The sequence below is a fragment of the Rhyacophila brunnea genome, unplaced genomic scaffold (genome assembly GCF_057557595.1).
Source record: "Rhyacophila brunnea isolate RB1 unplaced genomic scaffold, BYU_Rbru_1.0 scaffold_13, whole genome shotgun sequence".
NCBI lineage: Eukaryota > Metazoa > Arthropoda > Insecta > Trichoptera > Rhyacophilidae > Rhyacophila > Rhyacophila brunnea.
The window spans coordinates 22,757,339-22,829,427 of record NW_028232785.1 but is presented as its reverse complement, the minus strand read 5'-3'; the positions used below and the strand labels follow the sequence as shown (position 1 = coordinate 22,829,427).

General features: G+C 35.1%; 3 protein-coding genes and 1 long non-coding RNA gene across 4 annotated transcripts; 1 reads left to right on the top strand and 3 right to left on the bottom strand.

Annotated features, from left to right (window-relative positions):
* Positions 1–3,963: 3,963 nt before the first annotated feature.
* On the bottom strand, positions 3,964–13,029 carry LOC147076950 (uncharacterized). The gene is made up of 4 exons (XM_085941400.1): positions 12,808–13,029; positions 12,587–12,709; positions 9,277–9,429; positions 3,964–7,380 (listed from the first exon to the last, which is right to left on the bottom strand). Exons 1-4 carry the CDS (start codon positions 12,958–12,960, stop codon positions 6,400–6,402), a joined length of 1,410 nt encoding a protein of 469 aa, XP_085797526.1. The 5' UTR covers positions 12,961–13,029; the 3' UTR covers positions 3,964–6,399.
* Positions 13,030–15,011: 1,982 nt separating this feature from the next.
* LOC147076949 (uncharacterized) lies at positions 15,012–22,207 on the top strand. Its single transcript, XR_015069741.1, has 3 exons — positions 15,012–15,367; positions 16,923–17,084; positions 19,777–22,207. It is a non-coding gene; the product is annotated as an uncharacterized LOC147076949 (long non-coding RNA).
* A 20,091-nt stretch (positions 22,208–42,298) lies between these two features.
* LOC147076948 (uncharacterized) lies at positions 42,299–52,535 on the bottom strand. Its single transcript, XM_085941399.1, has 4 exons — positions 52,274–52,535; positions 48,902–49,000; positions 46,309–46,461; positions 42,299–44,566 (listed from the first exon to the last, which is right to left on the bottom strand). Exons 1-4 carry the CDS (start codon positions 52,415–52,417, stop codon positions 42,425–42,427), a joined length of 2,538 nt encoding a protein of 845 aa, XP_085797525.1. The 5' UTR covers positions 52,418–52,535; the 3' UTR covers positions 42,299–42,424.
* Positions 52,536–57,770: 5,235 nt separating this feature from the next.
* LOC147076947 (uncharacterized) lies at positions 57,771–60,063 on the bottom strand. The gene is made up of 2 exons (XM_085941519.1): positions 59,895–60,063; positions 57,771–58,744 (listed from the first exon to the last, which is right to left on the bottom strand). The coding sequence occupies exons 1-2, from the start codon at positions 60,045–60,047 to the stop codon at positions 57,800–57,802; spliced, it is 1,098 nt and encodes a 365-aa protein (XP_085797645.1). The 5' UTR covers positions 60,048–60,063; the 3' UTR covers positions 57,771–57,799.
* Positions 60,064–72,089: the final 12,026 nt, after the last annotated feature.

Here is a 72,089-nt window from a genome sequence, read left to right as displayed (position 1 = left end):
AATTGATAATACTTACATGAATATAATATTATTATGTTTGGTTTTTGGGCTGTCACCATACTATGTTCTTCCCTTTCCCCATTATATATACCTATACGTTTCTGGCGCATTCTAGATGCCATTCAGCAGAAAGATAGGGTTGACTTGAAAATCACAAACTTAAGTCTACAATCAGCTTGGAACTTAGAGAGGATGAATAATACACGGTGAAGGTTAAGAAACCAAATTCGACATATACAATAATATGGTAATATAATAACGGGATAATCAGGCTCTATTATTCTGTTAATTCTAATAAAATATTGACATTAGGTAGATTCATTCATTAAAAATTATATTTTTGACCATGTCCGATCCAAATAAGATCATAATATGGGCTTGCACAGAGTGGAGGTTTGTATTAACAGGTTTTGTTTTTACGAGAAATGGATGTTAGCAACTTGCTCAACCTATTAGGTCCATACTCTAACTTAGGGGTAGTCAACCTGGTTCCTACCATCCACTAGTGGGCGTTCCAGCTTTTATGGTGGGCGATAGGGGTTTTAAAAACATTTTCATTGTTTTCATAAAATTACCCGTGACAATTTTAATTTAAAACCGGCTGAATATTTTCGAAAGAGGAGACCTTCGTTTGTTCCTCACAAAAATTGAGCCAGATATCCAGTATTTACTTTTCCAGCATCAACCTCAGGGATCTCATTAATAATTAAATAAATAAAACATAATTTCATCAATTTCATGCTTCTATTGTATGCAAAGTATAAATTTAAATTTAAAAACTACAGTAAGTTGTTTTATAAAGATTTATTCTGCCAAAGTCAACCAACAGCAAAATTCTGACATAGAGTATTTGGCAAGAAATTAATATTATATGCTTTAACTTGCCGTAATTATGCTTTATAAAGTTAAGTTACCGCCCTACTTTATAATCACAATTACTGTGGAACCGGTGGGCGGTTAGAAAATTTTACTACTAACAGAGATACAAAAGTGGGCGGTAGGTATAAAAAGGTTGACTACCGCTGCAGTCTAACTCATTCACAAATTGAAAAAAAGGAGACTTGCCAGACCCAGGTTTCGAACGTGGGACCCGCGACGTTATTGGCCGACACTTAAGCCGCGCGGCCATCGTGGGCGTATTATCGGTTTTAATAAAACAATGACAACTGAGGTTACTCAAAACTACACTAAAAAGTATGTGGCGAACAGCGATTCGTGGCCTAGTTCTGTGCAAGTGAGGCAATTGTGCGAAAATTATAGCCATCGTAGTATTGAGCCATAAACGCCGCGCGAAGAGAAATTTATTCACTTAACCATTATGGTATATTTTTGACCATACAACAATCGACCAGTGATCTTTATTGATCCAAAACTCTTTCTCTTCAGTCAGCTTCTTTGTATCCCATTTCCTCCGTGGGCCGAAAACTAACTAAAGTTCTTTCATAAACCTCACCAATCTCTAGATCCATCGTATCCAACACCGCCCATTTGAGATCTCGCGTACTCAAGATATTAAGGATATACCTCAGCTAAGGCATGGTCTAAAAATATCGTGACTAGGCGATGCGCGGATTGCAGGTCGCGGGTGCAAATGACGCAAGCCGAACGAAATATAATTTCTCATAAAAGTTCAACATGCGTCCTTTTTATGTTATATTTATTATTATATTCGTAATATTAATAGTATATTCATTGGCATGTTTTCTTTTTCAAGTACGTGCGGAACGTTTTTCAGTTATCTTTACACGATTTAAGAATATATTCATCCGACTGCATCACAAAAGAAATTGACGTGCGAACAGCTCGACTACACCTCTCCGAATGGCAACGAAGCCAAAATTACACATAGTGTTGAAAATTATTTGCCGTTTCACTTATGTACGCTTTTATGCATTAATCATTCGAAGAGCGTTATGTGATGAACGTACCCAAACCCTCATCGAAATACCAATTAGATATTGATTATACTTATAATGCAGTGGCGAAGGGTGGAGGTAGGCTGTTAAGATCCGCCATAAATAGTGCACACTAAACTTTGTCAGTCATACGTACTTGTGTTCATTGTAATAAGACTACAATTTACAGATAGTGTTGGCTCAATTCAATTAAACCCTGCGAAAACCAAGCCATAATAGGTAATAGTCAAAAAATACTTGTCTATCTATATAATATCTAAAATTATGCAATTAAACCATGCATAACTTTGTATATTTTGTAGATAGAATAATATTTTTTATCTATTACAGTTTGGTTTAGGCAGGGCTTAATGAATTTAAAAAATCAAGCAACAATATTACGTGTATTATGTATTCTTAATCCAACGAAAACAAACAAATATGATTAAATATGAAAATACAATTATGTTGTATCGCCCAAAATATACCAAAACTATTTTTGGTTTGGTTTAATTGATATTTAAAAACTAACCAATACCATCTGTAAATTGTAGTCTTAGTTCAATAAAAACAAATACCTATGACTAACAAAGTTTAATGTGCACTATTCATAGCGGATCTTAACAGCCTACCTCCACCCGTCGCTACTGTTATAATGTTCATTAATTCACCTTAATCTCGTCAAATGCCAGAAATATATTATAACCATCAAGTAAAGTGAGCCAAGTACAATAACCACCAAAACATTCAATAACCTACAAAAAGTGTCGATTACCTGTAATTTATTGCTCACTTCAAAAACACAAAAAAGGAAAATCACGTTTCCTAAAAATGTGTATTGTTCGTATTCGTTTTCGATCGATTTAAAATGTGCCACGGTAGGGGAGCATGTCTGATTACATTTTAAATAGTACCAAGTAAAACTACATTAGACACTTTTCTCGTGGTGCGATCGTAGAGCCGTTTCAGACGGGACACCTGTGTCAAGCCACCGGTGTGCTACGTACACACCATCCCGTCGGTGGCATCATTCCGGTCTAAACACGTTATTATTACCGCAGCCAGTTTTTGAGAGTGACTCGTGAAAATCGTGAACATGTAATTTTGGCTCTGACGCCAGAGACAGACGAGTATCGCGTTCATTTCGTCGCTATAGGATTGGTTTGTCGAAATCGACCTTTGAATGCAGAATGATTTTTTTGTATCCAAATGGACCAAAACCATCCTTTTCTTTAAAATGCTTTGTAATGAAATCAGCATTCATATGCTGTAAAAACAACAATTTAAATACCTTCATGTATTTAAATATAGGATATTCAATTTTTTTTCGTCTCCTGAACATTTTACATTTGGTCTATTCGACAAACCAATCCTACAGCGACGATTTATATAAAATATAAATGCGGCATATCGACAAACAGGTGGCTGGAACTAAGCGTACCGTGTGAAACGGCTCTTACTGTGAACGAACGTGCGCTCATATGCCGTGATGGTAATATTATTATGATTCTAGCACAATTTGTTAATCCCTACAACCTAGTTATTCTAATAATTATTAAGTCAAATAAAATAGTAGAATAAATACGTTCATAATACCCTGTTTACACGTGCATGGATGTACTGTGCACAGTAAGAATATGTATGGGAAAACATGTATTATCCTGCAGTTGGCAAGATTGCGTGCATAAATCAAACAAGATTGGAAGATTCCAAATTGTGATGATTTATTGCGCGCAGGTAAGATTATTCTCGATATGCGCCTGCGCAGTAGAGCGATTGAGGCGAACATGCTGGTAAAAATATGAACTACTCATTTTGAGCTCCGATTTGTCAGATAGTAGTATAAAATGACAACCTAGCGTCTCGCTTACTCTTGAAGAATAAGATTGGAGAGACAGTCAGCACTTTTACGTGTAAACAGTTATTGTAATGACAGTTTAAAATAAGAACAATTGCCGACAGTAATTCCATGCAGTGTACAGGCGTCATAAACCTTTATATCGCAGATAAGTTAGGAAAGCTATTTATCTGATTTTTATCTTAGGTTTTAATAAAATTGCTTGACATAAAAATAAAAGAACATTTATATCAGCTGCTTCATAACTCTTTCAGATGATAAATACACGATTTTACTTTGATTAATCAAGTAAATTTTGATTCTATATAAACAAAGACAAATGATTTTACTTATAATTAGACAATTGCCATAAAATTAATGTTAAAAGTCTAGTTAGTATAGGAAAATTCAGGCATCAGTGCGGGGGATGCCAAGTTATGAGCACATCACTACATTATAGGCCTAATCACACCAGCAGACCCAACCAATGTTACCTGTCTGCGTGCGCACACCTCCCAAAAAGTGTCCGCACATGTTTTCTTCCCCCCACACAGTCCTCACATAAAAATATTGTAAAATAAAGTTTCCTTTGCCAGATTTTAGTTTTGCTCGAATGCACGAAACCATCACATGCACAATTATTCGACTTATTTCTCGAAAGGTGAAGGTCAAGTGCGACTAACTCGATCACGCAAATTTTAATGAAAAATATTTTGGGGGGGGAGTAAATTTACTGCACCGGGTGACACCAACTCTAGTTGCGCCACTGCTCAGAAGCGTTGATGATCCACACATACAATAGAAAAATTAGAGGAAACGTTGGACCCAACCAGATTCAACGATCAATTTTAAATAGCAATTACATGGAAGAATTCATCTGCCAATTGGATTTATTGTAGACGCTTGATTTAATTGGTTCATAATATACGCTCAGTAATTGATAATGTGATTAATTATAAGTAAACCAAAAAATAACCATCGGTCAACTTGGTGGCAATACCAAACAGTCTTCCCTTAGTGCTCAGCCGTAGTGGTATGGCGGGCGCGGCGCGGCGGCGTCTTGCGAAACTCAAACGTATAACCGTGTGTATTATGCCCCAAAAAAGACACTGTCTACGAACATTTCACACACGGTTATACGTTTGAGTTGCGCAAGACGCCGCCGCACCGTCTTCGCGCGACTACTACGTCCTTGCACTTATAATGTTACCTACTTTAAATGGCAATAGAAACTATAGGATATGACTTTTAGCCAAGTAACGAGTTGCTGATTGTATTACTATTATTAATTGCTGGAAATTGCACGGATGCTCAAGGTAAATTCGGATATTTTCGTACATTCTAAGTAATCTTCGTGTGACTCGTGCCCAAAAATTTTGAATTGTTCAAATTCGGTCACGACTCTAGTGGGTCTATTCTATACTTATCGACCGCTAAAGTGATAAATATTATCAAACTTAGGGTACGTTTGTATCAATAATTGTTGCAATCGTTAAAATAAGTTCTAATACTTTGATAAAAACTACCCTAAGTTTGATAATATTTATCACTTTTCACTTAAGCGGTCGATAAGTATAGAATATACCCACAAAGACGGCTCAAAAGTGTCTTTAGACTTTTAGATAGACGGTCAGCTTAATAATCTGCAAACTGTAATTTGAGCTTTACATAGCGCTACAAAAATGTGCCCAACAGATTTTAAACTTACCTAACAGATCGGTGCCTTATAATATATAAACGAGAGAAAAATTCTATTCTCATAACGGACCATGTAACGTAACATTAAATAACTGGATGATATATTCGAGTGCTTAAATTCAGACAACGTTATCTACGAAAAAGTGTTTTTTTTTTTGAGATAACGTTATTTTACATTTATGGCTACATGATACTCAAACAACGTTATGTCAATCTTTTCTAATTTCTTAATAAATCGTCAGTAAAGTTTAACGCTAACTACATAAGTTACCCTTATTTTCATATTACAAATCATCACATTAAAAACTATTTCTATAAATTTTAACATCATCATAAGCAAGATAAATGTACAATACACAATAAATTATAAAGTATTAACATTAGGTTTTAAATAAACATATCCCTTGTTGAGTTACAAGAATCTAAAGTAATGATTTTTGGCTCTCCTGTAAAGCTGCACTTTTGTAGATAGTGTTGTTTGACACTAAGCCCTCGTATTATTACTGTATTTTGGAATCAGGAAAATGATAGGATCTTGAGGGGTTTTTATGCATCGCCAAAGCTCTGACTTAGGGGCCGTCCATATATGACGTCACATTATAGGGGGGACGGGGGTTTGATATGTGATGATTTTTGACGACTGGGTGAGTCAGCGAAAATGTGACGTTATAAAATAACCAAAAAATATAAAAATACCCACCCAGAAAACACAAGGGTTTGAGGATATTACAATAATCTTGATTTTTAACGTTTAGGGGGGTTATAACGGAACGTTTGTGACAAAATGTGATGATGGGGGGGTTAAAAAAAGCGAAAATCTTGTGACGCCCCCTGAGTTGCCTTTGTATTCATTTTACGCTACTTAACGCAAACTGTGATCGGTAATTATATTGGTTTGAATTTTAATAAGTTACGATCTAGTATGCATGACTGGATGCTACTTTAAATTTTGGTAAGTTAAATTTGTACTCAAACAATTGGGACCTCAAACGTTTTTTCATCAGCATGTTTCATTTCATGACGCTTCAAATTGCTAGATTGCTTACATCTGTAATCACAAAAACTACACTTGAAAGGTTTTACGTCGCTATGAATCATTTTGTGTATCTTCAAAGACCCGGATTGTTTGCATTTGTAATCGCATAAATTGCACTGGTAACGTGTTTCGCCGCTGTGGATCATCTTATGTATTTTAAAATCAGTAGATCGTTTGCATTTGAACTCACACAAGCTGCACATAAAAGGTTTTTCGCCAGTGTGAGTCATTTTATGTATTTTCAAGTCGCATGATTGTATACATTTGTAGTCGCACAAGTTGCACTGAAACCGTTTCTCACCACTATGGATCATTGTATGTGTTTTTAAATCACTATGTCGTTTGCTTTTGTATTCACACAATGGACACTGGAAAGATTTTTCGCCAGTATGAATCAAACTATGTTTTTTCAATTCACACAATTGTATGCATTTGTAATCACATTCATTGCAATTAAAAGGTTTTTCACCACTATGCACCATTTTATGTCTCTTCAATCCGCTGTATTCATTGTATTTGTTATCACACAAATCGCATTCAAATGGTTTCTCAGTACTATGGACGATTTTATGTCTTTTCAGTGTAGTGGCTCGGTTGGTTTTGTAGTCACACATGTCACATTCGAACGGTTTCTCACCACTATGCACTGTTTCATGCATCTTCATGTGTGAAGCACGGGCTGTTTTATAATTGCATTGGTTACAAGCGTATGGTTTAAATTCATTGAGATTAGGATCAATATTGTTGGATGATGACACATTGTCTAATGTGAGACTGGCTTTTTGCTCTGGAGCCAGGACTATTTCGTTTCTAATATCATGAACGTCTTTTCCAGTTTCGTAGCCAGCATTCACATTATTATCGAGGGGTAATGACTCAATTACACTTCCGATATCGTGGTTTAAGAGCGGAGTCTGCAAAAAAAATGTCATACAGATGTATCAAAATACAAGAGACAAAAATTATTTACCATACAAATTATTATCTTTAATTAATGCGAATCAGTAGTGTTAGGCCTAGCGAAGACCATAGTCGAGACAGTATTAATTCAGACTTGTCTTGGTCGTAAAAAATGATACAAAACAGTTTGCGCTATAAATATAACAGATAAGCGTGAATTACGATAGTTTTGACAGAAAATATGACGTAGTTAGAGCGACGCCGAACGAAAGAGAGCAGTTAGTCAGACTTATCTACGAGCAGTTCCATTGCCCACTGAAGAAGACAGCCGATACATTACACGACTGGTCCTACTTTTCGCCCCTCCCATTGTCTATGGATGACCTATCATTGCCTGTCATTGTCTATAGAGTGCTCATACTGACGCGTCTGTCGTGTTCACTTGTTGGAGTATTCTTTCACTATTCCTACACAATTCATAATATATGAATACACTGCTAATAAAAATATGAGTATTAAAAATGCTATTACAAATCGACATTTCCAACTGCCTTGACACAGGGAGTGGTTTGATTTGGATATATGAGTTAAATGATAAATAATACACTATCATTAATACACTTTCTACAAATGTAATGCATAGATCAAAGCTACATATTTTTTGGAAATCGATATTATTAACGGTTCTTGTGTGAAGGACTAGTCTGACTTTGAAAGCTGAAGAATAACAGGAATGTATATTATTTATAAATAATACTGATAATTAATATATTTGATTTGAGAATTTTTCATAATTCAATTTGAAACGAGAAAGGGCGAATCAATATGTCAAGCAATCTGGGATCTGATTTTTACAGCTGAAAAGTGGGCCACTCGTTGCTTGTGCAAAAAGTTATGCTCAGGATTTATTAATCTAAGGATGGCGGTGGCAGTTCTCATGACAGCTTGCTACATTTTTCTATGAGTTGTTTCGTTGTCAGTGTTCGCTTCTCCATTTGTTCTCATGGTCCAGACTGACACGACACTGTCTAACTATAGCCTGCGGTTGACCTTACTTGCAATAACGAGCGACAAATATAAAGCACCTAATTTGATAATATTTTTCGATAATTTATATTTTAAAGAATTGTCATTATTCGATACCACAGAACAGATTAATAAAATATAAATGTAAAAGCCATAGCCATGGACAAATATTTTGTAGCAGGGTATTTTATGGCGGTCAAGCCGTAAAAATCAAATATAACAAAGCATGTCGACGGCACCCAATATTGGATGCACGTTACATTATTAATGCATATTATTATCATACATACGTTACTTTTGAATATAACATATTCTAAAACGTGTTTAAGATTATCCCATTATTTTCCACACTTGAGATATGTTCCTTGTTATACCACACCCAGTAGGGTCCCTGCTCGATATGCATCTAAAATCATTACAAAGAAAAATAATCTGTATAAAAGGTGCGTATGTTAAAAGGCCGACTCTTGCTAGTTAGGGAACACAAAAATGATGGGAAATGTGTTGGTTTCTGAGTGCGGCTGAAATAAGGTTTAATTCTCGAGTGTGGAGAAATGTGGAAAAAAATAAAACTAGTGTTAAAGAATATGAAATTGTCAATAGTAACGTCTGTAAGATAATATAAATTAAAGTTTGGCACGTAGACGATACGCGCATGGAATATTAGTAATATTTGAGGACATTCCGGAGCCTTTAAATTTCTTTAATTTTCTGGCCTGACCGTCATTAAGTAAAAAGCAAATTTCAAATTCTTGGATTCATTTTGTCGTTTCGGAATTTTTGATCATGCATTATTTGAAGATGTTGAGTCACTCGTGTCATATTTGACATAATACATAAATGAATTTAAGTATTATCATTAAAAATAAATACAACGAAAGCACCTGAATAACTGGTGAGTGTTCCGAATATGAGCATCCAGGCTGTGGGTCTTCGTAATTGAATGGCTGTACCGTGTCCTCAAAAAACTCACGCTTGACGCCAACTTTTTGATTATCATTCTCATACTTCAGGTGGCGCAGGTGCGTTGCAGGATTCTGTAGGAACAATATAATAATATTTTGTATGTTACAATTAATGTTCTACGATACCACGGTCGTTTCTGTAAATAAAACCATCCACCGGTATTTATTTTCCTCGCTACTTCATTCATGTGTTCGATATCACGTGTAGTTTAATCAACATTAAAATACCTAACACTTTTTGCAATGGTATTATTTGCCAACAGAAAAGAAAACTTTAAAGCCTCTCAATAGTGCCAGAGATAGGATAGAGTAGCTGTTATTACAAGTCAATATGCAAAGAGCTTGTGACGTAACATACAATTGGTCTAATATACCGTATAATATAGAAATTAATTTATTACCTAAATAGACCACTTAAAAATACGTAATAAAATCATCAGAAAACCAGAGAAAATAGGTAGTATTACCAAAGGAAACCCTTCTCCATAAAAAGGTCTCTAATGCCATATCAGGAATTTAACCTCAATATTAAAATATCCCTGACAAAAGTTAACAAGCCCTGCCTTACAACAAAAAAAATAAATACTTTGCGAAGCAAACAGGTTTCCTCAGCGCCCATTCAAACCAAACGCATATTATGCCTGCTAGCTCCCAAGGTCTTCCCAGACCCCAAGCGCGTACCGTTAGATAGCCGAGCCCGACGAAAACCTTGCAATTTTTCAAACCTACCCCTTGCTCTTCTCCTCAGCAGACTAGATCCCACAAATGTAAGAATGCCCTTTGAAAATCCGTTAGTTAAAATCTACCATGGAGACCGGATAATAAGAAAAAGACGTGCACCGTCGCGCGCGGGTGACGTTACGAGCAAAATTACGTGAATTAAATTTAAATTATCATACGCGTCCCAATTTAATGAATTTGAATTTTTTTTTCAAATTTGAATTTGTAATAATTTAAAGTGAAGTGCAAACCATTTAACTGTTACGTGCCCTTAAATAATCAACCTCCAAAACCCAAGCCAATTTAATGCTTTTTCGCATCGATCATGTGCCCTATAATAACTACAATTTACCTTAGTGATGCTGAATCAATGTTTACCCCCATGTGTAACTCCAATGTTTTCAATGAATAAACACGTCCAGTGACGTCCCTAGACAAAATACCGCCCCTAGGCAGCGCCAAAATGTCACCCTGTTTTTTTATACAGTATTTTTTATCATCCTTTCATGACACCGATATCTAGGAAATGTGTTACTTACATTACTAACAAAATATTATATACCATCTCTACTCCAATAGACAATATTATGAGTCCACGGTTTCAACTACATTAAAAAATACACCTGACAACATTTAAAACTCGCGAGTGACAGCCAAAAATATTCGGATAAATTAATTAGGTAAGTATGTATCTACTTATAATTCAAATATAATTCGCAAATCTGCATTTGTAACTGCTGGTCATCAAGGACGTTACGTCCAAGGACAACGGAAGTAAACTAGACATCGCAAACATGACAAAAAAATTACAGTCCTGTTAAACCTTTTATGTTAATTAATACATTTTGTTTCCAACCAGTGACGTGATTTTTTTAATCGAAAAATATTTCCGTTATTACTAAGTTTAGGTAGGTTCCTATTTTTATATATACACCTAATGATTCTTCTCGATTTGCCGCCCTTCGAGTAACTGCCGCCCCTAAGCGATGCTCAATCTGCCTACCCCCACGGGATATCACTGAACACGTCCGCGCGGACCACTATACAAATTAAATAACTGTGTTCATATTATACCTTCTGCCTAATATAGTGTGATCAATTCCCGATGCCTCGTCACCAAAGTACTAGGACTTCACTCATCACACACACGTGAGTTTTAAAAGGTATTGGTAGTAAGTAAATAATTATAAATACAATCATATCGTACCTATATATTAAAATAAAATTCTGGTAGTTTCTCGTATGATAGCGTTATCAAACACTCGATAGCAATCATGAATCAAAATAGCAATCAATATAATAAAATCTCATTGAATCTAAGAAAATTGAACAGTAAACAGTCTACAATGCTTCACATACACGTATTTTTAAAAATATCAGTGCTAGAACGGGAATCTTCTTCCGGTAAGACTAACTTAAGGTAAACTGTGCTACGGCGAAAGTGTAATACGTACAATTTACACGTGACCTTGGCAAACGCTACTGTGGAGTATTGCACTGCTTTTAACCATAGCGATAGGTAGGGGGGCTGCCAAAGATCTTGCCTGGGGGCCCGCTTCATGATCTATCAATATTTTTTTGGCAACAGTACAAACCTATCGTATCGAATGAAAATATCGATACTGCACATCTATTCCGTCACAAGTCTGCTATCGGCGGCTATGGAGGGTAGTTTATCATATTTATGTATTGAGATATTATAATTGATACAATAAGTCAGCTGTTTTAGCTGTCTATCTCGCTCTAAAAGTTCACACAGTCAAGAAAGGTGCTGTTAAAATATAGCACTTTTTGACAGTTCAGACAGTTAATAAATATATCAATATGATAAACTACCCTCGATAGCCGTGGATAGCATCCTTGTGTATAGAATAGATGCTCTGGTATCGTATATGAAGGAAACCTATTAATTGATACCGAAATACAGATATTCACAACACTATCTACACATTTAATACTTACTAGTTAATACTGATATTTAGTACCGACATACTCCCACAATTGAGCACGCAATATAACATAGGTACCTGCTGTTACACCGCCGAATGGTCCCCATTTGGAGATGTCTCTGTGTATCTGGAGAGGCCCGAGTCGTAATCAAATCCAACAAATAGTAAGGGTTGATTACGAAAATAAATAATAATATAGCTGGCAATGCGTTAAATCACGATCGTTGAAAAATATTTGCAACGTCGCCGTTTTTCTACAACGCTTCTCGTTGAAAGCGAAACACAAGATGGCGGGGAATACGCTGCAAAGAGCCAAACAGTAAACACGCACATTTCGAACTCCGTAAAATAAATTATTAAAAATGTAACTGTAATATAATATTAAATTAAATAAACCTCGCCGCTTCCATTACAATTCCGGTGTGTTAATTGTCCACCTCCACATCCCGAATCCAGACGAAAAACCATAGGTACAAAAATAAAAGTGACAGCGTGCTTCTGGAAATGACACTGCGTATACATGAGTGTCTCAATATAATGACAATTAATGGAACAAATACCTGTAAATCATTATGAAACTTTGATGCATCCAAGTATACGTCAAAATCTTCAATGTGTCGTGATTCATTGACGACTTGTCTGGATACAGGATCGATTTTGTTTTCCACGTCAGATATGTCAACCTTCGCAGATTAAAAAAAAATCAATAAAGAGTAGCCACTACACAGCATATTCAATGACAGCATTTTAGAAAAGATAATTAAGCATGTAGAAATCTAACCTCAAAGTTATTGTCGTCAATGGGTTCTTGCTTGATGTTAGAATGTGGTGTTTGGTCTTCCGGGTTGTGTGAATGGTAAATCGGTACGTATGTTACATTGGGGGGTGTTCCAGAATCTGATTGATGGTCTGTCGGTTCACTTTTGATGTCCATTTTTGACAATATAAACGTTAGATAATAATAATGACATACGGACAATTGGATGAGAAATGTCACGTCGATTGCAGTGTTGCTACAATTAAAAAGTTGCCACATTTTGTTAAATAGTGCATTTTAAGAAGATTGCTAAAATAAAAATAGTTTTACTGCAAAAATTACAGTACTTAGCGATGCCTGATAATTATTTTACTAAATCTAGATATTTATTATTGTGATATTTAAAAAAATCTGGATGTAGGAGCAAAAGACAGGATAACCTACGCATAGGTACCTACCTAGTTCATTACTTCTAATGTTTATTATTCGAATTTGACTTTGAAGTCCTTGAGATAACACAAAATTCGTTGTAAACTCAAAATATCGAGGTACCTACTTACCTAACTACCTAAATTCTAAACCTTCTGCACGAGGTGTGGGAAAGGGAGCAGTGCCCCAAAGCCTGGAGGGATGGTATTGTTGTTACTCTGCACAAAAAGATTAACCCACAAGACTATAATAATTACAGAGGAATCACTCTCCTCAGCGTTCCCGGGAAGGTGTTGGCGCAGATTCTCCTGTACAGGATTAGAAGTCCCATGCTGGACGTTTTACGTGCGCAGCAGAGTGGATTTGTCCCGGGGAAGTCCTGCTCAGAGCATATTTCAACTCTCCGATGCCTTCTGCAACAGTACCAAGAGATGAATATAGGTACGTCCTGTCGCCTGCTGCTTCGTGGACTTTGAAGAGGCATTTGACAGTCTTCATCGTGAATCTCTGTGGCAAATTCTGCTAGGCTATGGTGTCCCAAAGAAACTGGTCGCCGTGATAAGTGCTCTCTACACCAATACAGAGTGTCGCGTGAGAGCAGCCGGAACATCCTCTGACCTCTTTGAAATCACGTCAGGAGTCAAGCAAGGATGTGTACTTGCGCTCTTTCTTTTTATCATCATGATGGATTTCATAATGCGTAAGACGGTTTGCCCCGACAGTGGGATACGCCTACATCATGATGACACAACCGATCTATGCGAAAAAAGACTGTGCGACAAGGAGTATGCAGACGACGCAGTCGTGTTTGACTCGACGATCGAAAGGTTGGAGGTAACCGTGAACAGGCTAGCTGCGAATTCGATGCGTGTGGGTCTTCATCTGAACGCCAAAGAGTGCGGCACTTCGTACCCTTGTGGCACAGCCTCAAGGGTTCCGTCGCCGTGGCCACCCCTCCCTCACCCTGCAATGATGCTACAAAAGCGACCTACGTGCTGCAGGTCTGACATGGCGAGAGGCGCAGGAGTTGGCGATGGACCGAGGGAAGTGGCGCCAACTTGTGCTTGCCTTATGCCCCAATGTTGGGACGTGACAGGGTGAAAGAAGAAGAAGAAGAATGTTAATAAACAAAATAATAATAAATGATATTGTATGATATTTTAACATAGAACATGTTTTACTCATGATCTCCGATGCAAAAGCGTTACGAAAAATAGACTTAGAATAAGTTTACCATAAACTCATGGCCCGCCCGCGGCCCGTGCCAGGCCCGATTACTTACGCGCGCCGATTATTTTCATTTAACGTTCAGTAACCTACATTCTGTGCGACGTATTGTTCGTCTGTTAAAATAACTTCTTTAGTTTTATTATTGTAATTACTTAGGTACTTACATCATTTTCAGAAAAGTGAAATTGTTTGAATCCCTTGGATTCGGTTACATTGACAAATCAATTTTTTTTCGAATTCGGACAACCAGCATGCAGAGAATCAGTAGGCAGAGCATGTGCCATCTTTAATAATTTTAGCCGTCAGGGTTTGTATTAATCATCTGAGTGGCCCAGGTGGGAGACGTAAAGCGCGGAGTTTTTTTTTGTATTTACATAATATTATGTGTTTGTGATGATTTAAAAAAATAAAAATACCTGGTATGATTTTAGTTATTTCCCAATTTTGTTTAAGAAAATCTAATTTGAATAGGTATTGTATTTTTTTTTCATTATCTATGAATTATTCATAGGGATATTATATCCCATGCAATATGCAACCAAATTCTTAACAGCGTTGCATAATGCAACACTGTCAAATCAATAATTTGGGCTGGTGCCTGGTACCTATATATTTCACTATTTAGTGTTTATTGTTTTACCACATAAGTTTGCTGGTTTACAGGTGTAAAATGGAAATAAAGGAAGAATCATGTGGCGAGAAATATAGCAACGAAATTCAGCTGATGACAAGACCCATTTCTTTTGACGTTCCAACGAACCATGAAATGGACATAAAATTCGAAACAAATGAAGAACACTGCGCAAACAAAATGTCGGGCCCTGTTTTCATTGATGTGCCAATTAAACGTTCAAAAAGTCCAGATGGATTTCCTTATATCAAGGAAGAATATCCCAACAACTTTAATAATTATTCTGCTTTTGAGGTTAGTTTTTTTTTTACAAGTAAGGCCATCTGCTCACGTAGAAACTAAAATCTGACGAACTGGTTGGTGATGGAACTCATAAACTGGCCAATGATGCTTCGCACACGTTGCTACTGAAACCTAATAATCTCATAACCTCAAACTGTCAAACCCATTGTCTTTCCTACTTCATTCTAAGCTTTTTCTAAATATCCTGGCAGCATTTAATTATACAGGCTGGAGTCTTTCTCAACATCTGCCACACGTTTTAAATTAAAAATTGGTTTGCCCATCTTTTGACGTTGTTGCTTGTTTGGTTCAGTGCTACCAATTTTGGTAAGAAATTATGACTTTTCATCGAATCTATTGATATTGGGAGATACCACTGTTTAGTGGGTTACTGGAAACTGAGAGACTGGGAGACTAGCATGTCGCGTCTCTTCGATTTCGGTCGCGGACGTTTTGAAAGAGAGATTCCAGTCTTCGTCAGCGAGTCGCCATTGAAATACATTAGCTAGATACAGGTCTTTCAGTCTCATCTTTTTTGAGTATTCACGTGAGCGAATGGCCTTAACTTTACGTATGTATGTACAAATATACGTATGTGAGTACTCATCGGAGGGCTTCAGGTTAAATTCCCAACTAGGTCACAATACTTCTCAACACTGGTGTAGTCGACCGGAATACGCCGCGTTGGTTCTCCGGAACAGTTTTTAAGAAATTAAGCTATTCGTGAGAATGCTGACTAGTAGTCTAATGATGCTGGATGCGGCGCTGGGGACATTGCCGAAAAAAGTAGGATGCCTCCACCAAAAGCAGGCACATATATTTTTTTCCAGCGGTTGAAATATAAAACGTTTATAAACCGGAGCGCTCAATGGTTTTCTTAAAAAAAGTGTGCCGTAATATACATAACTACCTATAACTACTGTACAACAACATCTTCTTGGCTACGTGAAGGAAGGCGCTGTTGTCGACTAAATGGGAGGAGCTTGTTAGTTTATAATGGAAGTGCGATTAAAAATGGAAGGAGCATGTTAGTTCACAGTTTTACCACGTAGCCAAGAAGATGTTGTCATAGAGTACCAGGGAACTCAAAAATAATGGGAATTGAAATACATAACGGTTGTGGAATAACAGGCAACCGATGTCGAGTGTGGAAGAATATGGGATAAACTTAAAGACGTGTCAAGAATAAAATCGTTCTTCGTTATCACACTTGCTCTTGGTTTATGCATTGACGCTCATTCAATATTGGTGTATTTGAAGGTTGCAACAAACTTTTAGATTTCTATTTGGATATGCTATGTAGTGGTAGATTATTTGTGTCGCCTTATTTAATTTGTTTTGGTAAATACCTGTTTTATAAATATTTTTCAGTTGAAAATGTCCCTCTGAGGCAGACGAAACCGGTCCAGATTTATTAAATAATACAAACGGAATAAGTACTTACTAAAAAAATTGCGTTTTATTAAATTAATCAATGATAATCTGATCTTTTTATTACCTATTCTACTAAAGTGCTCATTTTAAGGTCATTTTGCATTATGATAATGTCATGATTTTATTTGTTTAGAACCCAGCAGTGCATTTGCCCCATATTAAGTACGAGAATGTGATTCAACAAGATGTCAACAAACGCGAGGTTGTTGAGGACAAGATGCACCAACTCCATACTGATCATTCACAATCGGGTTGCTCTTACTCTGAGCACTTACTTGTACCACCAATAATTCAGGTATCGTATATTAAATAATACTCTAATTACCCTTCTCACAGAATTAGAAGCGCCTAGTTTCAAAAGCCCCTAATACGGTATTTGAATTTTTTTGAGGTAGATATGTATTTGTCACTTATGTCAGTGGTCACTTATGGCTGTGAGACTTGGTGCTTAAATCATAACGAGGAAAACAAATGCTGTCTTCGAGCGCAAAATACTCCGAAAAATCTTTGGACCCACGTTGGAAAATGGGAACTACAGAATAAAAATGAACCACGATTTGGAAGAGCTGATGGAATAGCAAACAATCAAAAGATACTGTAAGTCCCAAAGACTGCGATGGGCGGGACATGTGGCGAGAATGCCTGAAGTTAGAGCGCCAAGGATCATGACGAAGTGGTTACCCCAACGGAAGACACCCAGAGGCCGTCCAAGAAGGAAATGGGCTGACGCCGTGGAAGTGGACTGGCTTCATATAGGAAGACCCGGTAACTGGAGAAGTGTGGCGAGAGATCGGAGTGAGAGGAGAGCGGTTGTGGAGGAGGCCAAATCCCACCCCGGGATGTAGCGCCGTGCAAGAAGAAGAAGAAGATGTATTTAGATGGACATTTTTATTACCTATATTATGCCCAAAGGTTAAAAAACTTAAAAACGCCAAAAGCCATCAATACGAATCATCAAACATTAGGGTAAATATCAAAACCCGCTAAAATGGTTGGATGTGATTTTCAAGTACCCCTAAAATGAAAAGCCTAAATACTCTTTAAAAGAATATTATCATTACCTGGTTAAGGGTTAAAATGTAACGAATTAAAAAATAAATAAGCACATAAAGTTCACAGATGTGATAGATATGATTTTCCTCAGAACTAGTAGGTACCTAAAATCATTTTAGGGGCTTTTGAAACTAGGCGCTTCTACATAACTATTTACCAGATACCACACACCAAAAAAATAATGCTCCATATCAGCGCATCTATTCTATACACCGGGCTGCTATGCGCGGCTATCTATGGTAGTTTATCATATGTATGTATTAAGGTATTATAATTCTTACAATATGTTAGCCGTCTAAGGCCATCCGCTCACGCAGAAACTAAAATCTGACGAACTGGTTGGTGATGGAACTCATTAACTGGCCAGTTACTGATGCTTCGCACACGTCGCTACTGAAACCTAATAATTTCATAACCTCAAACTGTCAAACCCATTGTCTTTCCTACTTCATACTAAGCTTTTTCCGTAGTATCTTTAAGGGAATATTCTGGCAGCCTGCAATTATACAGGCAGGAGTATTTCTCAACTTTTGCCACATATTTTAAATTAAAAATCGGTTCGCCCATCTTTAACTTTTGACTTGTTATTACTTGTTTAGTTCAGTTCAGTGCTACCAATTTTGGTAAGAAAATATATTTTTTTATCGAATCTAGCGATATTGGTACCACTGTTTTATGGGAGACTAGAAAATGAGAGACTGGGAGATAAGCATCTCGCGTCTTTTCGGTTTCGGTCGCGGACGTTTTGAAACGGAGAGGTTCCAGTATTGCCATCAGCGAGCTGGCATTGAAATACATTAGCTAGATACCGGAGTTTCAGTCTCGTCATTTTTTAGTATTAACGTAAGCGTGTGGCATAAACTGTCAAAACTGTCTTTCTCGCTCTAAAAGTTACCGCAGCCATGAGAAGTGCTGTTAAAACAAAGCACTTTTTGACATTTCAGACAGTCAGAACTACCCTCGATAGCCACCGATAGCAGCCTTGTGTATTAATAGATGCGAAAAAATTAACGCTTTAAACACTATGTTGACAAATTGTTTTCTTTTCCTCAATTCTTGAGGTTCTTTTAGACCGCTGTTCTGTTGTATTGGTCCATTTGCTATATTTGAAATGGTGATGTATTTAGACGATCAGTTTAGAAAGGAAGTTTATTTAGCTCTACATATTTTTCCGACTTATATGCGGCGTAAATGTAAATTTATGGCGGTGTTGGCTTGTATGTCTCTGATATTTATCTTATGAATCGAAGGCATCCGTTGTTTGTTCTCCCAAGGTGCAGAACTAACCTGCCATTAGTAATGCCAATTGGGAGGGTAATAACTATATTCAACCAAATCGCTTAGGATGTTGATATATTCCACCTACGTGAGGATAAGCATAGGTGGGCGTTGTTTTATAAATTCTTCAAAGAGGGTCCACCTAGCTCATGCAGGTGCTTCCACCCTTTATAATTTTTGTACCTACTAATTTTTATGATACTGCATTATGTTGATTTCTCCTTTACACTATTTTAATAGGTATTATTTCTTTGTTTCAAATGTCATGTTGTGAACGTCTTGAATTTATAATTTGTAATGTTTACTGTCGCACCGTGAGTGTAAAACCAAGGCATCTGCAAATTTTTCAATTTCGAGATTAAATGCAAAACAACTGCAAAAGTCGTGAACTTGATAATGTAAAAGTGAAGTAACTGAAAGAACATGCAATATAATGTAGATATAAACCAAATATTTTGTTTTTTTTTTAGAAACTCTAGTTCTCCTAACAAAACAAAGACTTAAAACCCCAATATATCCAAAATATGTTTTTGCAGTTGCCTTGGTTTTACACTCACGGTGCGGTATGTAAAAAAAATTGAATTTAATACCGATGACTGTTTATAGTTTATACGAACTCTACTTGTGTTGATTTTGTTGGTTTTATTTCTTTGCAGACCTCCTTAAAAAATCGCGATGAAGATAGGGATGTTGTTCAACAAGAAATTGCAACCATTCACAAATGTGACATTAAAAATGAAATCAGTGTTCAATTACAAATATCTGACAATTTACAAACAAACAGTGGAATTGCGAAATCTGAGAGTCAAGTGGTGTTACCATGTCTTAAAGATGAATTATGCGAAAGTGGTTTAAAAGAAGAAGTTGTGCTTGCATCTGAAAAAGAAGTATCCCTAAAGTTGAATCGAGCTTTATTTTATGATAGAAATTTTGTATGCAAAATATGCTATGATTTTTTTTCGAGTAAAACCATCTTGAAAGAACACAAATTAATTTTGCACAACGCTTCTATCTCTGCTCATGAAAATAACAAATGTAACATCAAACTCTTTGGTTGCGATGAATGCGATTATAGATCGGCTTATTCTTATGAAATTAAAAAACACAAAACCGTTCACAGTACCACTAAACCCTTCTTTTGCGACTTGTGCGATTATAAATCTAAATCCGCAAAAGGCTTAAGAAATCATAAGATGGTTCATAGTAGTGAAAAACCTTTTATTTGCAATATATGTGATTACAAATGCAACCGTAACACTACTTTGAAAAGGCATCAAAAGATACATAGTGGTAAAAAACTATATGCGTGTGATAAATGTGACTTTAAATGTAGCGTTAAACGTAGATTAGTAAGTCATATGGTTCATATTGGAGAAAAAATATTAGACTTTAAATGCAGCATTAAAAATAGATTAGAAAGACAAAATAATATGGTTCATAGTGGAGAAAATATATTAAAATGTAAATTATGTAACTACGAATGCTTACACTTTAGTCGTATGATAAAGCATGAAAAGGTTCATAGTGACGTCAAACTCTTAGTGTGTAGCATTTGTAACTACAAATGTAAACAATTAGATACTCTGGAAAGACATAAACAGAGTCATAGCAATGAAAAATCATTTGTGTGTAGTCTGTGCGAATACAAATGCACTCGGAAAAGTCAATTAAAGCAGCACGAAACGATACATTGTGATGAAAAACCCTTTAAGTGTAATGAATGCGATTATCGTTGTAGACAATCAAGTAATTTAAATATACATAAAATGAGACATAGCAACGAAAGACGGTTTGAGTGTGCCATTTGCGATTTTAGAACTAATGTATATAGTAACTTTAAACGACATCAAATTGTCCACAGTGGCGAGAAACCGTTCATTTGTAATATTTGTGATTTTAGATGCAACCTGAACCTTACCTTAAAGAGACATATGATGGTTCATACTCGCAAAACCTTGAAATGAAGTACATGTTACAAATGCACACGATCTAGTCTCTGAGAGTAACATCAGACGATTCACTGTGGTTAAAAACTCTTTTATTGAATTAATTGCATTTAACAACGCACTATAACTTTTACAAAAATAAAACTATGTACATAATACATATATGATATCTTAGATGTATTCTAATGTAAGATAAATCAAAAAATTACGAGTAGAGCAACGTAGCATGATAAATGCATGTTGCGAATAACCTGGTAAGATCATAGTGAGTGATAAAGGTCGCTAAGCAGATGAAATGGCTAGATATGTTGCTCTGCGCCGGATATATGCCGTCATACGTCGTTCCCAAGGGTCTCTGAACACCGCTGTGTCGACGAGCTCGTAAAGTTCATTAGATGTACGTGGCAACTAATGACTTGTGACCGAAAAGAGTGGAATGGAGAGTGGGTCTAGAATTATTGTATATATCTTAAAGAATAAAGCGTCAACCTACCTGTTTTGCCAGTACATAATATATACCTAGTACTTTTATGTAAAAGTAGTGTATAAATTGATTGATGTTTGAATAAAATCTCTTCGCGCAGCGTTCCTAAATCGTCAATTACATTGAGCATCTTTACGAGCTGTTTATTGGCGAGTTTAAAATCTGCCTGTAAAGTCGCCCAGTGTAATCATCGAACAAGCTAATAAGCAGGTTGTAAACACTCTACCAAGAAAAGTTGAATGCCAGTCAACTTTACACGCTACACGCCGCACAGTAGGAGAAAAGCCCAAAAACGTGGCCAAAACCCCATAAATGAATTTTTGAAATGGGGATATTTGAGTAGTCAGTCAGGTAGAGGACTAATGACTGCATTTCATTGTGAAAGGGGAAGCGTTTTGACCATATACCTTCGTCGCTGCGTCAGTTGGAAGTTAGCCTTCGTGGAAAGTGTACGCGTCGCGTGCTAAACAGACGAAAATAACGGTGACTTTGAAAACCCATAAATGTCAAGTGAAGTGTTCAATTTCAATTCTGCGACATGAATACAATTTCTGGAAGCATGTAGAAAATATTTTTACATTGGTTGAGTCTAAACTTAATGTATAAATTATTGAAATGTAGTATTAATTTCTGCATAAATAAAATTGAATAATTTTGAAAACTTGCATTTTCAACTATTCGAAAAGTTATATATTTTGTCACATTTTGCAAAGCTCATAGTCTAGGCCTTTAGTTTATTGTATAGCCTTGCGAAATTTACAAAAGTTACCTGCGGAATAAGTGCGTTTTGTGCTTGATAGGCCATTTTGTTTACTATAATTTAACTTTTGAATGCGTAATCAGTGACCTTTAAAACCCGCATATACCAATTTTTGTCATGATCTGACACTTTTTTAACATCCATGTCCGCCATTTTGTTTACAATAATTTAGATTTCGGATTCGTAATCAGCGATCTTAAAAACCCATATATACCAATTTTTGTCAAGACCTGGTACCATTTTAACATCCATGTCCGCCATATTGGATCGGCCATTTTGTTTACGATCATTTAGATTTCAGATTCGTAATCAGCGACCTTGAAAACCCGTATGTACCAATTTTTGTCAAGATCTGGCACCTTTTTAACATCCATGTCCGCCATATTGGATCGGCCATTTTGTTTACGATAATTTGGCTTGCGGATTCGTAATCAGCGACCTTCAAAGCCTCTGTATGCCAATTTTTATTCAAATCAGAGGTCATTTCAGGTTTTGGCCACAATTTTGGGCTTTTCTCCTACTGTGCGCCGGCGTGTGGGCTTACTGCGTCTGCGCAGTAGAGCGCAGTAGCATCCTCCCTTTAAAAAAAAAAGAACTACGTTATGTCAAAATAATCGCTGGCTTGTGGCTTCTCAGCGAATGGAAAGTTTTCAGTAATCATCAAATCGCAGTAGCTGAATCGCCCGCTTTTAAATTCGCCAACAAACAGCTCGTAAAGAAGTTCAATGTAATTGACGCATATGTCAGTATGTACATCTATTTATATCTATAGTGTTTTCCATTAAAAGAGAATGATGCGTTATAAATGCACATATTAAATTCACCATTATTAAAACCACGCTCCACACTAACAATATATTATACCTATATGTTTATATCATGTCTAATTCGAGGGCTTAGTGTCTTTACAGGAGAGCCAAAAATCGTTATTTTAGATTCTTGTAACTCAACAAGGGAAAGGTTTATTTAAAACCTAATGTTAATATTTTATAATTTATTGTGTATTGTACATTTATCTTGCTTATGATGATGTTAAAATTTATAGGGATAGTTTTTAAAAAATATGAAACAAGGGTAACTTATGTAGTTAGCGTTAAACTTTACTGACGATTTAATAAGAAATTAGAAAAGATTGACATAACGTTGTTTGACCATCATGTAGCCGTAAATGTAAAATAACGTTATCTCAAAAAAAAAAAACACTTTTTTGTAGATAACGTTGTCTGACTTTAAGCACTCAAATTTAGTTCAATTATTTGCTACGATGATAGTAACTAGTAAATATCTAATTGCTTAATTTAACATTAATAAAGAGCTCACTGAGTGGATGAAATTGCAATGGGCGAACATGTTGTTTGGTGAGTGGACAACTACTGGACAAATGCCGTCATACAGAGGTACCTAAGGCTCACAAAACTATCACAGGGACGCCCTAAACCCGCTGCATAGATGAACTCATAAAGTGCGGTGGGTGTACGTGGCAGTGGAGAACTAGAAACCGAGAAGAATGGTGTAAGTTATGGTTGGCCTTCATCCAGTAGTGAATCGTCCATGGTTGATAAAATAGTTACTCTTTCGAACAGTATGTAAACTTCCCTTTATAATATTATGATGTATAAAATCTTTCTGCACACCGATTATAAATTATTCTACCAGGAAATGTTAGAGATAAATAGAGCACACTTGCAGAGCCTGCCTATTCTAAATGATCAACCTACCTTTCGTAATAGCCCATTGCTATATCCTATATCAAGGGGGGCAAACTTTTTGGAAGGAGGGCCAAATTCAAGAATTCAAAATGAGCGGCGGGCCGCAAGTAAAATACTATTTTTAGATATACACTATTTATTATCACGAAAAATAAACATTACAAAAAAATTTATGAGAAGAATGAAACTGTTGTACATTTTTTAACATTTTGTTAAATTTAGGTGTTAATTTTGTAATTGATATTCTCTAGACTGCTTGTAAATGGGCATCGGAGATATTTGATCGTAAAGAATTTTTATTGAGGTTCATGATCGAAAATGTTTGTTCACATATATAGGTTGATCCAAAAATAATATACATTTTTCTTGCATAATCTTTAAGTCGGTCGAATTTGTCTGAATTAAGGGCATTGTAATATTTGGAGATTTCTTCACGACGTTGCATCTCTCTTATACCAGTGTCACACTGCAGTTCAATAATCTCAAGTTGTAGCTCTGTCAGAACACTATCAATATCTATTGAAAATGGATCTATTGCTAAACTAATTTTAATCTATTGTTAATAAACAATTTTTAAAAAAAATAAAAATAAAGTTATTCGTAATCAGAAGTACAATAATTAATGATGGCGGGCCGCAGTTTGCCCCCCCCCCCCTCCCTACCGTCCTATATGATTGGTTACATGCGAGAATATATTATGGTGTATATGATATTATAAAACATTTATATGTATGTATGTAGATGTATTATGTATAAGTGTATATTTATTTGTGTATTTGTATTTGGGTATGTGTGCATGTGTGTGTGTTTTGCTATTGGTCTGTTGTATAAGTATAAAAAACCTAGATTTAAGTATATTTGCTATTACAAATTATGGATTAATAAAACATACTATTATTTATCATTAGTCCATAACTCCATTAAATTCCCTATACCCAGTAATAACGATGTTAAGCCTGTCATTTTGTTATTAGTGAGTAGTTATTTAATCTTTTAAAAAAAGAAGAAGAATGAGATACCCGGGGTTCCAGCGGCTAGCTCAAGTGTCCATCGAACCCCGGATTCACAAAAAAAAAAAATTAAACGGTTGGAGTATAAATAAAACTCGGTCTTTCGTGTTCGTGACGTGGTCTTATATTTTCTTATGATTTTTAGTTTCACAAATTTATATGTGGGTTTTTACGATTATAGTCGCAGGTCCTATCCTATTGGAAAAAGGACGCTTACTAACAACCGTCCAGCAAAAAGGACTCTCGTGATTGGCCAAATCTGATCGCATGATCTTTGATTCGGCGAATCACGAGCCTGACCCTGGCGCCGGCGCGCGAGGATTTCACGCACAATGCGCGGCAAAATTTATTATATTTGAACACTTATATTTAGTCTTAAAATTATCGCTTTCATCCATCATCATTTATACTTTTTAAATTAAATTAAATTTATCTTAATTACACCTCCGCCCAATATGCGATTTTCACACACCGGACGAAGGCCTTTACTTATGATTAAAAAATACGTACGTGGTTGAGCAAGGAATCAGATTAGATGTTTTATGAAGCCGTTTCTAGAGGTCAGGGTTACGTTTCGACTTATAGCTACTAAATGATTATTTTACACCGGGAGAAGCCCGCCTGTAACAGGGGTGTATCAAGAAGTTATCTAATAATCTATTTTTGACAATTTATCAGTGACGTCCCGTGGGGGTAGGCGGATTGAGCGTCGCTTGGGATAGGCAGTTACTCAAAAAGCGGCAAATCGAGGAGAATCTTTAGGAATATTATATAGAAATATGTACCTAAGCTTAGAACCTAATAACAAAATATCTTTCCATTAAAAAATTCAGCTCACTGGTTGGGAACAAAATGTATTATTTAACATAAAAGGTTTTACAGGACTGTATTATTTGTCGGGTTCGCAATGTCTAGTGATACCAGATGGAAGTCTCCCACAGGAGACCACCTCAAAGGACGGACCGAACCATCAATTTTCCCTTACACCACAGCCTACGTCCACTCTTCGCGGTTCTCGCAACCCTCGGCCGATTAGAGCCCGCCTCAAAAATCTGAAATTCAAATTCTTCAGCGGTCTGTCGAAAACGGCCGCTCGCGCCGCCACTAGTCAATCCGTCGGTAAAACAGGAAGGTTCCCGACCGACGGACAAACATGACGCCGCCTGACAGTTGGACGCGCGCGAAAAATCTCTCTTACATCAGACGCCGAACCAACAGCATCGACCGCAAAAGCTCTCTCCGCCAGAAAGGAGGGGGGAGTATTTCCTGGCGGCCGTGGGCTCCGCTATCCACCCGAAGAGGCCATTAGGGTGTCCATTTTTGAGATTTGATAACCGCAGCGGGAAAGTTCGATATTTGAAAGATGCCGACGTTTTTTTGTTGTTGCCGGCGTACTTGAACTTTAATTATTTACAATTTTAAGTCGAATGGAGTGGATATTCGAGCTGTCATGACTGGTTCTTGATATCTGGGAACGTCATGTTTCTCGCTGGAACGTGTGTCTTTTTTTTTATCGGATGCTTTATTTTCTATTTGCTTTGCGTAACACAGCAGGTAGTATGAGTCGGGATCGCATTGCTGACCTTGGAAGGTTCCCGATTCGCCGCTTACTTAAGAGGACGCTCTACAGAATCGGCCTTGAGAATTGAAAATATGATTTTTTTACATGTGGTCCATAATAACTGGTCTACTAGTTAATATAAAAAGGTTGCCGCCAATGTTTGTCTCAATAAACTCCCTACAAGTGAAGTGAAGCTATGGGGTGACCAAAAAATAGTACTTTCTAATAAAATTTATTTTCTAATAAATTTACTAATAACATTTAATGTTACTAAATTCAATATGTTTATCAGTTCTTTGGTGGGAAGTATTGCAACTGATATGATGGATATGATAACTTTTTTGATTATGTGTTGGCCACGATATAAACTTAATAATATATTAATAACTTTTTAACCTGAAATTGTCCGACAACTAAACATACGAAGGATGTTGACATACATATCAACCTACATTTTTATTTCATGTGCTATCCAAAAAACATTACTAATGAATAGTGCTTATTTGTAATGTTTAGGACCTACATATTAAAAATAATAGGTATTGTTTAATTCTAATGCATATTTTTTAAAACGTAGAATTTACTGTCTGCCTATAAAAAGAAAGTGACTTTTTATTGCCTGCGCAACTTCACTTTTATACTAGTGAAACAAGTGGTAGGTAAAGCCAATGGGCGAAATTATATATTATATTAAGAGTGCCTAAAAATAATTATTAACATACAGTCACTAGACACATTATTTTTTTATTAATCCATCGGACTGGCGGGCATATAAAAAGTTTTGTGCATCTAATGCCGGGTCCACACTGGCGCAAAACAATGTCGCGCGACAACCTCGATAAATTTTACGATAATTATCATAATGGCTTAAAAATTTTTACGATAATTATCATACTTATCGTAAAATTTAACGAGGTTGCCGGCAACATGTTGCCAATTTGGACCCGGCATAATATCCACTGTGGTTCACGTAGTGGCATGTACCTGTTTTTCTGGGGTCAACTAATTCAAAAAGTAAACACCCATAATAGAATTTTTCCAGTTTTGGTTGCATTATATTCCAACTCATTTCCGATATTATTAATGGAAATTTCTCGGTGTACATAGTAAACAAACCTACGAATAAAAAAAGACAGTAAGGAACACAGTGATTCATCGCAGTAAAAACTGGCAACCAAAATGGATTATATTATATTCCATCGTATTATTTTCTCGAAATCATAAAGATAATATAATAGTATTCGAGTATCAACCTATGTTCAATTTGAATTGGGTTATAATAATAATATACCCGTAGATATATCAATAGTATGTTTGCCACGATATCCACCCAAGTTATCAGTATGTACTTGCACAGGTTTGATTAAAAACTATGATGAAATTAACATTTTACAAATATTATATTATTTTGACAGCCCTGTTTTCTGATCAGCGGACACGTGCAGGTGGTGTTTATCAAATAATAATGTAAGATTGTCCACAATATTAATAATGTAGAAGGTCGACAATAGTAATAATACTAATAATAATGTTTTTTTTTTAAATAAAATCTCCGATGATTAGTGATTTTTGCCAAAAGATCGATTTAAATTAACGTGCGTACGACGCCGAGGTCGATTTCATACTAAATTATATTTGAATACGGAGCTCTTCAGCCGCCCCTTAAAACGACCGTTATACCTGTGCCCTGTTCAGTGCAGGGGTAAACAACCTTACCGCGACGGCGATCGCACGTATTGATTTGGTGACAGTACATACCTAATCGTTAATTGATCCAAATATTTTTGCCAATCACTCACGAATTTTGAAAGTTGTCAAGTGTATTTTTAAATGTACTTATCTCAAACCGCAATCGCAATATTGTTTATTGAAGTAGAGATGGCATTTGAATTGGATTTAGTGGTATATATTTTGTTAGTAATGTATCCATAAAACACATTTCTTAAATATTGGGGTCATGAAAGGATGATAAAAATCCTGTATAAAAAATGGGGCGGCATTTTGGCGCTGCCTATGGCGTCATTTTGTCTAGGGACGTTACTGCAATTTATACGCATATTGCATGCATTGTTAGTACCTAATTAGGTAGGGTTTTTTACAAACACTCTTCATGATTTGTTTGTTATATCGTTTATTGTGAGCCTTGACTTGATTAGGTATCAAGGTGTTAAGTTTTTATATATGCTATTGTGTTAATTTATTATATAAGTTAGAATTAAATGTATTTCGCACCGTGAGTGTAAAACCAACGTATGTGCAAATTACATAGTTTGGAGATATAAGGGTTTGAAGTTTTCATTTGGTCAGGATAAATAGAGTTTATAAAATAAAACGATAATATTTGGTGTATGTATACATTATGACATGTTCTTTTATTAATTTTATTTTTTTTCATATAAATCCATCAAGATTACAAGTTTTAGCAGTTGCTATGGTTTTACACTTTCATGATGCATAGAAAATGTTGATATTTCGCAGTTACCTGAATTGCAGTAAGATTTTTATTGGGAACTTTGGTAATACCATTATAATATAATATGTTATATTATTATTAAATAAATCAAGAATGATATTTACCTATAATATTTTGATATTTTAAGCTTACTAACTATAATTTATTAAAATAGATGCATACAATTTTAAACCAAAATAAAAATAGCAAATTACAATAATTGTAATGTTTTTATAATTAATTTTATCGATGTCAATTATTATCTGAATCTGTATTTAAATGTGTAGATGAAAGTTTTTTTTATAAAAATTATGGTGTATTTCTGGTATCACTTTTGATGAACATAGGGAAATCAAGTCATTTAATTTTGCTTCGGAGATCCGAGGTGGTTTTATAAATGCTTTGTGTAGTTGAAGTTGTACTGATTGACGTCCGCCCTGACGTTTTCTAATATTTATTACATCAAACACTTCTGTTTCATACTTATTTTTATAGAACAGGCAATAAGTATTGTTTTTCCTCACTTCAATAACGCAAATGTCTACGCAACTAACCTTTTTACTATTTTCGTTGAGTTGAAAATTATTGCCGATTTCATTTGCTAACTTGTGAAAATCAAAAATCTCGTCAGTGCCAATTTCCAGTGAATCACTGGAATCCACTGTATTGGTATATAAATTGGACCTGGCTTCAAGACTATTTTTTTGTTTCTCTATGCAAGAGTGTTATAGAGTCACCCTCGTTCTAGGTGTGTCCTACGACCAAAAAGTTGTGTGTGATTTTTGGGATATTAAAATTCTGGACGGCATATAAATACATTGCTGTAATAAATTTATTTTTATTCTGTCCGGCACGATTATCCGAATAAAAAATGACTTCCTTCCCAATTGATTTATCTTCCAAAAATTTTACAACACAAGAACCAATTGCATTGGCCCCTTTGTTTGTAGTCCCTTCATGCTAAACAAAACAGTAACCATTTTTATTACTAATGTGTGTAAGATGGTAAAATTATAGGTTGAAAGCTTTCTTTTATAATATAGCACTGATATCTGGGCATTTGGTGTTGATAATACGGCCTGCAGATTAAAGCAACATACTTTTTATTCGTCTTTCGCCTTCTGTGTTCTCGATAATTGTTTATTTTTTTTGATGAATGTCATATATTATTTAACTTGAATTATATTTTTCTCTTCGCTACTGCAATTTTTATATTTTTCACAAAAGTCACATAGGTCCTTGTTTGGTTGAAAAAAGCCTATATTATAATGGGTATTGTTCCTCTTGCAAACCAGCAGCATCCTTATCTATATCCAACATGGGTTCTTCAGCATCAGGAAATGTACTACACATTTTTGAAAATCTGTAACATTGCAAAAACAAAAATATCATAGATCTGATTGATATACTGTTTAAATTGAAAGAGTTTATTATTGTAGGTGCATAAAATAAATACATAGGTACATAAGATAAGTCGATAATAATAAGTTTCATAACAATAATAATATTAAGGTTAGTTTTGTATATCATTTTAGTTTAATATTTATCACAAAGTCTTACCTTTTTAGAAGTTTTTCAGCTTTTAAAGCTAACTCCACCATCATTCGAATCCTTAAACTTATATTTGATAAAAACAAAATACACTGCACTACATTACTTGAATAAAGAAACAATAATGTGTTGTAGAATACGTCTGGATGCGTTATCAAAGTCTTAACACTGAATCATTTCAATAATTGCCTGCTATCACAATAATAAAAACAATGCCACATTGCATTCACCAAAAGAATGCGTCTGATGCTTGGGGTTTCACAATTAGTCATGGATAATCATTTGCAGATACTATGGTTTTACATTAACAATGGAAGTAAATCTTTGTATTGTAAAACCCAAATATCTGTCTTTTTTAATGAAAATTTTTAAGTTTGCAGTAACTTCAATTTTACATTATCAAGTTTATGACTTTTGCGGTTGTTTTGCATTTAAATCTCGAAATTGAAAAATTTGCACTTGCTATGGTTTTACACTCACGGTGCGATTTGTTGTTAGTGTGTATTTGCCACCGGGGAGTGCGCACGCGCCTGAAGATGCTGAAAGGCGAAAAACAGGCCGCAAAATACGACACAAATAAAATACTAGAAAACTTAAATCCATTAAAATTTAAATTATTACATCACGTATCCTCTGTCGATAGTATTAATGTTATAAATAATTAATCATTCTAATAGTATGATACACCCCTGTTACAGTCGGGCTTCTCCCGGTGTAAAATAATCATTTAGTAGCTATAAGTCGAAACGTAACCCTGACCTCTAGAAACGGCTTCATAAAACATCTAATCTGATTCCTTGCTCAACCACGTAAGTATTTTTTAATCATAAGTAAAGGCCTTCGTCCGGTGTGTGAAAATCACATATTGGGCGGAGGTGTAATTAAGATAAATTTAATTTAATTTAAAAAGTATAAATGATGATGGATGAAAGCGATAATTTTAAGACTAAATATAAGTATTTAAATATAATAAATTTTGCCGCGCATTGTGCGTGAAATCCTCGCGCGCCGGCGCCAGGGTCAGGCTCGTGATTCGCCGAATCAAAGATCATGCGATAAAATTTGGCTGGACGGCGTCGGTACGCGAAATTAAAAAAAAAAAAAAAGATTAGTAAGCGTCCCCTTTCCGATAGGATAGGACCTGCGAAACTTATTGTTAAAACAAAATATGTAAACGTTTAAAGAAAATGTAAAATATAAGAAGACCACGTTACGAGCACGAAAGACCGTGTTTTATTTATACTCCAACCGTTTGAATTTCTTTTTTTTGTGAATCCGGGGTTCGATGGACTCCTGAGCTAGCCGCTGGAACCCCGGGGATCTCAATGGCGCCTTGGCAACGTGAAGCTCGAAGAATCGCATGGATTCTTCCGAACCCGCGAAATAAAATTTACGCCCGCGAACGCTAAATAAAAGTTTATGATCCAGGAGCCGGAACAACCAAGAAATGGTTAACTAAAAAGTGGACTCTGACGTGACCCTTATCAAAGAAGAAGTGCTGTCTCCAACATCAAACCGGGAGAGCCCTCCTCTGGTGTTCGAAGACAGTCCACATACGGAGCTGACCGCGCCTAGCGTCGTGCTGGAGACCGTAGCACCAGCGCGTCTCCAGTACGGCGAATGGCTGCACAAATCCCACCTATGGAGACCAGACACATCATCGACGGTATCCAGCGAGGAGGGCTCGTAGAGGCCACGGCCCACTCGCGACGAAAAACGGCGAGCAAAATGCCGATTTTCCTAGGGTATCACTAACATGTTGTGTACCCTATTCGACCACGGGATATTCGGTGAGGAGAGAAAAAGGAAACGGGAGGCCAGGGAGCCTCAAAAGAGGGCTGAGAAGGCGCCCATCTGAGAGGAATCAAAGAAGCTGTGCGGGCGCAGGCTCGACCACGAGGAGATGAAGCAGGACCAGTCGCCAACCCTCGAGTCAAGGGTGAACGCCGAGTTCCTGTTGGAAGTGAAATGTGTAGATTATACGAATAAAACATCCGGAAATTCTTCTAATTACGGATATAAAGTTAATTAAGGACAAACTTTCTGAGCCTTGTAATCTTAAGTTCATTAGTACGAAAAATGTACATTCTAGTTTTAAAAATAACGCTTCGCAAAGTGACGCCAATTCTTTCCGTTCAAATAAAGTAAATTTCGAGAACATTAACTGAACATTAGAATTCGAAAACATTAACATTGAAAATCGCAAATAATATTATAAACGGGAAAGAGGATATTCTACAGTAGCGCGAAACCTGTTTCAAAGTTACGCCGTGTTAATAATTTGAATTCAAAGAGAAACGAGGAAAATAGTATACGACCGTCACTATTATTTCTTTACAAATTACCAATCGTAAATTTAACACAGCGAAAACGGAACGGGAATAATACGGCATCACTCGACGAAGTGTATATAGTTGTTATGTTAAATTTTAATAATAAGTTAAAATTAGGTATAAGAGGATGAAAGTAGAGATTGTATGCTTGTGATAAAAAAAAATGAGTCAATAAGCCGTAAATTTCTCAAATTTCTTCGGGTTTCAATAATGAAAAAAAATAATAATAATAAAACGTGAGAGGCACCGCAAATTGGCGCGGCGCGCCTTTGGAATAGGATATCGGGCGCGTAAAACGAAACAATAATTTTTTTTAAATAAAATGGGTTTCACTAAAAATAAAGTTAATTACACAGTTTTAAGTGTACTGATTCAGAAATAAATATAATGAGAGGGTGGAATATTTCAATTTTTAATATCAATGTGATTTATACAGTCAATACAATGTTGCAAAATAATTATGGGTATTAGGGTAAAATATTAAATGTGATAGTAAGTACCATAAGTACAATGGGAAGATTTTATATAAAATTAGTAGCTATTTAATGTATGGGGTAGGAGTAATTAATAAAGTAAATTCGAATAAATTTAAAGTACAGGAAGTCTAATGAACGAATAAATTACTAAAGAAAGAAAAAGAATAAATACAGATGAAGACAATTTGGAAGCACAAAGGGAGCCACCTCTCAAAGTAAGCGCATCCAAAGGCAGCGTAGCCGAAAATTCATGATACCAAAGCTTGATGGTGTGGAGAGTGCGCACTCTCCTTTCTCGCGCAGGTTCATGGAGAGACTAGGGACGTGACGCCTGAAAGATATCGTGAAACAACAAGAGGTACCTCCGAAGTGTAACCATCTAAAAAAAAAGGAAAGGGAAAAGGATACTTATTGTGAAAATCCATCCTAGTACCTGTGAGAAAGCCGTGCCGCCGTCAACGAGCCTGGCCGTTGTACCGCTATACGATGCCTTGCCCGCAGTAATAGGAACAGATGGAGACACAGTACCTGTCCATCTATGAGGTGATACTCCAGCGACCAGCAGATGAGTGTAAAACTTTCTACAGAAGGATATCCGCTGCTCGAAACGAGCCTGGCTCAATAGTAACGCCACTACCACGCCCTGGTTGCAAAGGCAGACGACGCCAAACGAGGTACGCTCCTATTGCACCAGAAGAACAAAAACGTAACACGAAATAATAATTCCGAACGAGGGCCAAACGTCTACAAATGTAGCCTCTCGGAATACAAAAAAAATGGACAGCCCAAGAGTCAAAGACTGCAGCTCCACGACCCCTTCGCTGACTAGTATAAAAGAACGAGAAGAATAACAAAACCATTACGAAAACAAAATAAACGCACGACATTACAGGAGAAAAATAAAATAATAATAAATTATGACAAATGATAATAAGAAAGGAAAATAAATCAAACTCTGACTTATTCAGGAGCATTGCTTTGAGCAGGAAAATAGTAATTAAAATAAATATAGAAACAATACGTAAAGTTAGTTGTTTTTTTTTTTTTTGTTAGAATAGTTAGATTGTAGTTGAATTTTTTTTATAAACTGTTATCATGCTATGTACTTAACGGATGAACAAGGAATTGGATGGGTGGCCGATGAGATCAGGGCGTACCTTTCGACTTTAATCCAGATGGGGCGAATTGATACACCCCTGTTACAGGCGGGCTTCTCCCGGTGTAAAATAATCATTTAGTAGCTATAAGTCGAAACGTAACCCTGACCTCTAGAAACGGCTTCATAAAACATCTAATCTGATTCCTTGCTCAACCACGTAAGTATTTTTTAATCATAAGTAAAGGCCTTCGTCCGGTGTGTGAAAATCACATATTGGGCGGAAGTGTAATTAAGATTAATTTAATTTAATTTAAAAAGTATAAATGATGATGGATGAAAGCGATAATTTTAAGACTAAATATAAGTATTTAAATATAATAAATTTTGCCGCGCATTATGCGTGAAATCCTCGCGCGCCGGCGCCAGGGTCAGGCTCGTGATTCGCCGAATCAAAGATCATGCGATAAAATTTGGTCAATCACGAGTCGTTTTTGCTGGACGGCGTCGGTACGCGAAATTAAAAAAAAAAAAAAAGATTAGTAAGCGTCCCCTTTCCGATAGGATAGGACCTGCGAAACTTATTGTTAAAACAAAATATGTAAACGTTTAAAGAAAATGTAAAATATAAGAAGACCACGTTACGAGCACGAAAGACCGTGTTTTATTTATACTCCAACCGTTTGAATTTCTTTTTTTTGTGAATCCGGGGTTCGATGGACTCCTGAGCTACCCGCCGGAACCCCGGGGATCTCAAGTACCTATGTAAATTTCCCTTTTAATGCGTATACAAATTTTCCACACGCTGTTTGTAGGTAGGTATTGTAGCACCAATATTATTGTACATCGCCTCACATACACGGTCGTAAGACGAGTCCAAAGTTCGCCATCCATTTCAGTTGATTGTTTCATAAGCCAAGTGAATCAAGTCCATTCTGGTTAGTTTTGAGTAAACTAGGTTCAAATATAATATTTGAATATGTAGGCGTATTTAATTCTGTAAGGGTTTGATTGCCCTTACAGAATACCTTAAATGTACTCAACATATTAACACTTAAGAACTATATGTTGTAATGGTATTGATATTAAACATGTATGTGTACGTGTATTATGTTGTGTATATGTGTTTATATTCTTTATATATATTAGGTGGGCTTATTTGTGGATTTATTATATTTAAATAAAAATAAAAATGTAGCATGTAAGAATATTATTAGTTAACTCCATTAAATTCCCAATAAGTGTCCATTGTTCCCAGTATTTCACACATAACTAGGTATTTAATGTATTATCTATATCGATTATAATTATTAATGATCTATGATTAGGTTTTGACTATTTATACCCTTATCGAGTATACCTATTAAGAGTGACAGGCTAGTGGTATTTTTACAAACACTTCAAATATTCATAATTTGTTTGTTATACTTAGGTACTTTTTATTGTGACCCATGACTATATAGGTACCTAGGTGATACAGTTTGTACCTACTTTAAGTTGTTATATAAGTTAGAGTTAACTTTACTGTATTCGTTGTTAGTGTATATTTGCCTTTTGGTAAGTGTACATAGTGCCTGAAGATGCCGAAAGGCGAAATCTGGGTTGCAACAAACTACTCAAATGGAATAGTATACAAATTAAATCCATTAGATAATAAAAAAATATATTATATACCTATATTATATAAGTGACACGCTTATGGAAAAGAAGTTGAACGATTATTTATGAACATAAATGAAAGTTAATTACAAAATATTATGTATGGTCGGTAATGGACATTATCCTAAAAGATTTAACGTACTTACCTATTATTTAAAATGGTTTAAACTTAGCTTGGTTTAGTCTCGTAGTTCATAAATTCCGTCGAACTGTTGATTTAAGCACAAATCTTTAATATTTTATATAAACTGGGTTCCCGTCTGAGGAATCCATTTTTCACTTTCAAATAAAGTAGTTTGTTCCAATAGTGTAGTTTGGAGAAAGGTTGCGACAAGGCTGACTTAGAGTAGATGAGCAGAAGACTGCGACTTTATTGTCTGGTTGATAAGTACAATGACAAGTACGAAGCTAACCATGGCCTCCACATCCCAAAGGCCCCCAGGCTAGGAACTTTGCTGGGCTCCCCTACCTATTGCGAAGGTTAAAGGTAGTGTGACGATCTACAGTTGCATATTCCAAATGGTGTTCGAGGTAAAAATATGGGTATTTTTAGCGTTTTTTTTTTGTATTTTTAATACATACACTTTTGTATTGCTATGCACAATTCATTGACACGTCGAATATCGACAATAATCAAAAATGCATCGCATAACCACATTTTATCATAAATGTTAGTATGCTTGAAGTGAAACAGCGCCATATGCGACATTTATTTACTGTTAGTAAAATTTTGTGTTGTGTGTTTATCTCGCTTCGTTGGTCGATCTACCACGCCGGGCCCCCAGGCTAGAGCCCTGTCACCCTCCCCTTGTGGAAGCCATGAAGCTAATAGTACAGGGTACACGCGGTGAGATATGCTTAGTCGAAGATATACTAATCGAGTGTCGCTCTGTAAAATCGCTCAGTCCGAGGCACGATGATAGTGTTCTGCTACTGATATTGAATTTGATATTCCATCAATTTCACTCTTATTAATCATTGAATTGCATATTCAATATATGCGATAAGTAATTGTTGATGTAGGTCACCTGCTGCTACTTCGAAGCCTTTCGCTGACAAAGTCTGAGGTGATGGACCTCAATCGAAGTATGTCACACCTATAGAATATGCTGACCGTAGCTGAGGTGATGTACTATACTTATGTAACTCGCTGATCACATGGCCTGGGATTGCTGACTGCCACATTTACTTACATTGTCTTGCAGCTTGATGGATTAGGATTGTATTTTAATCAATATAATAGGCACTAAGTTTTTTTTTTGATTAAATATTATTTATTTGATTATAAAAAGACATTTATTTAATACAATCTACTTTTTTATTTAATACTGGAAATTCATAAGGTTTAATAACATAAGATTTTTTAATACAGAAATAAAACTTGCATCTAGTTGGGACTTGATCTCACGCTTTTTCATGGCAATTTTACTATTCGCGTGAGTGCTTTCATTTCTAAGCTATCGGTTCGTCTATGAATTATGCGAATTATTTCTTATATCTACATTTTAACTGAGGTACCTCATATTCTACCAATTACGATATAGTATAAGAAATATTTTTCATTAATAATACACGAATCGATAGATAAGATGGGAAATCTGAATACGGAAAGCGAGAGATGTGAGTAGCACTTGACCCAATTTTTTTGTGGAATTTTGTTTCTGAATTTTAACATTTTTTTTTAAGAATACAATCTACTTATACAGGGCACAAACAACATAGATAGGCACGAGCATATTATGAGATAAACACAGCATGTCTGGTTTTATTCGACAATACAATAAATTAATGTAAAATATTATAACACATGTAATTAATATTTTATATTAAATGTATGTTTACATAAGTATATTAAAGAAATCACAATACATTATTATTTGCATATGTACAGACGAGAGAAACGTTACATATATTCTAAATAGACAATAATAGGTTAATTACCTTTTTACCATTTTGTGTTATGTATATGTTACGCCGAATGTGCGAAATTGACTATTACATGAAATGGGCTAAATTTTGCCTAAATCATGAAAAATGCAACAAAATATCTGGTGAGTGCATGAATTCCGCAGTAATTTTTCTGCCTTGTTCATGCATTGGACAAATTAGATAGTAGCGCTATGGTGGTATTTTTGCAACTAAACTAAATGTGTGAAATGCTCGTGGATTGGTCAAAATATACGTATATTATATGGTCAAAATAGGTGGTCGCGCTCCGGTGGTATTTTTTGCAACTAATCAAACTAACCAAATGAAATGTGTCAGATGTCATTGATTATAATATAAAAATATACCAATCAATAACTAAAATGACGTTCATATCCATTTACTATGCGCAAAAAAACTAGAACTATAATATGATAACGGATGAATTTTATTAAAAGGTATTTTCGCGATTTGATTCGTGCTTGGGTATCGTACATGCAATGGTCGATTGTACGTTTTTGATAGTTTGTTGACACTTGTTAGCTAACCTCAAAACGGACATTCAGTTGAATAATTCAGAATTTCAAAACCTAACCTAACCTAACCCAACCCAACCTAACCTAATAATATTATATTATGTCCAATTATAACTAATAAAATCATCCGTATTAAATTTATTTTTTCTGCTGCCATGTTGACAGTTTAAGAATTCCATGCCCTGGCGACTTCATGTAGGTACTCGGCAGAAAATTTACCGTATTCATGAATAAGGCAACAGGCTTGACTATTACATGAATTAGCCAAAATTTAGCCCATTTCATGTAATAGTCAATTTCGCACATTTGGCGTAACATAATATATACTACATAATATACATGTCAAAATATTTCGGGATGTTCAATAAGTTTGTCATATTTACTACAGTATTAGGTACTCTGGCAAACAAGTCCTACCACGGTTTATAAAAGCATTTCAGATTAATATATCTCTCCAAGAAGATTAACTTAATGTTATACAAGTCCCATAATGACGTAAGGCCGGAATGTTGGGCCTTACTAAAATATGTGAGAAGATACCAAGGATCTTAGATGCTGTATGCAAGAATGATCGCAGGTCGCAAAGTTCTCCATTGTCACATGTGAAAGTAAAGCGACTCCACTTAGCAAACCATGTCTCTAAGATGAAGGTAACAAACTATCATACCTATAGGTTCAAGTTTAACAGATCAGAAGGCAAAGAAGATGGTCGAAAAACTGAGGTAGTTGGGATGTATCGAAAGATACAGTATCTATAAGATGACGGTAATAGATCCATTAAGGTTTGTAATTATGATAAGAATTGCAATACAATTAGATAAAAACACCTCGCACATGTATACTATATCTAAAGCCTATGTCAAATATAATTTACTTTTTGTTTTTTGTGCCATAACCATCTAAATGAACATAGGCACTTCTTACACTAGGTATTAAATCTAATTCGTATATGTCAAAATATACCGATAAATTGTATTGATACTGTTATATCATTCATAGACGTAGCATCTTATTGAGTTTAAAAAGTCTCGGCTTTTGAGCTTTGAGAATCGATGTATCCACCGTGTCTTATGGGTACACATTGGTACGACAGAGTTACAAACACTGGAGTTCATGAGCAAGCACGGACCTCGGCGACTGAAGTAATCGCAAAGAGACACTTCACGTGGCTGGGACATGCGAGCCATCTCTCACTCTGCGACAGAAACCTCACACAGCGACCTACGAGCGGCAGGTCTTCCATGGCGGGAGGCGATGGACCGAGGAGATGGCGCGAATTTGTGGTTGCCTTATTGCATAGTATTAATAGTTTAATCATTCATATCACAACGGCTCACATAAACGTTTATAACATAAAAAGTAGAAATATTGTCAACTACTTTTTAAAACTTAATAATAGAAATTGCCAAAGCTTAATATAGGCACCTTTAGCAGTAAGCCTCAAATATGATTGACAAAATAGATGGCGGATCAAATATCTACTTATTGTTTAATTTACTAATTTTTTATTCACAAGTTTTAAGAATGTAACATTCTAATTATTGAACATACATTTATACATACATACATATCAAGAAAATATATTATAACAAATAGATTGAAAAAAGTAAGACACCCAGCAGGAATCTAAACTGCTTCTCTCGGGTTTCGCGCCCATGCACATATACCACTATGCTATAGGCGTCATACTTGATTGCGACAAATTTTAACTAATAACTCTTAATACTCTATGAAGCCATCTTTTAATTGAGGTACTATTAGCGATTGGCTTTTGTATTTTAGATCAAAGTAGGTAGATATTACTTTAATAACTTTTAATCTACTTATTATAACCTTTTTCGCTAAATATAATTATTAGTTCAATTATATACAAACATTCAATATCTATAATAAATTGTTTAACCTAAAAGAGTAAATGAATATGATAAATGAAAATAATATAGTAGTTAATTAATATCAAATTACAGTTTTACATTATATTACTAATTTTAAGTTTGCTAGTCTAAAGAAATCGGCGTAAATTCGATTGGACTGTATCAACAGTGCCCTGTTATATGCTTTATGCCCATCGGGTATAATCATCAGTGCATAAAATAGATTAAGTGTATTACATTGCCTCGCCTTGAGAAGATAGCCGAAATATCTACATGCTTAGATACGAGTAGTAGCTAACCAATATTACAGTCTTTTGGGATTAAGTCCCGCTTGGTTGGATATCGAAGAAGATGCTCTAGCTTTTTCAACCGAAATGGGTACAGTGGCACCCATGAGAATTATGTGAAACTTATTTTTATTGAAGTTTAAAGACTTCATAATAATACATTCGGTCACATAATATGATCTCTAAATTCACTGTGATTTCAGTTTCAAGATAAAGCATTTGCTAGCAATTTACTAATCACTTTATTTCATAGAAATTGGTGGTCAACCAATCGAATAACACAGAGATTCTCAATCTTTACCAAGTCACGGTTCCTTATATTATAAACCAAGTGACCTACGACCCCGCGTGACATTTATATTATAATAAGGCATTTTTGACAGCGAAGAAAATACATTACAAAAAAATTACACGTAGATTATAAACTACAACATTTTTTTCTCATTTTAATCAATATAATATTAAGCCTATATTTAGGATCGCTTTTTTGATGTTAGGTCGATATGGTCAAATCGCGAATCGATTTCACGAACATCACATAAATGTACAAAACACACATACCGACCTAAATTTTATATTGTTAACATAGAATTCCTTTCCGAAAAAGGTCAAATTTCCAAAATATCAAATATAAATGTTAAAGCGATTAGAAATTATTTTTTAACTATATTGAATTTCGTATCCCAGTCAATGTTTATAATAGTGGCAGGCACTCACGGGATGCATAGATTGATGCCCGTGGCAGCGGCACGATATTTACTAAGCCTGTGCAGCTGCTGGCGTATGTCGAAGATATCGACATCATTGCCATATCAGAATTGGCGCTAAAAAAGGCATTCACAGCACTAGAAGCCTCTGCCAAAAGAAGGATCTTACAAATAAACGAGGCAAAAACTAAATACATGCCTGTATATGTCACACCACGAGAAGGCGCACCAAAGTTAGATATTGGTGCATACAAGTTTGATACGGTCGACAGTTTCATATACCTTGGATCTCTTGTAACTCGACATAATGATATTACAGAAAAAATCAACAAGAGAATCATGTCTGCGAATAAATGCTACTTTGGCCTGTTAAGACATTTTAAGTCCCGCTTACTATCTCGCCGAACTAAAAGCACTCTTTACATGACACTTGTAAAGCTAGTGCTTGTCTACGCATCGGAAGCGAAATGAACGAGCCCTGAACATTTTTGAAAGCAAAATTCTCCGCTGTATATATGGACCGATCAGGGAAGGCACCAATTGGAGGAGAAGATATAATACTGATCTCTACGGGCTGTACGAAGATTGCAGCGCAGTTCAATCAATTAAGATTAGGAGACTGCGATGGCTAGGTCATGTGTATCGTATGAATGACAATGAACCGTCAAAGAGAGTGATGTCCAGCAATCCAATAAGACGTAGAAGAGGCAGGCCAAAGATTCGCTGGTCGGATGGAGCCGCCAGTGACTGCCGTATTCTGGGGGTACTGAATTGGAAAGCGACCACACTGGATAGGGATAGGGGATAGTCGCGCCCCTGATTATGATGGCAGGTATTCACTCTTTGCACACATGGTGATTATTAAGGGTATAACACCCACGGTATGCACAATATTATATTATATAAATAGCCTTAATAGTTATTTTTATAAAAAAATCTAAGATTGTTCATTAGTGTGTTTCATTTTATGTAAATTTAGGTTACAAAGTCGCGTACATTTGTATGAGCAGACGTCGCATTCAAATGGCTTTTCTCCGCTATGTGTCATTTTGTGCCTCTTCATACTACCCAGTCGCGCGGATTTATATGAGCACATATCGCAATTATAAATCTTATCACCGCTATGTGTTATTTTGTGTGAATCTAGAATATCAGACGTTTCACATGCATAAGAACAAACGTCGCATTTAAATATTTTCCCATCGCTATGGGTCACCTTATGTGCATTAAGCTGAGCAAGACGCGTACATTTGTAAGGGCAAATATCGCATTCAAATGGCTTTTCACCGGTGTGAATCATTTCATGTCTTTTGAAATCACAAAGCTTCGTGCAACTGTACGAGCAATTTTCGCAGTTATATGAGGTTTTAGCGGTGTGTGATTTTAAATTATGTGATTGTAAAAGTTCTAACGTTGCGCACGTATATGTGCAAATTTCACATTTGAATGCATGTTTACTGTGTGTCATTTTATGTAGTCGGAGGTGAGCAAGTCTTGTACATTTATAAGAGCATTCATCGCATCCAAAAGGTTTTTCACCAGTGTGCGTCATTGTATGTCTTTTGAGATCTCCGAGTCGGTTACATTTATACGGACACGTCAAACATAAGTATACATTCTCACCTGTGTGCCTTCTTCTATGTATTTTTAAAATTTCAGACGTCGTGCACGAGTACGAGCAATTATCACATTTAAACGGCTTTTCACCGGTATGTGTCATTTTATGTAACCTAAGATGACTTTGACGCTTACATCTATATGAGCATTCATCACAAGCAAACGGCTTTTCATCACTATGTCTCATTTGGTGTCGTTTGAGATCAGCGAGGCGCATGCATTCATACGGGCATACGTCACACTGAAACGGGTTTTCACCTGTGTGCGATTTTATAATATGAGATTTTAAATAATCAGTCGTCGTGCACGTGTACGCACATTCATCACATTTAAACGGTTTTTCACCAGTATGTATCATTTTATGTATTTTGAGATGTGAGAGCCGCGTAGATTTGTAGGGACATTCATCACATTGAAATGGCTTTTCTCCAGTGTGTGTCATTATATGTCTTTTAAAATCACCGGGCCGCGTGCATTTAAACGAGCAAAGTGTACATTCATACGTATTATCCCCAGTATGTTTTCTATTGTGTAATTTTAATATTTCAGCTGTTGTGCATGTATAAGTGCAAACGCTGCATTTAAATGGTTTCTCGCCAGTGTGAATCATTTTATGTACTTTAAGATAACTAAGCCGCGTACACTTATAAGGGCACCTATCACATTCAAATGGTTTCTCGCCAGTATGGGTCATTTTGTGTCTGTTGAGACTATTAAGCCGCGTGCATTTAAATGCGCACTGATCACATTCAAAAGGGTTTTCACCGGTGTGTGTCATTCTATGTTTCTTTAAATCCGCAACAGCTATATATGAGAAAGGACACATATCACATTTAAACGGTTTATCATCAGAATGCGTCATTTTATGCCTGTTCAAACTTTGAGACGTTACACATGAAAACGAACACTCTTCACATTTAAATGGTTTTTCGCCAGTATGTCTCATTTTATGCAATTCGAGACCCTGCGGTTGCCTGGATGAATACGGGCATATATCGCACTTAAATGGTTTTTCACCAGTGTGTATCATTTTGTGGACTTTTAGACGACTGAGCGACAAGCATTTAAAAGGACATACATCACAGGTGAACGGCGACTTTGTGATGTCTATCGTACGTTTTTTAAAATGGTATTTACGACGACCATTGGAGAAATTGTGACGAATACTGTGTTTTTTTAGAGCTGTTTGACATCTAAGGACTGAATAACAGACCCCACAAACAAAATTACGCGGGAAATATCTTACTCTTATCAAATTAATTCGAATTACCTTCTCACCACCAACTTCTAGGATTTCCTGCTTGACAAATTGTTCATTTATAGTTATTTCTACCTTTTTTATCCTTTTGTTAATATAATCTGGATCATTTTTAATATTTTCCGGTTTATATTCACTACCAATAACATCCAAAGAAATAAATTTTGTATCTGGAAGATCAGTGATACAACGTTGCTTGAAAACCTATAAAAAAGAGAAACATGATATTATATTGTATAGAATCTTGGTCGTTTGTTCCTACCAATTTTGATTTTTTCCCCGTATATTGAGATGACGTATGCATATTGTTTTAGATTTGGTTTTAATTTAGTTATTTTGGTTGAAATTGAATTTTGTCATGACTATTTAAATACAGTTATATTGAGATAAATAAATATTATTTTATTGATTTGATAATTATCTTAGGAATAGAGGGCGTCCGTTGGTTGTTCTCTCAAGGTGCCAAACTAACCTGTCATTAGAAATGCCAGTTGGGGGGGGCAATAACTATGTTTAACTCATTTAGTGCTAACACCGCGACTGGTGCGTTTGGAGTCGTAGACCATTAGATATAATTAACGTGTTATTTAAATGTGATAATTAAAAGGTTAGCAGTGATTGTGTTTCAATTAACTCGCTTCGGATATTGACATATTCCACTTACGTGAGTGAATTTAAGTAGACGTTGCTTTACAAGTTTTAAAGACAGGGTATATCAACCTAGTTGACTGTGAGGTGTGCTTCCATCTACTTTTATTTTTGTTATTTTATTTCTTTTCTTGTATTACCTATTAACTCACATGTATATGTATTTAATTTTAAAAGTTGTTACAACTTATTTTATGTCATGTCGTGAAGGCTTTGAATTTATAATTTGTTATGTTATTATATGAATGGTTCACAAGCATAGTGAACCAAGTCCATTTCGGTTATTTTCGGGTAAGTTAGGTTCAAACATAATATTTGACTATTTATAATTCTGTAATAAAAGCTATGATTGTCCTATCTGATTACAACGAAGTTCACAATTTTTACTTAAGCACTTTCAAAATTTTTAGCTGTATCACACTTCACCGCGAAATGTTGTATCGGAAATATTTGGTTGTATATTAAAGACCGTCGAACCTCTTTGGGTCGTATGGTACTGAGATAAAATTCATGTCTAAATAAAACACGATTCTTGCCATTTTACAGGAAGCCAGCGGCAATTTTTTTTTGAAAATAGCCGATATACTGGATTTATTTGTTAGGTAAGGTTTTCATTCTTAAATTCATGAATATTGTTAAAATCAGCTATTAAAATACTCCACGAACAATGCATAATTTTTTTCATCTCTTTCCGATAAGAAAGCTCACGGCAAACTGTGCTACGGTGAAATGTAATACGTACAATTTATATGTAAACATTTGGGAGATCGTTTAAGTCATGGAGGAGGTCAGGACTAGAGTAGGGAAAACTGGTCGATTTTGAAGACTAAGTATACTTACTACCAGTATAAAAAAATACTTATAATTATGTAGAGCTTTTGGCGTCAAGCGAACTTGTCACCATTTCTGTCCTTCACTATACCAACTTTAAAACAGGGGATAAAGAGAGAACAATGACGCCAATGATAGTTGAGTGTATCACGGCTCGACATACGTGTATTATGCTATCTCGCTCGCGCGTATTTAATGTCAATCGTATCTAACGCCAGCTAGCGATGATCTCATCGTATGCGTTCGAACAAGTTTTTTGAACAAGTTTATTGGACCACACGAACTGAGTATAGGTAGTTTCAAACTGGTGACAGCATTTCCAACCTACATCTAGTCAGGACCCGCTCTGGGTCATTGGGCTACTTATGTCGATGATGAAATAATGAGAATTGTAACTAAATACACATATTAAATAATAAAAAATATAGGGATTCTTATTGTAGAGTTATAAAAAACAGCAATTATACCTGACGTATTGGCTTGCTCTCCGAATAGGAACATCCTGCCACAGCGACATCATATTGAAATTGGGGCGTTGTATTTTTATTTAGACCTTCATTAGTATTTTCCAGCTGGCAGATAGGTTCAGACTTAACATTGGCGGGGTCTATAATAAAATTCTAGAAAACAATAACAAAGTTAAAATGTTTATCTGGACATTTTAGATATTTTTTAAAGCAAGTTATGCCGGGCAGTGATTTACAATCATCGTTTTACTATAAATTATTACATATTATACAATAAAACAACGACCCATTTGATATACATCATCTCTGTAGAGGTTTAGGGCTTGCGCAGACAGAGAGCGGTCGGAGTTCTGCGTTCAACCGACCGTTGACCGCTAACGTTCAGGGACAGCAGACAGGTGGCGGTCAACAATAAGCGTTCCATTTGTTTACAAACGTTGTACTGACACAAGCGCTGCATAATGCGAGACCGCTATATTCCGACTGCGAGTGGAAGTGAGAAAGCACCGCTGTTGCGTACTCACTCCCCCGTGTGGTTACGCTCTATGTTGTGTGACTGCTCAAATTCCTATGACGGGACTGGACGGGAGGTACGGCGTTCTTTGTAATTCCGGGCATAGAACTCCAGAACTCTAGCGTTCCAATTGACCGGCGCGGTCTGACCGCCGGCTGTGTACCCATACAGTATGAAGTCCATACAGTACAAAGAACGCCGAACTCCGAACGCGGAACGCAGACCGCCTGACCGCGCTCTGTCTGCGCAAGCCCTTACTCAACCCTAAAACTGACGCATTATTGTCTATGTTCATTGATATAGCATAGATAATAATACGAACAGGAAATGACAGGCAATAAATTAAAGGCTCTTCAACGGTTCAGTCAAACTATGCGCGTTAAACTTAAAATCAAATTACAAGTTACAATGTAAACATATCAAGTCAACATAAAAACTAATATAATAGTCTTGTGTGAGTGCCGTGTGTATCCGAACTTATTATCTACAATACAAAAGCAAGAAATTAAACCACTGTGTATCATTCCTCACTACCCAAAGTACCATAATATCACACACACTCAACGCAACCTTCCAAAATAGATAATAATAACATCGGGGCTACATCTTCTTTGATAACCCCCGATATCTAATTACAGTAGCGATGGGTGGAGGTAGACTGTTAAGATCAGCCATAAATAATGCACATTAAACTTTGTTAGTCAAACGTATTTGTTTAAATCTAAGAATACAATTTACAAATGGTATTGGTTAGTTTTTTAAAATCAATTAAACCCTACCTCGACCAAACGATAATAGTTTTGGTATATTTTGGGCAATACGACAAAATTGTGCACACTTTTTCATTCGATTTAATGCACATATCCTAAACAAAACATTCATACTTATAAGTTTTCGATGGATTGATAACACATATTGTTAGTTCATTTTTTAAAATTCATATGATCCTTCCTAAACCATATTATAAAAGATAAAAAATATTATTCTATCGATAAAATATGCAAAGTTATGTATGATTTAATTGCATAATTTTAGATATTTTATAGATATAGTATTTTTTGACTGTTATCCATTATGGCTTGGTTTTCGCAGGGTTTAATTGAATTTTAAAAACTAACTAACACCATCTATAAATTGTAGTCTTATTTCAATGAAAACAAATAATTATGACTGACAAATTTAAGTGTCTATTTTTGTCCTAACACCACCCTTCGCCACTGCCTCATAATTATGTCTGACAACACATATGACTAATAATATTGATCAAACTCTTTATTTCTTTTATCTTGGGTCGCGAACCAAAATAATTACCCTAAATTGGGTCGCAGATCAAAAAGGTTAAGAAACGCTGCACTAGAGCGATACAGTGAAGAAACTTCCAGGGTGGAGCCTTCACTGTGACCTAAGGGGTGGAACACCGCCACCTTTAGATTAATAAAGCCTGAGCTTTTTGCGCAAGCAACGACTGGTCCACTGCCATACTATTTATTGATAACGTTTTTGCAAGCAGAGTTTGGTATTCTATAATGACTGAAGAGTATAATAATAAGCTATTAGTTATTGTCGTTTAGAATCGACTGTCACATTGATAAACGTCCTAGTGTATTATGATATTATTATACACAGAAGAAGTTTACTTACGTTGATCGTCACTTCAAATTATTAATAACACATAACCACTAAATCAGATGAACTCCAAGGTCTCCAAGATACGTTAAAATAATCTGAAACTAAGAATACTCCGACAAGTGAACACGACAGACGCGTCAGAATGAGCACTCTATAGACAATGACAGGTCATCCATAGACAACGGGAGGGGCGAAAAGTAAGACCAGTCGTGTAATGGATCGGCTTCCTTCTTCAGTGAGCAATGGGTGGAAACATGAAACGTGTTGTTTGTCGTGAATACCACGAGATAAAAACATTTAAGAAACTAACGTAATATTGACCTCAACTTAGTCTATAAAAATTGTGGCGGGACCACACCCACATCTTTATATAATCAATATATTCATATATGGATGAGAAAGACATATTTTATTTATACAATTTATACAGTTTAATTTTAAATTACATACCTTCGAATCATTGTAAAATAGTGGGGTTTGGCCGGTCTCATTATTGGTTGGTCCACACGGAAGTTGGACTTCAGATTTTATTTCAGTTTTTATGTCAACCTAGAAAATATAAAACATAACATAATATTATAATATTGTCACTTTAAGACTTCAGTGAAGGATAATAATTTTCAGCAATAGGTGGGACGTAATTCAGCATGCGTTGCCAGTCGGAGAGCAATAGTAGACCTGTTTGCACGTCAATTTGTTTTGTGATGGCGTCGGAGGTATTAATTCTTAAATAGTGTAAAGATGACTAAAAAATGTTACGTATTTACTATAAAAACAAAACATGTCAATGAATATATTATTATTATTACTTAAATAACAATAAATATAACATTAAATGGACTCATGTTGAATTTTTATGACAAATTATGTTTTGTTCGTCACGCGTCGTTTGCACAATCTGGGCGTCGCGTAGTCACGATCGTTTTAGACCGTGCCTCAGCTGAAGTATAGCCTTAATACTAATGCAAGAAGGCTCGTAAATCGATGTATGATGCTTGGGATAATTAATTATTGATATATGAATGACGTTGGATTGGTTTTTATAAATTAAAAAATTCGGGAAAAGAAAAAAAACAGGCATGGCGCGATCTAGGAGTCGGTTTTATGGTTGTCAGACCCGGAATCTTTTTTTACACGCTCTTTTCCGTGCGACAGATTAATTTATGAAAGTGTAAACCATACTATTATATTTATTGTTATTGTTTGGAGGCTAGTGGTTAATGCTCAACCACCCTTTTAGCTCCTCGTCTGAATTCAACTTTAATGTAAATAATTACAAGATCAAAAGAACTTTTTATATACAACGTTTTTAAATCGACCGCTCTGGAGTCAATATGGTTATCTCCATGCGCCACTTGATATTTGAAAAAAAAACAAATGCGTTTGTTTGCATTTGAAAGAGGAGATACATCGTCATACGGCAGATCGCTACATACTAACCTAATTTTGAATAATTCAGAATACTATAATAAATTAATATATGATTTTTCCATCTTTCTCTTGTATTCCGGTCATGGCCCCCACATCCTGAAGCGGGTCCCCAGGCTAGGATTTTTGGCGGGCCTCCCTACCTATCGCTAAAGATAAATGCAGTGTTTTTTTTTGTATATTCTAATACATCCATTTGAATTATGGAGTTGTCGAGTATCGATACACGATTGAAAATTAAATCGTACAACCACATAATTTTAAATAATAGCAACATTTATGAGCAATAGCGCCTTTTTTTTACTATTAGAAAGAATTTGTGGTGTGTTTATATCACTTATCTGGTCGACTCGCCACGCCGGGCCCTTCCTGAGCCCGGGCCCCCAGGCTAGAGCCCTGCCAGCCCCCCCTTTGTGGGGCTATGATTCCGGTGGTTTTATTATCTACATACTATTTAAATATTTTATTCAGATGTGAATTTAATCTCAATGCTATACGGTTACCTGTTTCCAATACAATAGCTCGCAGTGAACTGCATACGTAAAATTTCCAGATACGTATTTCTCCACACTCGATAATTAAAATATAGGAACTCATAAGGTAAATATATTATTTCAAATATTGCTGCCTTACCGGGTGTTGAACCAGCAACCCTTGACATGACAAGTCAATGACTAATGAATTAATCAGTGAAAAAACAATAATGATTATTATTAAATTGGTCTTATAATATTAAAAATAAAAAAATAATTGTCAATAACTGTAGGTATGTATGTAACGTCGCATCAATATTATAGATCTAGTAAGCATGATAAATAAATTTCCCAGTCGAGGGGGGAGGGGGGTTTTCGGGTCCAGACCCCCCCCCAGCAACGGAAAAATATAAATTTATCAAGTACCCACCTATATGGAATATTATTTTATCGTCAATTCATCTCATGACCGAGGGTGTTGACCCGGTAATCTGTCAAACTGTCCATTGGAAGACTAGTTGCACTCATAAACTGGTGCAACTATCGGAGGCATCCAATGTTTGCTTTAATATTGTCTAATAGACAAGACAGCGCGGTCGACGCAAACGGACACTTCTTTTCTTCTTTCGACCATGTCCGGTCCTAATTGGATCATATGGACCTCTACAGAGTAGAGGTTTGTATTAACAGATTTTTTGTTTTTTTATGAGAAATGGATGTCAGCCACTTGCTCAACCTATTAGGTCCATACACAAATTGAAAAACAATATGTGTACTTGCCAGCCCCAGGATTCGAACCTGGGACCCACGGCGTTATAGTCTACCACTTAAGCCGGGCGGCCACCGTGGGTGTCATGAGTGGGATGAAACGGATACTAGTGAAGCTAATAATTTATTATGACAGTTAAGACACGTGTATTCGATAACTAGTTGTGGATGCGACAGTTCACCATTACTCGTGGGTGAACACCCCTAGTGATACCTACAGGTTAATTATTTGCCTGGGACGGATTGTCTGGGTATAGGGAATGTACCTGAAAAATGTCTAATTCCTCGGCTGAAGTGACGAGAATCATAAGTAATAAGTGAGGTAAATGTGGAAGTCAATCAAATGTCAGTCACCCGTCACATTGGAAATATATAAAAAATATGGTACAAGTCGGTATGGGAAGCCAGCGGCAAACACAATTTGTAAATAACCGATATACTGGATTACTTGTTAGGTTGGGTTAGTTTAGGTTAGGGTAAGTTAGGTTAGGTTAGGTTTTCATTCTTGAATTCATGAATTTTGCCAAAATTCGGCATGAAAATTAGCGAGGTACCCGCCTGGCTACCCATGACCGACTTATATCAAAATTATTTGTTATAATTATAAATATTTTTTCAAAATACATAGACCCCGCCCGCAAACCATTTTTCGCTGTACCTACACGCCTGATAAAGAAATAAATCTTAATAAAAGTAAATTAATTTATAAGCATGGCTTGTCGTCTAAACAAAACAATGTCTAACTCGGCCGAATGACATGACGTATATAATAGGAAGAGAATATTATATACAACGATAAATTCTATCACACTGTAAGCATATAATACAATATTATATATTAACACATTATACATCATATGAACGCGTACAATTTCCATCATTTAAGCCGCGTTGACACGGTCCAAGTACGATCTAAGTACACTTGGACCGAGTGCCATCCAATTGCACTCATATGAGACATCTTCATACTAATTATTCCTATCCAAGCTACTTGGACCGCGTCCTACTCATCCAAGTTAACTTGGATAGGAGTAAATAGTATGAAGTTGTCACTTGGATGGCACTAGATTCAAGTGTCCCTACTTGGATCGTGTCAACGCGGCTTTATATAAGATGAATTATTAACAAGTGAAGAAACATATTGAAAACTAACCTCAAAACCAAAACGAGAAACGTCATCTTGACAACCGTCGGGGCTTTTCGGGTTCTGAATAATTGGTGCTTCAAACCAATATTCATTGGACATCCCATCTTTCTGGTCATATTCGCCATCATCTGGTTCCTGTTTTATATCCATTTTTCGAGTTACATAATCAAAAACGCACAAAATACAACCGCACACAAAGCATACGCGTAAATAATTATTATTTGGCCATAGACTAGTTTAAAGAAAAGGTCATGTATGATTTTATAAATTTCCGTATACTCTGTCAATTGGTTATGCAAAGATACTACCTACCTAATATTATATTATTGATATAAATTATGACGACAAATAATTACCTACCTATTTTTTATAAAATTAATGTTTTTATCATTATTTTAACTACTTTATACTAAATTATGTAATGTGTATATAATTTGAATTTAGTTCAAATTAATTTAGCAATACAGAATGAAATTTTACAGTTTAACAATAATCATCCCAGAAATTCCTGTTTGTAAATAAAAAAAATAATGATTAGTAAATAATTTTTTTATTATTAATTAATGATTGATAATGATGATGAAACCTACCTACCTATTCCCAGAAATGGTTTTACATTTTTATGGCCCATTTCACCAAATACCTACCACATTTAAATAACATGCTAATTATATCTAATGTCCAACTGGTGGGCAACGCACCAGTTGCGTTGGACGCAGCGAATGGGATAATAATTATCCTATTCATTATCCCATTCGCTGCGTTTCTTTCAGAACTATTAAATTAGGTTTTACTATTCTTTTGATTTCTGGATTTGAAAAGAAGAGAACCACAATATCGTATGACATTACAATGTACCTACTTTTTTTATTTGTTTCCTTATGTACCTAATTATTAAGGTATCGCGAAAGACAATACAACACTGATACGCCGTTTACTGCTGACAGTTCGAGTAGGTATATTATCGCGGCCATAACAAGAAAATGCATAGGTATTGTATAAACACGTATTGTCATGCAAGTTGCAGATTGCATGCATGAATCAAAAATGTTGGAAGCTTCAGAATTTTCTTGTACTATGCATTTCGTGCATTCTTCTGAATGCGAGAGAATAGTATTAAGCCGAAAACAGTTTGGCAATCCAAGGAGAACATTGCTAGGTAGACTACCTATAAATGCAAAAACAGTTAATTCTACAACCCGTCTTACTCGTGAAGAAAAGGATAACAATATTATCAAAGTCTTAAATGATTACGGCAGCCATACATTAATATACTTTACGGCAGCTATCCACTGACTGCTAGACTTAAGAGCACACTTCAGTGAAACGGAAAATAATTTTCACCAATACGTGAGACGTAATTTCGCACGCGTTGCCAATCAGAGAGCGACAGTCGACCAGTGAGCACGTCAATTTGTTTTGTGATGGCGTCGGAGATATTAATTCTTAAATCGTGTGAAGATGACTAAAAAACGTTACGTATTTACTCGAAAAACAAAACATGTCAATGAATATATTGGTTATTATTATTACTTAAATAACAATAAACATAACATGATGGACGCATGATGATTTTTTACGAAAAATTATGTTTTGTTCGTCACGCTTCGTTTGCACGATCTACGCGTCTCGTAGTCACGATCGTTTTAGACCATGCCTCAGCTGAAGTACCTATTGCCTTAACACTTGTGGTGCACCAATATCTGTTATCCAATGGGCGACAATTTTTATTTGATGGCTATCCTCCCCAGGAAAAACATAATTATTAATGGGAACTAAAATACCTAACGGGTGTGGAGTAACAAGCCTCCGATCTCGATTGTAGAAGGGCATGGGAGAAACTTAAACACGTCTAGAATACGTCATTCTAAACTTGTCCTTCGTCCTAATAACTGCTCTCGGTTTACGCACTGACGCTCATTCAATATTATATTATTTATAATGTGTGCTTCATTTTCGTAGGACACCCACATAATAAAAATCCTGTGTATTTATAGCCTATTAGAATTATATTTATTAATCTGTTCTGTGGCTTATTCTCTTGTTTCAAATGTATCCAAGTTAATTAACAACACGAACCACTCAGAATATTATAAAAAGATCACGTGCCGTAAAGAATTGCAGGGAATTTGAAATGTATTTAAAAAAACAACTTGAAAGAGACATTAAAGGATGTACCACCAGAAAATATATTGAACTAAACTATGTGAAACTGATTTGGTGCTTCCAAGTTCCTTCTTTTTTTGGCCGCACTATTAATTATTATCCTGAACGCGTAGGGTAGTTATTTACACTAAATTATTTGACTAAAAATTATCAATTTCTGTGGTCTCCCGTATCTTCAGGTGGTGGTTGCTTGCCACCATATTATGTAGTTTATAAGGCAGAACATATTTTATATTCATCAGTGGTGAATAAAATTGACCCAGTGGAGCAAGATATAGTAGGGTCAAATCAGCCTGGATTGATTATATTTTTTATCATTCGCCCAAGGATGTTATAATATTATTTACAGCTGATACGTTTTTTATTGTTTATATTTTATTATTAAGCAATGGATAATAATATGTATCGGATGTACCTAAATAAATAATATACAATAGGTACCTACCTACTGAAATTCTATAAAATGAGGACACCTCGTGGCAACACACTTCACGTTTCAGGAGGAGTTCGGGGAGGGTCCACGAATTAAACTTAAGCAATAAAATTTTTAAATTAAGCAATTTCCTCTTTAATGTTCATGTATATTTTCATATATTCACTCTTGACAAGGGAATCTAATAGGTACTAATAATTATAACTAAATCCACTTAACAACGCCGTATGTTTCATCGCCACGACACTCGTGGGCTTTCTGTTCGACGTCACAAAGGCCACACCCTTAGATTATAGAAAAATCGGCATCCTTGAACATTTTGGACTCATGGGCTACTCTGCCAGCCGGCCGCATCAGAACCCTGGCCGCAGCCCCTTGACTGTGGTGGCCTTGGTTACTGACCCTATCTCTCTACCTGCACCCTTACTACGATCCGCATCTTGTCCATCGGCCAAAAGCGTCCCTTAGCCGCCTCTCGGCCGAAATCGTTTTATTATTTTCAAATTTATTTTGGCGATGTAGACGTTGTGTGTGCACAGTTTTGATGAATTCCATACAGTACAAATAACGCAGAACGCCTGACCGCTCTGTCTGCTCAAGGCCTCAATGCGACATTTCGAAAAAACTCGTAAGGAAGCACCAAATAGATTAGTTATTTATCGCAGTAATCAAATTTCGGAGTGTTTGTATATGAAGAATGTACTTGGAAGGGAACATATTGTGTCCACGTTTAAAGGGATGATAAGGTATCTACTATCTAGTACCTAGTAGGCAGGGAAATGTGGAAGGTGCCTGCCCTCCCGTCGCCTTAGAAATCAATAAATTATTGTAGATATTTTTTTTGAATTGCGCCCCCCCAAACCAGTTAGAATTCTATTTTTTTTATTAATTATTCAAAAAATCCAGACAATGTGATAAGTTTAGTTTAAGAGAGAAACTGATGAAATCTATCCATTACGTTTGACCCAGATCATAGACATATTATTATTGAAATGATGTTAGCAATTTTATTAATGATGAACTAAACCACGAAAGTCAGTTGGTGTATATATTGTGATTATTTATTATAAATATAATAATTACAAAGTCAGGAAACTATTCTCCCAACGTATGAGAATATGCTTCAGGAGGTACAGGTTTATACAATTTATTACAAAAATCACACGTCGTGATAATAATAAAACCAAAAGTCTTGTCACAAATTCAGCAGGTAGCGGCCGGTTTAACATTGTCAAAATGCACTGCACTCCTTGCATTATTTTAATCGTCACTTAATAATTATTATCATTGTTGAATATTATTTATTAACATTGGAAATTAAATATTGTTATAGGTAACGATGAAAAGATTCACAGATATGAATCAAATATAACATTATCAAGAAACAGTTTGGAGGGGCAATGTATAGCCTTAATCCATGCCAGTGTGAAATGATTCCAGGAAAAGTGTACAGGATGCAGGTTTTACCAAAATGCTCAGCAGTAATTTCTCTGCCCTCACATAAAAAAGAGATTTAATTTCCATTCAATCATCTTCATCTTCTTCTTCCACGGCGCTACGTCCCGGGGTGGGATTTGGCCTCCTCCACAACCGCTCTCCACTCACTCCGGTCTCTCGCCAGACTTCTCCAGTTACCGGGTCTTCCTATATGAAGCCAGTCCACTTCTACGGCGTCAACCCATCTCCTTCTTGGACGGCTTCTGGGTCTCTTCCGTTGGGGTAGCCACTTCGTCATGATCCTTGGCACTCTAACTTCAGGTTTCATTCAATCATACTATACATATTATGCTTACTAGAAGTATCGTCACAGTATGCAGTTAAGGCCTATTATTTATATTTGTATGAAAGTTGGTCTACTGAGATCTCTAGTATAAAGTCTTGAGTAATTCCTCATAATGGTTTGTTTAATGCCATTTACAGGGTCAGACTTATTCAAGACTATCGATCCAATAAACAGTTGATTTTTTCCAGCGATGAGCAAACCCATGGTAATACCTAGTAAAGATATGGAGATCAGATTTATAACAATAATCGTCCAGTACTTAATAGTCAAGCACCTGCATTGGCCGAGTTGGTAGAACAGCAGTCTATGAAGGCATCAGTCGCAGGTTTTTTCCCATGCGTTTGGCGTTTGACTCAACTATTTCTTGTTGTGTCGTATACTATGATATTTTTAAGCAACGCAAAACTCTCGCTATATGCTGACATAGCCTTTAGCGAAAGGTGCAAGACTAATCAATGCGCTCCCCAAAGACGTAGATATTTTCGGTGACTTGCTATGTATTTTGTATTCATAATTTTATTTTTATACATTCTCTTGTTCTCTCTTATGAGGGTAATATTTATTATAGATAATGTAAATCTCTTGTGCATGTCTTGAATTTAGATTTGTTATGTCCACAACTTTTCGTTTTCTTAAATAAATAACATCTCCATCAATGAAGCCATTTCGCTCGAAAAAATCTTTCTGGATTGGAGGAGAGGAGTAGCTTCAGGCTGTGAGCGAGGAGTATGCTGGTTAGCATCAGGCATTAAGAACTCAAGTCTAATTATGGATTCGCTGAACAAGTTTCCTGGATTTAGGTTTCCATTCAAATATAGTGTGTCTGAACCGAATTCGATTCAACGCGTGTGCCTTCACCAGTTTCGAGTTTCAGTCATACACTATGCCAAACCGGAAGCTATTGCGTGGATTGATGCCTTGCCGGTTCTACTGTGACTTGTTATATGGCTTGTTATGTGATATTGTGTTCGAATGTCTTTTTTTAGATATATTCTCTATAAAGTAAGTACTTCTCTTTCAGTTGAGGAGCGGCCGTCAACAATGAAAAGATATAGAGAGAATGCATCCTTGTTAGATAAAAAAATGTGTATTTTTAATTTATAACCTATAATAGGTATGCTTATATGTATTTAACACGTTTAATGAATTATTATTTATCGAGCCTCTCTTCATTTGGCGGTTCATAGGTAATACTTAAAACGTTTTCACAACCGTGAATTTTCCTATGTCGTTTCAACGTAAAAGATTCCTTACATCTGTAGTCACATATATCACACTCGAACGGTCTTACGTCGCTATGAACCATTTTGTGTTTTCGTAAATTCCCGGCTTCTCTACATTTATAGTCGCATACATCACACACATACGGTTTCTCATCGCTGTGTACCGCTTTATGCCTTTTTAACGCACTAGCCAATGTACATTTATAGTCACACATGTCACATTTAAACGGTTTGTCGTCACTATGAACGGTTTTATGCCGTTTGAGATTACTGGATGTCGTAGATTTAAAGTCGCATTCGGAGCATTGAAACGATTTTTCATCGTTGTGTATCTTTTCATGTCGCTTTAAATTACTGGTCATATTAGTTTTGTAATCACAGTAGCTACACTCTAATGGTTTTGTATCGGTGTGGACCCTTTTGTGTTGTTTTAAATTGCCGGATTCTGTACACGCAAAATCGCATTCATTGCATTTATACGGTTTTCCACTATGTATTGTTTTATGTCTCCATAATGAACGGGCGTATACTGTTTTGTAACTGCATTGTGTGCAACTAAATAGGGATTTGCTACACGTTTTGTTATCGTCAGATGAAGAGACACTGTCAACGATGTTGTGTTCTTGCAAAGAGTCTGTGGCCAAGAAAGCATTCTCTTGTGTCTTCACACTAATAGAACCTTCATTGTCGTTCAGCGTTGATCTAAAACCAGTCTTTACAGGAATACTATCACATATTAAATTACTGTGCTGGACAGTGTATTCAAATGTATCCATATTTTTATTTGTTTTTAATATGTCCTCTTGATTAAAATGCATTTTTTGCTTGTCATTCAGGTGTGTAGCCATTTTGATAGAAATTGCAGATGATACCTGAAAAAATACAAGTATAATTTCATTTCTTTAATTTCATATACAACTGTGTCAGAATATTGACTGGCGATATTAAATAACTGAACACAATTACAAATTCCTTAATATCCATTTCCCGTAGTGTCCAATTATCGCAAACTAAGTAAATAGTTGACTGCAATTATAATTTCTGTAATATCCGTTTTTCCACACTTCCAGCCATCTTCAATGAGCGTAAACTCGATATAAAATAGCTGACTCAATTATAATAGTTATTTCCTAAATATTTTTTTGATTGTGAGTACGTCGATAATAGACATTAAGGAGTTTGTAGTTGCGGTCAGTTATTTAATATCGCCGAGCAATATGCTGACACGGCTTCAGTTGTATTTATTTTACCCAACGATGGCCACGCGGCTTAAGCGTCAGCCTATGGCGTCGTGGGTTCCAGGTCATAATCCTGGGTCAGGCAAGTACACATATTGTTTTTCAATTGTGTATGACTCAGAGTATGGACTTAATAGGTTGAGCATGTGGCCGACATCCATTTCTCGCAAAAACAACATCTGTTAATACAAAACCCCCATGTGGTGGCCCATATGATCTTATTAGGATCGGACATGGTCGAAAAATATTTTTTTGATTCGTTGGACGCAGACGACACAGTTGCCGTGTCCCCGTTAAACGGCCATTAGATGCTATTAGCATGTTATTTAAATGAACAAATTCATGGCAACATTAAAATTAAATTATATTAGATTAATACTATCGAGCTAAGGTTAGGCAAATACACACTGTCAGTGTCAGGGTCGAAAAAACGACTCAAATGGAATAGTACAAAACTTAATCCATTAGAATTGAAATTATATTAAATACCAGATGAACTTTGGTGGTTGGAAAATTAGAGCAACTGACGATAGGATATTCATGTTTTAATGCAAGTTTTTCATCTCCTTCAAACTCGGAATCGAGACTTTCTGGTTGGAATTTTATTTTGGAGGTATCAAATTTAATACAGTACCATTCTGAAAAAAAAAATGTCGAAAATGTTTTAAATGAATGAGTTTGGCTAAAGTTAGTCACTTAAATCTATGAAAATATCTAGGTACACATATTGTGTATTACATAAGTTTGTATTACGTTTTTAGGTTTGACTATTTTGAAAACTAACCTCAAATTTAACACTGGAATCTTCAGAATTCTCTTGCTTTATATAAGAATGGCCATTCTGGCTGTCTGGATGCGTAATTGGCACATCAAACCAAGCTGGACTTGACGACCTCCTTTCTTCGTCAGCTTCGTCAGGTTCGCGTTTAATGTCCATTTTAATAACTAAAATTTGACATTTTTTGACGTTAATATCAATATGACATAACTACATAATTATTTACCTTCAGTACATGACAACCATAGATAACACAGCGGTAAGAGAGTAAACGCCCATCAGTGTTAACACCTCCATGACACGGTTTATAAGTAGGTACCTACATACATTTTTGAAGTTATACTTCTTTAGGCGCGTTTGGAAAATCAGATCAGAGTGTATTTTAGGCGTGTGACATGTAACACATAATTTATTTTTTCACACAAAAATAAACGCAATCGATTGATTTCGAACCACCGATTGTTCGGTTATCAGCCGAACGCACTACCTTTACGCTACAGTATGATACTGCAATCGTGGCGATTATACAGTATAATAAATTGTGGTTAAGAATTATTGTTCCGTCGCCTAGGCAGCGAATTAATCATTGTCGGCCATTTGCAATTCCTTACGTAAACAAACTATTAAACGGCATGGTTGCAGTTGTTACTTTAAAAATAAAAACAACGATAAATAATTTAGTAATATAAGTTAAAGTGTATAGGAATAAACCAACGGCGTTCCTATAAGCGGTCCTTTTTCTTGAGTGTGTAATTTATTTTACGAATGAATAGGTAGTTAAGTGTTGTCTATTGACTCAATGGTTCCTTTGGCTAAAACTATTATAATACATAGGTAATTAAATTGTAGTTTGTATTATGCATGATCAAGTGGCAAAAATAAAAATTGAAATGAATGCAAAACTCAATAATGTTTTGTTCCGCCCACAAATTATTATACAACGTGGGACGTTTGATACATACTTGTGTTCATTGTAGGTTCCTAACGGGTCCGGAAACTTGCACGTATGCAGTTCGCCGTATCACACTTCACTGTGAAATGTTCTATCGGAAATAATATGGCCGTAGACCGTGCAACCTCTTTGGGTCGTATTATAGTACTGACATAAAATTCATGTCTAAATAAAGCACGGTTCTTGTCGGTTTACACTTTACAGGAAGCCAACAGCAAACAAAATTTGAAAAAAAATAGCCGATATACCTATTGTTAGGTTAGATAAGTTTTTCATTCATGAATATTCAAGAATTTTATTAAAATCAGCTATGAAAATTGAATATTGGTAATGGTGGTAAACACCCACGGTGGCCGCACGGCTTAAGCGTTGGACCATAACGCCGTGGGTCCCTGGTACGAATCCTGGGTCTGGCAAGTACACATGAGTCGTATATTATCAAAAGTATTGCGTTATTCATCATTTCGAGAAAATGACGAAAAGCGTTTTGTTGGGTTTTTTAGTGTTATAATAGCATGAAATATGCTTCTACATTTAAAAATTAGAAATTCAATTATTCAAATTCAACAGTTCTACTTTAATTTGTTTCCAAAGTATTGAACAGTTCTAATTCTGATACCAAGTCCTATTTTCCATCACATTTTTTTACCACACAGATATGATTTTGATTAGAATATTATATTGCTAATCGTATATTATGGTCAGAAGAATAATTTGGCATGCTTTTAGTTAATTTTCGATATATTTGCGACAGTTCTACTTTTGATACTATACGACTCACATATTGTTTTTCAATTTGTGTCTGTCAGGGTATGGACCTAATAGGTTGAGCAAGTGGCTGGACATCAATAATTTCTCGTAAAAAACAAAACGTGTTAATACAAACCTCTACTCTGTGGAGGCCCATATGATCCTATTAGGATCGGACATGGTCGAAAGAAAAGAAGAATGTTCATATTGAATCTAATAAAATTGGAGACCGTATACCTAGTACCTACCTAGGTATATGGACAACTCTTTCCGATGAGAAAGCTAACGACGAACTGTACCACGGTGAATTATTTAATGATTTACGTAGGTACAATTTACATGGAACCGCTAAAAATATAGGTAATAATATGTTTCCGGTGGCGATTTGAATAATATTTTTATGAATGTAGGTAGGTAGTGTCCTACTTTTGTAGTGCTTAGCGTGGATGTACCTAACTGTTTCCTTTGATACAGAGGTATGCGGTGTAACCAAGATGCTCCTGAAAGGTGAGAGGCCCATTGTTGGTGATTTTAACCTGCCCCCGCATCCTCACCTTGATGCTGAAAGGCAAGTGTCTTCGAGAAAGCGGACTATCTGTCTTATGACCCGGCAATGAAAGTGGGATGAAACGACCAAGGACATGCACACAATTTTATTTTGTTCATTCCTAACGTACAAAGGCATTGGAGATAACCAATTTGACTCCTGATCACTGCACTTCAGTCAATTTTTGACAGGACATGGTGGGTTAGCTGCCGAGCTCTTTGGGCTTGGACACCCCGTTTACACGTGCATGGATGTACTGTGCACAGTAAGAAAATGTATGGGGAAATATGTATTATCCTGCAGTTGGCAAGATTACGTGCATAAATCAAACAAAATTGAAAGATTCAAAATTGTGATGATTTATTGCGCGCAAGTAAGATTATTTTTGATCTAAAAATCCGGTAAAAAAACGAACTACTAACCTTTTTGAGCTCCGATAAAATGACAACCTCGCGTCTCACTTGAAGAATGAGATTGAAGAGACAGCCAGCACTTTTACTTGTGAACAGTTATTGTCATGACAGTTTAAAATAAGCACAATTGCCGACAGTAATTCCATGCATGTGTACAGGCGCTATTATTACCCGACTGACATGTCTATTCGACGGATATAAATAAGATGCAAACCACATCCTCTAGAAATGTCCGTGGATGTGCTGCGAAAGGGAAAATAACATGCTCAAATCGGTCCAACCAGCTGTTGAACCCATCGGGCCGTCCGACCTGGTCGCCACGAAGGCCAATTTTATTGCTTTTAAAATATGCGGCGTCTTACTGCGGACATCAAGATCTTTTCACATAGGTAAATTTTGTTGTCCGTTTTGATTAGCTTCGTTTTTTGTTATATATATATATTATTAAATTCCTTTTCTTTTGGTTAATAATTCTCCGTGCCTTTTTCTACCACGGCTCTTCATATTACAGTAAAATCATTAGAATCCGACAAAGCTCACTTGAGAGAGTGGCGACCTTAGTCTTGGGTATCAGCTCCTGAGACAATACCAGTGCGAAAAACTGTTAATGCTTCACAGTCAAACGTAGGGCCTCATGATACACTCGATTGAGACCGAGTGTAGTGCGAGGCGAGTTGTTTGGAGGGGTCTGTGTTTGTGTTTTTTCTTTTGATACATATTCTTTCGTGGATTTTATTTACCTATATTATGGTTCCGGGTCCCCTACTAATTTAGCCTTATAGTAAATCTGGCTTTGACATTGGGTTTCTTTTGATAAATCTGACGACGTCAAGCCCATCAATATAAACTTGGTACCTATATATATTTTGAAATAGGTACTGTATTAATTTTCTATAGTGTCATGTTACATTTTACGTAACATGGCTACATTTAAAACGCAGATATAAAAAAAAATGTTAATTTAATTAACAAAATTTGGCACAACCTTGTTTAAAGTTTGTGTCAACCTTGTTTCTTAAACAATGACAGGGGCCAATCAGGTTCCTTCGCGCGTTTTTGAAAGCGTCCCATCAACAATACTTATTTCCGCCCAGAATATCATCACTCCGGGAATAGTTTCAGTGGAAGGCGGATGTCACCGGTTAAAGTATAGAGACAGTTTCAACGCAAGATGACGCTCCTTCTTTCGGACGGAAAGTTAGAAAAAGGCGGCAGATTCCAGCCATTATAACATAAAGCTAAGTAATTACTACATCTTAAAAGATATTCTTATGTTCCATACCAAGTAAACGCTCCTCAAAGTTGTATTAAAAATTTGTTTCCGTATGTTTTTAAATTTCAATGGTTTGTGTAATTAAATAACACTTTTAACGATTAAGCTGTGTTCTTATTTTTTTTTACTGTTATATTTAATTTGTACACACATTTTTAAGGCGCCCAAAAATTATAATTTAATATTTCAACGAGTTTACAAATGACATTTTATTTGAGGTAGACAAATGATTTATAAAGCATTCTTTGCACAGGGTTAAGTTGGCAGAAAGCCGAATCTAATAAGCTCTGAGATTAATTGTATTAAATATTTCATGCTTTATTGATTGATTTAGTTGGCACTCTTATGTTTGATAATTGTGCATTACAATTATTAAACTTCTTTTACTATTTACACATTTAACTCCCTTCACATTCTATAATTTGACAATTGGCGCGACAACGCGTATGGCACTTTTTAGTATAAAATTTACTACACACGTGTTTCTGTTATAATAATTTTGTATAAGGAAAGTTTTTTTCATTTCATAAAATGTCACTGTAAATTTGTTTCGACTTTTAAACTTTGAGATGTGTTACTTGGTACAATACTTTTAAATTAATTATTACCTATTATATTGTATTATATTTTATATTATATTCCATGATATATTTCATTTATGTTGACAATTTGCTTATTATTGTATATTACCTATTGCATGAATTTTATGTGATTCGTATTCCTTTTACGTTTTTTTGACATTCAATGCATACCTACCTACTTTATAAAAAACTTATTATAAAGTTTGTTTTGCTACATACTTTTCATTAAAACATGAAAAGTATGAAGTAAATCGATTTAAATGTTAGCTGGTTGTTAAATTGATTCAAATTTATCAAATTCGATAAGAATTAGTTAATTTTCAACTATTTTAGTATTATTATTAAATATTATATAATTACTAAATTTATGGTAATGTTCATAGCTGCCATTAAAATTTTAAAGCTATTTCCGTTAATAAGGAGGTAGCCATTTTCTGAACTAAAATTACTATGATTAGTAATATTATAATTATAAAAGCATACGCCATTTTAGTTATGAATCCATTACAGTTAGTGCCTTCTTAAAAAACACTACAATTTGCATAGTCAAATTTGTTGTTTTTTTATTCAAGAAATTTCACGGTGAGTACTATAATTAAATAAATCTATATTATATTTCATAATATTCAATAATATTATAGACTATAGTTCTTTCTGTTCATTCTTATTATTACCTAGCCATTTCTTCTCACGCGATAAAACGTGGATTCGTAAAATAAATATTTTTCCGTGTGCGTATGAAACACTCGCGTACAATCGAATCTTTGTCTTTTGTATTGGTATTCATTTTGTCATTCGCTTGTTCATAATATTGACTCATTTTGTCGTATGAAACACTTTGCGCGCAAAACAATAGAATCGTTGTGTTACCTAGTGTTTCAAAACTTATTTTGTTTTGATGTTTTCAATACCCGTGTCGAAATAATGCATTGACTTCAAATCACGCATTATATGTGTATATTTCTTGTAAACAAAATTATATTATGCAAACGATATTGTTGAGTTCATTGTAGAAGCATTTATATACCTACTTACATGAATTCCCGCTTGTTTTTAGTTTTTGTTGTTAGTTGTACCTACTCGATTTGTCTTCCAAGTTTTTTTGTTTGGAAAAAGATATAAATGAAGAAAAACCATTAAATTTTATCTTTGTGTTTTGGGGAAATGATCAAACAGATATAATTTCATCGTAATCCGGTTAAATAAAGTCATATTTTTTTTCAATTTCAAATCAGTCGATATATAAAAATTCATTATTAATTTTGTTAAAATATTTTCAAAAAAGAGAAATTAATTCCGCCATTTGCAAAACCTAAAATTTGTTAAAAATGCCATTATTTTAATGGAAAATTACCAATTTACAATGTTGCCAAATTTGTTCCATAGTACCTATATACCTACATAAATTATAAAACATTTTAGAAAGAGAAATCATAAATTTTGTTGTCTCCTTCTAAATTATCCTATGATAATTAAATTCGAAATTAGAATCTTGCAATTTGTACGTACTTATTCTCTGTATGCTATGTGGTTAGTGAGCTAGTATATAATAAATAGTAAATAATAAACCCGGCCGAATCCGACAAGTACATAGAATGTCTTGTTGCTATCCAAAACACACAAATAAGTGAGTGTTTGAGAAATAATATTTTTTTATTTTTGTGGATTGATTTCTTTTCATATCATGGATGTTTGGTTATTTTTTTCAGGATATGGGAATGATTTATAATCTTGTTTCAAGATAATGGAGTATTTATATGTTTTTTAAAGCAACGAATGCCTATCTAAACAAATTCAAATTATTTAAAGTTAACCTCTTAATAATTTTTTTTGTAAATTTATATTGTTTTAGTGTTTTGAAATTAATGATTTAAAACTCGTTATTTTTTACAAATCACTGAAAAACGCTATGCCAAATACTGTTTTCAGATTTTTTCAACTGTTCGTATTGTGATTGATGAGACAACGAGATCATCGACAACGATACTACAACTACTTCTTTACTTCACTTCACTTCTTCACTTCTCTGCACTGATTGGATCTTCGATCTTGAAGAGAAAATCTACATTTCTCAGCACAACTGGATGAAAAAATAACTGAAAAAGCTAAGTAAATTGAAATAGAATTGATTGGAATTGTTTTTATTGAACTTTTAGTAATGCTATAATAATTTTTTTTCTTCTTCTCAATATTAAAAGTACCTACTTACTCATTTTTTTAAAATAAATTAATAAAATTACCAAGCAAAATAATATTTGTTTGTTTAATTATTGATAGTTTTACAATCTATTTTTTTTTTATGATTCACATTTGAAATTTTTAAGTGTTGTGATTTTAATTCTATATTGAAATTCATTTAACGTCCATTGGTCATTTAAACAATTTCAACAAATTTTATTAATGTAGTATAAATAAAATTGTAATTTTCAGCTTATATACCTACTTAATAATTGACAACCAGCGAAATATTTAAATTTTTTGTGTATGAACCAATTTTATTCAATATTTTTGAATAGGTTTGTCCAAGCTGTTGTGAAACGAAGAGTTTCACAGCTATATTTTATAATATTGTACATATATTCAGTACAATAAATAATTCTGTATATGCTCGCTTAACCAATGCTAAGTCTTAATTTTAAGCATAAATTATAATTGTCTATATTTTTCGTTATCGACAATTATTATTTAATATTATCTTACGTTGATTATTGTTCAGTGCTGCCAATTTAATCTTTTTTCTTGCCTTTAGAATATTTGAAATAATTAATTTTAAATCTTTTTTTTAGTAAAACTAATCTTAAATCAATATGGAGAACCAACAGTTGGCCATTCCAATGAATTAAACCTGGAAGGCTCCAATTTTAAAATTAGCTTTAATAAATAGAGGTCTAGTACCAAATGAGAAATTAGCTTTAATGCAGGAACAAGCTGAGTCTTGGAACAATTCTTTATTATCTCATAAAGTAGTGAAAAATGAAACTTCCATTAATCACGAAAAATATTTACTTAAAAATTATAACGTTTCGTATGATGGAAAAACGAGCGTACATAATTTCATTCAACGTGTCGAGGAGCTACTTAAAAGTAGAAAAACTCCGGAGCATATATTAGTGTCCTGTTTTCCTGACCTTTTGAAAGGTAACGCTTCCGTCTGGTTCAGGTTAGCGAATGACGAGTTCAAAGATTGGGCTCAGTTAAAGAAAGCGCTTTATGTTCAATTTGAGAGTGTTCACGTCATTAGTGAACTAATGAATACTATCCAGTTAACCAAACAGGGTAGCGATGAGCTAGTCTCTGATTACATTCTAAAAATTAGAGCGATGGCAAGTCGCTTAAGTAATCGCATGACTATTGAAGAGGCACTGATAATAATTCAGCAGGGATTATTACCTAGATATCAAAACTTTGTGATGACAAGCAATGTACAAAATTATTCGCAGCTAATTGATAGTTGTAGAAAAGTTGATTTGATAATTGGTCCAAAAGTGACACCAAACACATCTAAAAACAGCAATGAATTCAAAAGCAATATTGCCGTAGTAAATAATCAAGAGGTTGCGAATGGTTCTGGCAGAGCTAACTATATTATTAAATGTATAAAGTGCCTTGAAGAAGGACACCATTTTACCAGCTGTAATAAAATTAAGTATCCAATTTGTTTTGTATGCAGGAAAACGCATACAACATCTAAAAATTGCCCAGATTGCTTAGCAAAGGGTATAACAAAAATTCAAACTTATTCAAAAAACGATCAGCGTGCAACAGGTTCAAACCAACCTTAGCACAACAAAAATTGGAGTGGACGTCTTGGTTAAAACAAGTCACTAATTTTTATGAAACAAATTTTATTGCAACATTCTTTCCTGAAAAAGAGGTTGATCCTCGACCTTTTATAGAAATTACCTTGAATAATACAACTTTGGTTGGATTGTTGGATTCCGGTGCCACCATAAGTTGTATTAGTGAAAGTATTTTGTCAAAATTAGATGCTTTTCGGCAAAAGATTTTACCTTCTCGAATGCACATTAAAGCAGTTAATGGCCGTTCTCAGCGTGCTAAAGGAGAAGTCACGTTACCTATTACATATAAAAATAATACTCATAACTTTAAATTCATAGTAATGCCAAATATTTATCCAGAATTAATTCTAGGTATTGATTTCTGGCACACGTTTAACATTGGACCCGATATTCTTCAAATAACCAAAATAAATATATTAAATTCTGTATGTACTTTAAATAACATAACAATTTCAAATGAACAACTACTTGAATTAGAAGCTATTAAAAACAAATTTCATTCAATTTCATTTGAAAAGATTGGATTGGGTAGAACTCACCTTGTTTCACATGAAATTATTACAACTGGTCCTCCAATTCAACAACGTTATTATCCTTTATCACCTGTGAAACAGCAACTCGTTGAAAAACAATTAGATGAAATGTTGGCGATGGGAGTCGTGAGACATTCTTCGTCTAGTTGGTCTAATCCTATTTTAATTGTTTCAAAGAAAGATGGTTCTGGTCGTCTTTGTTTAGATTCTAGAAAATTGAACTGTGTAACTAAATCTGATAACTATCCACTTCCTTATATATATCTCAAATATTAGATCACCTTCGTGATGCTAAATTTATTTCCTCTATAGATTTATCAAAAGCGTTTTGGCAACTGCCGCTCTCTTCTGATTCATGTGAGAAGACAGCATTTGTAGTACCGAGACGTGGTTTATTCGAATTTATAACAACCCCTTTTGGCCTTCGTAATTCAGCTAACATAATGCAACGTTTAGCCGATCAATTATTTGGTCCGGAATTCGAAAACAGAGTATTTTGTTATTTGGATGATATTTTAATAATTTCTAATAATTTTAAGGAGCATTTGGTTTTGCTTGAGCGAGTGTATACTAAATTAAAAAATTCTGGTTTAACAATTAATTTTAAGAAATCCGAATTTTGTAAATCAGAATTAAAATTTTTGGGTTATATTGTAAATGAAAAAGGTTTGCAGTGCGATCCTATTAAATTAGATTGTGTTAAGAATTTTCCAATACCCAAGTCTTCGAAAGATATTAAATCATTTGTTGGTTTATGTAGTTATTATCGAAGATTTATAAATAATTTTTCTACTATTTCTGCACCTTTAACTAAACTAACTGGTATAAAAGGTGGTATTTCTAATTTTAAATGGTCACCAGATGCACAATTAGCATTTGAGTCACTAAAACAGGCACTTATAACAGCACCTGTTCTTGCTTGTCCAAATTTTGAATTGGAGTTTTCTTTACATACTGATGCAAGTAATTACGGCATAGGGGCGGTCTTAACTCAAGAGTTTGAGGATGGCGAACACCCGATTGCGTTCTTCTCAAGAACTCTATCCAAAGCACAGCGTAATTACACAGTTACGGAGAGAGAGCTTTTGGCTATTATAGAATCAGTCCATCATTTCAGACAATACATAGATGGCTGTCACTTTACTATTCATACTGACCATTCAAGTTTAAAATGGTTAATTTCATTAAAAAATGCTTCTGGTAGATTGGCTAGATGGTCTACGACGCTCTTACAATTAGATTTTGACATTAAACATAGACCCGGTAAGTTAAATATTGTACCTGATGTTTTGTCCCGAATAAATATTCAGGAAATTTCAGCGTTAACTAATAATCCTGATAGTGTTACCGACCCCTGGTTTGACTCCACTTATCAAGGTTGTCGTGACGGTACTATTAAATTTCATCGTTACAAAATTGTGAATGATAAGTTATTTAGATTTCAAGCGAGTGATCTACCTTTTAATGACAATAATTGGAAGGAGTGTGTAAAATTAACTGAGAGAATTAAAATTATAAATGATATCCATACTGACGTAAATTTCGCGCATTTAGGAATGTATAAAACATTCAAAAGAATTTCGTTGTATTATTATTGGCCAAGTATGTTCCGCGACATATGCAATTTTATTAATAAATGTAAAATTTGTAAAGAATACAAGCATTGTACTTCTGCTCCTTCAGGATTAATGTCAAACCCAAAAGTAGTAGATCGCCCGTTACAAACAATTTCCATAGATTTGATTGGACCTTTTCCAAGGGCAATTAATGGTTCTACGTTTATTCTTTCAATCGTAGACGTTTTTTCAAAATTTGTATGGCTAAAAGCTTTGAAAAAGGCTACTTCAAAACCTATAATTAATTTTTTAGAATCTGAAGTATTTTTAAAATATGGCGTACCTCATACAATAATCACCGATAATGGAAGACAATTCATTTCCAAAGAATTTAAGAGTTTTCTATTAAAATTTCATGTTCCCAAACTTTTTCTAAACGCGTACTATTCACCACAAAGTAACACAGTGGAAAGGTATAATCAATCTATAAATACATTATTAGCCATTCTCGTAGGTAAGAATCAACGTTTATGGGCAGATAATTTACTTCATGTTCAAACAGCACTTAACGCTACTGTCAATTTAGCAACTAAATATACGCCATTTTTTCTTATGCATGGTAGAGAAATCATTCTTGATGGAAGATTTCATTTTCCACATCAAATTCCTGATAATTTAAATTCTGCTCAACCTATTTCTATTGATTATAATAACTTCAGTAATAAATTAATAGAACTTCCTATTATTTTTGATATTGTTCAGGAGCAATTATTTAATAATTTCAATAACGATGCAAAACGTTACAATTTAAGAAAAAAATCTGTTCAATATAATACTGGTGACATTGTTTACCGTAAAAACTTCATTCAATCGAGAGCTATAGATTTCTTTTCGTCGAAATTAGCACCTCGCTTTGTTAGAAATATAATACTTAAAAAGATTTCACCTGTAATGTATATTCTGGGAGATATGAATTTAAAACCACTTGGAAAATTCCACATAAAAGATATTAAAAAAAGTATTTAATTGTTAATTTAACTCTAAAGAATTAATGATTGAATACATTAATTAATGATTTAAACTATTTAAATTAAATGAACTTACTTACTTTAATAAGAAAGTTATTTATTCCTTTCTATTCAATAAAAGGGGTAACTCTATACATTGTATAGACACTTATTTTTAGATTCATTTTTAATACAAGTAATTTTGTATTACTAACAATTCTTTGTGTATGTATTGATGTCAAAGACTAAAAGTCTGTCTATTAAACAAAACTGTCATTCTTGTTGTAATAATCGTTGCGCTTTGCAACAATTACCTTATCATTTCTCCGTTATTCAATATATTATAGAAACTTCTTAATATTGTTTAACTCTAATTAAATAAATCTTCTATGTAAATTGTTTAAACTGTTTTAAACTACATATTTTTGTTTTTTTATTCAAGGTTGATAATGTCGATCCTGAAGTACTATGAATGAAGTACAGTCTACTTGTGGAATTCAAGGCGGCAGCTTTCCAGCGCTTTGACTATGGAATTGCAACCTGATACAAATTGTTGTCCTAAAAAATGGTATACTTTGCTTAATGAATGTATAAAAAACACTTATAAAATAATGTATTTCAGTATATTGACAGGTATCGGTTTTAATTGCTTGGTTGTGGTTGTTGAGAGGTTTTCTGCGTGGATTCTGACAAGTACGATTGTCAATTTTTTGTTTTGTATTAACAATACTGTTATAATCCTAATATTGTTTGGATTATTTCTATAACTTACATTATATTCTGAGAGAA

Bases quoted from the DNA above. Each gene is read 5' to 3' on its own strand.
- LOC147076950 (XM_085941400.1), bottom strand. From the start codon at position 12,960: ATGGACATCAAAAGTGAACCGACAGACCATCAATCAGATTCTGGAACA. The intron at 12,710-12,807 runs GTTAGATTTCTA...TAATCTGCGAAG, and splicing joins TTGACGACAATAACTTTGAG to GTTGACATATCTGACGTGGA. The intron at 7,381-9,276 runs GTGCTTTCGTTG...TTTTTTTTGCAG, and splicing joins AACACTCACCAGTTATTCAG to ACTCCGCTCTTAAACCACGA.
- LOC147076947 (XM_085941519.1), bottom strand. From the start codon at position 60,047: ATGGACATTAAACGCGAACCTGACGAAGCTGACGAAGAAAGGAGGTCG. The intron at 58,745-59,894 runs GTTAGTTTTCAA...GTATTTTTTCAG, and splicing joins ATTCCAGTGTTAAATTTGAG to GTATCATCTGCAATTTCTAT.
- LOC147076948 (XM_085941399.1), bottom strand. From the start codon at position 52,417: ATGGATATAAAACAGGAACCAGATGATGGCGAATATGACCAGAAAGAT. The intron at 49,001-52,273 runs GTTAGTTTTCAA...TATATTTTCTAG, and splicing joins TTTCTCGTTTTGGTTTTGAG to GTTGACATAAAAACTGAAAT. The intron at 44,567-46,308 runs GTATAATTGCTG...TCTTTTTTATAG, and splicing joins AGAGCAAGCCAATACGTCAG to GTTTTCAAGCAACGTTGTAT.